This window comes from Scyliorhinus canicula, chromosome 23, assembly GCF_902713615.1.
Source record: "Scyliorhinus canicula chromosome 23, sScyCan1.1, whole genome shotgun sequence".
In the NCBI taxonomy this organism is placed as follows: domain Eukaryota; kingdom Metazoa; phylum Chordata; class Chondrichthyes; order Carcharhiniformes; family Scyliorhinidae; genus Scyliorhinus; species Scyliorhinus canicula.
Genome location: NC_052168.1, coordinates 23,176,042 through 23,247,101, shown reverse-complemented (window position 1 = coordinate 23,247,101; position 71,060 = coordinate 23,176,042). Strand labels below are relative to the sequence as shown.

The 71,060-nt window shown below is 52.0% G+C and overlaps 2 protein-coding genes across 3 annotated transcripts in view; both read right to left on the bottom strand.

The window, feature by feature from the left end:
• Positions 1-656, bottom strand: part of LOC119956502 (lethal(3)malignant brain tumor-like protein 2) — a 234,424-nt gene extending 233,768 nt beyond the window's left edge. The window contains exon 1 of one of the 2 annotated variants that reach the window (XM_038783779.1): positions 503-656. The gene's annotated coding sequence lies outside the window, so the exon portion shown is untranslated. The remainder of the gene's footprint in view (positions 1-502) is intronic. The other variant, XM_038783780.1, reaches the window with a different exon arrangement.
• A 25,561-nt stretch (positions 657-26,217) lies between these two features.
• LOC119956556 (chondroadherin-like protein) lies at positions 26,218-64,710 on the bottom strand. Its single transcript, XM_038783855.1, has 5 exons — positions 64,578-64,710; positions 49,962-50,123; positions 45,244-46,923; positions 41,947-42,113; positions 26,218-26,689 (listed from the first exon to the last, which is right to left on the bottom strand). Exons 2-5 carry the CDS (start codon positions 50,121-50,123, stop codon positions 26,464-26,466), a joined length of 2,235 nt encoding a protein of 744 aa, XP_038639783.1. The 5' UTR covers positions 64,578-64,710; the 3' UTR covers positions 26,218-26,463.
• Between the last annotated feature and the right edge of the window lie 6,350 nt (positions 64,711-71,060).

Below are 71,060 nucleotides of genomic sequence, written 5' to 3'. Positions count from 1 at the left end.
GGAGGAAACCGGGGCACCCGGAGGAAACCCACGCAGACACGGGGAAGACGTGCAGACTCCGCACAGACAGTGACCCAGCCGGGAATCGAACCTGGGACCCTGGACCATGTTTCACAATTCTACACAAAACATCACAGAGGCACAGCAAATTATCCAGGGGGGGGTTTGAAGTAAATAAGACATGTTTTACAGCAGTTATTGACCAGACCTGTGTTAATGATTGAACTAAGGAGATAGATTAAACAGCAGCTGATAACATTGTTACAAAGGGAGACTGCCTTGTGCTGAACATGACAATGTAGCCCCCCCCCCCCCAGAACCATCATCCCTCTGCAACCAAACAATGTCTTAGCAACAATGTAGCCGTAGCTGGAAACAAACTAGCCACAAAAACAAGCATTCACCAACATAACCTGTGCAAACAGCAGTTTTAAATCATCTGTGAGCATTCAGCTCAGAAGTTAGACAACACCTTTTGGGGGAAAAAACACACAATACTCACAACCCACTTTATTCCCCTCCCTTTATCTTTGTGCAACTTGCAGCCCCGGATTCAAGAACACATTGCAAACTGTTCTGCCATCTTAGGGAAGGCCTTTGTGAGTGGAGGAGGCCTCACACACACACTCCTCTTTGGCCAATGCAGAGAGGGAGTACAGGATGGGGAAGGTGCTGCTGGGGCTGTGATGTACTCTGGGAGATGTAGTCCCTGCAGGTGAATGGAGAACTGCCAATTGCAGCTTCTCCTTCCAATTGGATCATTCAGCCAGGCTGGGAATGTGATTCACAAACAGATTTAAGCATCCAGAATGTTTGCATATCATGCCCCACATTATAGGAAGGATGTGATCGCACTGGAGGGGGTGCAGAGGAGATTCACCAGGATGTTGCCTGGGATGGAACATTGAAGTTACGGAGAGAGGTTGGATAGACTTGGGTTGTTTTCTCTGGAGCGGAGAAGACTGAGGGGTGACCTGATTGAGGTGCACAAGATGATCATGGACAGGGTGGATGGGGAGTAGCTGTTCCCCTCAGTTGAAGGGTCAGTTACGAGGGGACACAAGTTCAAAGCGAGGGGTGGCGGATTTAGGGGGGGGATTTCATAGAATTTACAGTGCCATTCGGCCCATCGAGTCTGCACCGGCTCTTGGAAAGAGCACCCTACCCAAGGTACACACCTCCACCCTATCCCCATAGCCTAGTAACCCCACCCAACACTAAGGGCAACTTTGGACACTAAGGGCAATTTATCACGGCCAATCCACCTAACCCGCACATCTTTGGACTGTGGGAGGAAACCGGAGCACCCGGAGGAAACCCACGCACACACGGGGAGGATGTGCAGACTCCGCACAGACAGTGACCCAGCCGGGAATCGAACCTGGGACCCTGGAGCTGTGAAGCGATTGTGCTATCCACAATGCTACCGTGCTGCCCAATTCAGCAACATTTTGACAGGTTTGATTTTCTAATAATTAACAAAGCTTAGATCAACCTCAGCACCGAGCACACTCAGCATTTTTAAGTATCTTTGCAGAACCCCAGGCTGTGTTTGCTTTTTGCTGTCATTAATAACTCATGTGTTTTTCCTTTGTACAAAATGAAGATTTAGTCCATAACTACAACATGGGACGAGGCCGAGGGGAGGGGGAGCGGTGGAAGAGAGATGGTGGTCTAGTGATAATAATTTTTTTTAAAAATAAATTTAGAGTACCCAATTCATTTTTTCCAATTAAGGTGCAATTTAGCGTGGCCAATCCACCTACCCTGCACATCTTTGGGTTGTGGGGGCGAAACCCACGCAGACACGGGGAGAATGTGCAAACTCCACACGGACAGTGACCCAGAGCCGGGATCGAACCTGGGACCTCGGCGCCGTGAGGCTACAGGGCTAACCCACTGAGCCACCGTGCTGCCGTCTAGTGATAATAATAATAATCTTTATTGTCACAAGTATTGACTCACATTAATGAAGTTACTGTGAAAAGCCCCTAGTCGCCACATTCCGGCGCCTGTTCGGGTACACTGAGGGAGAACTCAGAATGTCCGATTCACCTAACAGCACGTCTTTCGGGACTTGTGGGAGGAAACCGGAGCACCCGGAGGAAACCCACGCAGACACGGGGAGGACGTGCAGACTCCGCACAGACAGTGACCCAAGCCGGGAATCAAACCCGGGTCCCTGGAGCTGTGAAGCAACAGTGCTAACCACTGTGCTACCGTTCCACCCTGGTCATGTTCTTTAGAGAAGGAAATCTGCTGTCCTTACTCAGTCTGGCCTACATGTGACTCCAGACCCACGGCCCTGTGGTTGGCGCTTAACTGCCCCTCTCGAATGGCTGAGCAAACCGCTCCGTTCAAGGGGCAATTAGGGATGGGCAACAAATGCCAGGCCCTGCCCAGCAATTTCCACTTTACGTGACAGAATACATTTTTAAAACATGCACAGCTGGTCGGTAGTTTGACATCCCAAGATTGCTGTTGTCCTTATTGCTGTTCTATCTATAATTCATTAATTGGACTAATTCACGGCCACTTGTGAGAGGGGGTGGAGTTAGAGAGGAGGCAGTAGTGTCGTGGTATTGTTGCTGTGCTAATAATCAAGAGCATCGCCATGCTTTAAGGACCTAGGTTCGAACCCTGCCAGGGTTGATGGTGAAATTTTAATTTAATAAAAATCTGGAATTATAATGAACCCATTGACAATTGCCTTAAAAACCCACCTAGTTCACTAATCCCCCCTTAGGGAAGGAAATCCCCCGTCCTTACCCGGTCTGGCCCACATGTGACTCCAGACCCACACCAATGTGATCGTCTCTTAAAAGCTCAACGAGCCCCCCGATGCCCTATCCCGAGGTACATGTGCCAGCGCACAAGTGGACCAACTCCGGACCCTGCACGACAATCTCTGTCACCCGGGGTCACCCGTTTTTACCATTTCATCAAGGCCTGCAACCTGCCCTGCTCCATCGAGGAAGTCAGGGCTATCACCAGAGACTGCCAGGTCTGTGCCGAGTGTAAACCGCACTTCTACCAGCCCGACCGTGCGTGCCTGGTGAAGGCCTCCCGCCCCTTTGAACGCCTCAGCGTGGGTTTCAAAGGGCCCCTCCCTTCCACCGACCGAAACACGTACTTTCTGAGTGTGGTGGATGAATATTCACGATTCCCCTTTGCCGTCCCATGCCCGACATGACGTCTGCCACCGTCATCAAAGCCCTCAACACCACCTTTGCTCTGTTCAGCTTCCCCGCCTACATCCACAGCGACCGGGGATCCTCATTCATGAGCGAGGAGCTGCGTCAGTTCCTGCTCAGCAGAGGCATCACCTCGAGCAGGACGTCCAGCTACAACCCCCGGGGAAACGGGCAGGTGGAGCGGGAGAATGGGACGGTCTGGAGGGCTGTCCAGCTGGCTCTAGGGTCCAGAAATCTCCCAGCCTCCCGCTGGCAGCAGGCCCTCCCCGACATCCTCCACTCCATTCGGCCGCTCCTTTGCACGGCGACTAACGATACTCCCCTTGAACGTCTCTTTGCCTTTCCCAGGAAGTCCACCTCCGGGGTTTCGCTCCCAACGTGGCTGGCAGCTCCAGGACCCGTTCTCCTCCGTAGACACGTTCGGCTCCACAAGGCGGACCCGTTGATTGAGAGGGTACAGCTACTCCACGCCAACCCGCAGTGCGCCTACATAGCGTACCCCGACGGCCACCAAGACACAGTCTGCCTCAAGGACCTGGCACCAGCTGGTTTCCCCCCCCACCCCCGACCCGGCGCCACCCTCCCTTCCCCCGGCACACCCCACCCCAGCCCCCGCTCCAGGACAATCCATCCTCTCCCCTTGCTCCCACCCGGGGATGAAGAGGATGTCGACACTCTCCCTGAGTCACCGAAGACTAAGCCGACACCGGAGTCGCCACCAGCACTGCGGCGATCTCAACGGCAGATCAACCGGACACCCTGAATTTGTAATATTATCTGTGATTTTAAACACAATTTGCTGTGCATAGATCTCCACCACCCCCGCTGGACTCATTTTGTAACAGGGGGTGAATGTGATAGTCAGCACTGATGTATATATTGTATTTAGAGGATGTTGATATAGGTGCTTTAAGGTAAGGCCCCTATACTACAGGTATGGGGGTAGATCCCTGCCTGCTGGCTCCGCCCAGTACTCTCCACCTATAATTCCGATATAGTGTATCGTCCTGGGAAGCTCAACGAGCCCCCAGATGCCCTGTCCCGCGGCACGTGCGCCAGCGCGCAGGATAACCGACTCCGGGCCATCCACAATGACCTCTGCCACCCGGGGGTCACCCGGCTTCTCCACTTCATCAAGGCCCGCAACCTGCCCTACTCCACCGAGGAGGTCAGAGCCATGACCATGGACTGCCCGATCTGCACGGAGCGTAAGACGCACTTCTATCGATCCACCTGGGTCCACCTAAGGCCCACCTGGTGAAGGCATCCCGGCCCTTTGTGCGCCTCAGTATCGACTTCAAAGGGCCCCTCCCCTCTTCCAACCGCAACACGTACTTCCTCAATGTCGTTGACGAGTTCTCCCGCTTCCCCTTTGCAGTCCCCTGCCCCGACATGATCATAGCCACCATCGTTAAGGCCCTAGATAGTATCTTCACCTTGTTCAGTTTCCCCAGCTACGTACACAGCGACCGGGGCTCCTCATTTATGAGCGACGAACTGCGTCAGTACCTGCTCGACAAGGGCATCGCCTCGAGCAGGACTACCAGCTACAACCCCAGGGGGAACGGGCAGGTGGAGAGGGAGAACGCGACGGTCTGGAAGACCATCCTACTGACCCTCCGGTCCAGGAATCTCCCAGTCTCCCACTGGCAGGAGGTCCTCCCGACGCGCTCCACTTCATTAGGTCCCTCTTTCCACAGCCACGAACGAGACCCCTCATGACCACCTGTTTGTTTTCCCCAGGAAATCCACCTCCGGGGTCTCGCTTCTGTCCTGGCTGAAGACACCGGGACCCATCCTACTCCGCAAACACGTCAGGAGCCGTACGTCCGACCCCCTGGTTGAGAGGGTCCAGCTCCTTCACACCAACCCCCAGTACGCATACGTAGAACACCCCGATGGCCGACAGGATACGGTCTCCCTCCGGGACCTGGCACCCGCAGGATCCTCTACCATCACCCCAACCTATCCCCCCCCCCAACCTACACCGAACAGCGCCCCCGCCCCTGCATGGCATCTACACCCCCTCCTATATTCCCTCCCCCCTTCACCGACCTACAGGAACGAAGATCCGGAAGACACGCTCCCGGAGTCCACGCCTGTGCCCGCTTCGACGAGTTTACCGCCCATGCCCGCACCGACGAGCTCGACACCTGTGCCCGCTGTGAAACCAGAGCTCTGGCGATCGCAGCCCACGATCCGGGCGCCGGACAGACTGAACCTGTGAGCCCTTCACCCCCACCAGACTTCATTTTTTTAACAGGGGGTGAATGTGGTGAACGTATTATTGTAACCATTCACCACTGTGCTACATTGTACCACGCTGTTGCCCATGTGGGCTCCACCTATGGGCCATTGTACTGTACTACACCGATTGTATCATGTTGGTGCCCTTGTGGGCTCCGCCCCTGGCTCCGTCCCCTTGAGGGGAGGTATAAAGAGCAGCTGCCCTGTAGGCGGCTCTCATTGCGGAACAGTCGCAGGCAGGCACTGTTCTAGTTGATTAAAGCCCCTGTTCACTTCTATTCTCTATCTTGAGTAAATTGATGGTCGCATCACCGACAAAGCCTTTTGAAAAAAGTTTGATAGGACTTGTTCATAAGAACATAAGAACTAGGAGCAGGAGTAGGCCATCTGGCCCCTCGAGCCTGCTCCGCCATTCAATGAGATCATGGCTGATCTTTTGTGGACTCAGCTCCACTTTCCGGCCCGAACACCATAACCCTTAATCCCTTTATTCTTCAAAAAACTATCTATCTTTACCTTAAAAACATGTAATGAAGGAGCCTCAACTGCTTCACTGGGCAAGGAATTCCATAGATTCACAACCCTTTGGTGAAGAAGTTCCTCCTAAACTCAGTCCTAAATCTACTTCCCCTTATTTTGAGGCTATGTCCCCTAGTTCTGCTGTCACCCGCCAGTGGAAACAACCTGCCCGCATCTATCCTATCTATTCCCTTCATAATTTTAAATGTTTTTGTAAGATCCCCCCTCATCCTTCTAAATTCCAACGAGTACAGTCCCAGTCTACTCAACCTCTCCTCGTAATCCAACCCCTTCAGCTCTGGGATTAACCTTGTGAATCTCCTCTGCACACCCTCCAGCGCCAGTACGTCCTTTCTCAAGTAAGGAGAACAAAACTGAACACAATACTCCAAGTGTGGCCGCATGTCAGGTTGCTTTAAAACCATCATCTTTCCAAACACGGCAACAGCAGGGCGGGGGGGGGGGGGGTTCAGAGTGGGAGAGATTCCCAGTTGGCCATGGGATGGGAAGAATATTGGAGCCTCTGCCGTCGCTCTCCGTAGTCCCAGCATGCAACGTGCCCGTTAAGGTGGAGGTTACCATAGATACCCGGGGCCTACCTGAATGGTAACACCTACTCCCGCCCCCTGACCCTGCCCGGTCAATAGGCATCAGGCGCAATGGCAACGAAACGTGACCTCATGTCATGTTCAGTGTGTGGCGGTGAATCCTCCCCCCCCCCCCCCCCCCCCCCCCCCTCACCCCGGGCGCCACAGGCTTCCGATATTCCTGCGAGGGTCCGGGGGACGTTTCCTCGATGCTCGCAATTCAGGCAGGAAATTCAAGCCCGGGTTTCGGACAGACCGGAATGTTCTTCATGAAGCTAAAAGAAAAACCTTTCGCCAATCGTGGGCAATGAGCGTTGGGTGACACTGGCCCCCTGTGAACGCCGCTGCCCACGGGAGGCCGTGTTCAGCAATCAGGCCAAGTTTTATTGCTGTGGCCGATAAAATTGGCGCCTTTACGAGGACTGTGCCTTATTGGCTGTTCCTTTGTTTTTTTGAGGGGGACGGTGCTCTGAACGCCATTGGCTTCAGGGGAGGGTCTGTGTTGTGTGCGTGTTTGTGCCTGTGTGTGTTGTAGTTGTGTGTCTGTGTCTATGTGTGTGTTTTGTCTGTGTGTATTGCGTGTGTTGTCTGTGTGTGTTTGTGTCTGTGTGTGTGTATGTGTCTGTATGTTGTGTGTGTGTGTCAGTGTGTGTGTGTCTGCCTGTCTGTGTGTGTGTCTGTGTGTGTTGTGTGTGTGTCTTTGTGTGTATGTTTGTGTCTCTGTGTTGTAGTTGTGTGTGTGTATGTGTCTGTGTGTTGTCTGTGTCTGTGTGTGTTTGTGTCTGTGTGTATTGTGTCTGTGTGTGTATGTGTGTCTGTGTGTTTGTGTGTGTATTGTGCGTGTGTCTGTGTTTGTGTTGTGTCTGAGTCTATGTGTATGTGTTGTGTGCGTGTCTGTGTGTGTGTTTGTGTCTCTGTGTGTTGTAGTTGTATGTTGTGTCTGAGTGTGTGTTTGTGTCTCTGTGTGTTGTAGTTTTATGTTGTGTCTGAGTGTGTGTGTCTATGTGTGTGTTTTGTCTGTTTGTTTTGTCTGTGTGTATTGCGTGTGTGTGTCTGTGTGTGTTGTTTGTGTCTGTGTATGTGTGTATGTGTCTGTGTGTGTGTATGTGTCTGTATGTTGTGTGTTTGTGTCTGTGTTGTGTGTGTCAGTGTCTGTGTGTATTGTGTCTGTATGTATTGTGTCTGTGTGTTTGTGTCTGTGTGTGTGTTGTGCGTGTGTCTGTGTGTGTGTTGTGTCTGAGTCTATGTGTGTGTTGCAGTTGTGTGTTGTGTCTGAGTGTGTGTGTCTGAGTGTGTGTGTCTGTCTATGTGTGTGTTTTGTCTGTGTGTGTATTGCGTGTGTGTGTGTGTTGTTTGTGTTTGTGTCTGTGTGTGTGTATGTGTCTGTATGTTCTGTGTTGTGTGTGTCTGTGTGTGTGTGTGTGTGTGTGTTTGTGTGTGTGTCTTTGTGTGTGTGTGTTTGTGTCTGTGTGTATTGTAGTTGTGTGTGTTGTGTATGTGTGTTGTGTCTGAGTGTGTGTGTCTGTGTCTGTGTGTGTTTGTGTGTGTGTTTGTGTCTGTGTGTATTATGTCTGTGTGTATTGTGTCTGTGTGTGTCTGTGTTTGTGTCTGTGTGTTATGTGTGTGTGTGTGTTATGTGTGTGTGTCTGTGTGTGTTGTGTGTGTGTTGTGTCTGAGTGTGTGTGTCTGTGTCTATGTGTGTGTGTTTTGTCTGTGTGTACTGCATGTGTGTGTCTGTGGGTGTTGTATGTGTGTCTGAGTGTGTGTGTCTGTGTGTGTGTCTGTGTGTGTGTCAGTGTATGTATGTGTGCCTGTCTGTGTGTGTGTCCGTGTGTGTGTCTGTCTGTGTGTGTGTCCGTGTCTGTCTGTGTGTGTGTGTGTGTGTGTCACTGTGTGTCTGTGTGTGTGTGTGTGTGTGTATTTATGTGTGCCTGTGTGTGTGTGTGTTTCTGTGTGTGTTTGTGTGTGTATGTGTGTCTGTGTGTTTCTGTGTCTGTGTGTTTGTGTCTGTGTGTGTATCTGTGTGTGTGTCTGTGTGTCTATGTGTGTGCGTGTGTCTGTGTCTGTGTTGTCTGTGTGTGTGTGTCTGTGTGTATGTGTGTCTGTGTGTTTGTGTGTGTATTGTGCGTATGTCTGTGTTTGTGTTGTGTCTGAGTCTATGTGTATGTGTTGTGTGCGTGTCTGTGTGTGTGTTTGTGTGTATTGTAGTTGTGTGTTGTGTCTTGAGTGTGTGTGTCTATGTGTGTGTTTTGTCTGTGTGTTTTGTCTGTGTGTATTGCGTGTGTGTGTCTGTGTGTTGTTTGTGTCTGTGTGTGTGTGTATGTGTCTGTGTGTGTGTATGTGTCTGTATGTTGTGTGTTTGTGGCTGTGTTGTGTGTGTCAGTGTCTGTGTGTATTGTGTCTGTATGTATTGTGTCTGTGTGTTTGTGTCTGTGTGTGTGTATCTGTCTGTGTGTGTGTGTCTGTGTGTGTGTTGTGCGTGTGTCTGTGTGTGTGTTGTGTCTGAGTCTATGTGTGTGTTGCAGTTGTGTGTTGTGTCTGAGTGTGTGTGTCTGAGTGTGTGTGTCTGTCTATGTGTGTGTTTTGTCTGTGTGTGTATTGCGTGTGTGTGTGTGTGTTGTGTGTTTTTGTGTCTGTGTGTCTGTCTGTGTCTGTGTGTGTGTGTATGTGTCTGTATGTTGTGTGTGTGTGTCTGTGTTGTGTGTCTGTGTGTGTGTCAGTGAATGTATGTGTGCCTGTCTGTGTGTGTGTCCCTGTGTGTGTCTGTCTGTGTGTGTGTCCGTGTCTGTCTGTGTGTGTGTGTGTGTGTGTCACTGTGTGTCTGTGTGTGTGTGTGTGTGTGTATTTATGTGTGCCTGTGTGTGTGTGTGTTTCTGTGTGTGTTTGTGTGTGTATGTGTGTCTGTGTGTTTCTGTGTCTGTGTCTGTGTGTTTGTGTCTGTGTGTGTATCTGTGTGTGTGTCTGTGTGTCTATGTGTGTGTGTGTGTCTGTGTCTGTGTGTTGTCTGTGTGTGTATGTCTGTGTGTATGTGTGTCTGTGTGTTTGTGTGTGTATTGTGCGTGTGTCTGTGTTTGTGTTGTGTCTGAGTCTATGTGTATGTGTTGTGTGCGTGTCTGTGTGTGTGTTTGTGTGTATTGTAGTTGTGTGTTGTGTCTTGAGTGTGTGTGTCTATGTGTGTGTTTTGTCTGTGTGTTTTGTCTGTGTGTATTGCGTGTGTGTGTCTGTGTGTTGTTTGTGTCTGTGTGTGTGTGTATGTGTCTGTGTGTGTGTATGTGTCTGTATGTTGTGTGTTTGTGGCTGTGTTGTGTGTGTCAGTGTCTGTGTGTATTGTGTCTGTATGTATTGTGTCTGTGTGTTTGTGTCTGTGTGTGTGTATCTGTCTGTGTGTGTGTGTCTGTGTGTGTGTTGTGCGTGTGTCTGTGTGTGTGTTGTGTCTGAGTCTATGTGTGTGTTGCAGTTGTGTGTTGTGTCTGAGTGTGTGTGTCTGAGTGTGTGTGTCTGTCTATGTGTGTGTTTTGTCTGTGTGTGTATTGCGTGTGTGTGTGTGTGTTGTGTGTTTTTGTGTCTGTGTGTCTGTCTGTGTCTGTGTGTGTGTGTATGTGTCTGTATGTTGTGTGTGTGTGTCTGTGTTGTGTGTGTCTGTGTCTGTGTGTCTGTCTGTGTCTGTGTGTGTGTGTTTGTTTGTGTGTCTTTGTGTGTGTGTGTCTGTGTCTATGTGTGTGTGTTTTGTGTGTGTTTGTGTCTGTGTGTATTGTGTCTGTGTGTTTGTGTCTGTGTGTATGTGTGTGTTTGTGTCTGTGTGTATTGTGTCTGTGTGTGTCTGTGTTTGTGTCTGTGTGTATTGTGTCTGTGTGTGTCTGTGTGTGTGTCTGTGTGTGTGTCTGTGTGTGTTGTGTGTGTGTTGTGTCTGAGTGTGTGTGTCTGTCTATGTGTGTATGTTTTGTCTGTGTGTACTGCATGTGTGTGTCTGTGGGTGTTGTGTGTGTGTCTGAGTGTGTGTGTCTGTGTGTGTGTCTGTGTGTGTGTCAGTGTATGTATGTGTGTCTGTCTGTATGTGTGTCCGTGTGTGTCTGTGTCCGTGTCTGTCTGTGTGTCTATGTGTGTGTGTCTGTGTGTGTGTGTGTGTGTGTCTGTCTGTGTGTGTCCGTGTGTGTGTGTTTATGTGTGTCTGTGTGTGTGTATGTTTCTGTATGTGTATGTGTGTCTGTGTGTCTGTGTCTGTGTGTTTGTGTCTGTGTGTGTATCTGTGTGTGTGTGTCTGTGTCTGTCTGTGTTACTGTGTGTGTGTCTGTGTGTCTATGTCTGTGTGTGTGTGTCTGTGTGTGTGTGTCAGTGTCTGTTTGTGTGTGTGTGTGTCTGGCTGTGTGTGTGTGTGTCTGTCTGTGTGTGTGTGTCTGTGTGTGTATCTGTCTGTGTGTGTGTGTCCGTGTGTGTCTGTCTGTCTGTGTTACTGTGTGTGTGTCTGTGTGTCCATGTGTGTGTGTGTGTGTCTGTCTGTGTGTGTGTCTATGTTTGTGTGTCTGTCTGTGTGTGTGTGTGCGTGTCTGTCTGTGTCTGTGTCTATGTGTGTGTGTTTTGTGTGTGAGTGTGTATGTGTATCTATGTTTGTGTGTGTGTCTGTGTGTGTCTGTGTGTGTGTCTGTGTGTGTCTGTGTGTGTGTCTGTATGTGTGTTGTGTCTGAGTGTGTGTGTCTGTGTCTATGTGTGTGTGTTTTGTCTGTGTGTACTGTGTGTGTGTGTCTGTGGGTGTTGTGTGTGTGTCTGTGTCTATGTGTGTGTGTCTGTGTGTGTGTCAGTGTATGTATGTGTGTCTGTCTGTGTGTGTGTGTCTGTGTGTGTGTGTGTCACTGTGTGTCTATGTGTGTGTGTCAGTGTCTGTGTGTGTCTGTCTGTGTGTGTGTCCGTGTGTGTGTGTTTATGTGTGTTTGTGTGTGTGTGTATGTTTCTGAGTGTGTTTGTGTGTGTATGTGTGTTTGTGTGTGTTTGTGTGTGTGTGTGTATGTTTCTGAGTGTGTTTGTGTGTCTGTGTCTGTGTGTTTGTGTCTGTGTCTGTCTGTGTTACTGTGTGTGTGTCTGTGTGTCTGTTTGTGTGTCTCTGTGTGTGTGTGTGTGTGTCTGTGTGTGTGTCTGTGTGTGTGTATGTCTGTGTCTGTTTGTGTGTGTGTGTGTCTGTGTGTGTGTGTGTCTGTGTGTGTATCTGTCTGTGTGTGTGTGTCTGTCTGTCTGTCTGTGTTACTGTGTGTGTGTCTGTGTGTCCATGTGTGTGTGTGTCTGTGTGTGTGTGTCAGTGTCTGTTTGTGTGTGTGTGTATCCGTGTGTGTGTGTCTGTGTGTGTGTGTCTGTCTGTGTGTGTGTGTGTGTCTGTGTTACTGTGTGTGTGTCTGTGTGTCCATGTGTGTGTGTCTGTGTGTGTGTGTGTGTGTCTGTCTGTGTGTGTGTCAGTGTCTGTTTGTGTGTGTGTGTGTCTGTGTGTGTATCTGTCTGTGTGTGTGTGTCCGTGTGTGTGTGCCTGTCTGTCTGTGTTACTGTGTGTGTGTCTGTGTGTCCATGTGTGTGTGTGTCTGTGTGTGTGTGTGTCTGTCTGTGTGTGTCTGTCTGTGTCTGTGTGTGTGTGTGTCTATGTTTGTGTGTCTGTCTGTGTGTGTGTGCGTGTCTGTCTGTATCTGTGTCTATGTGTGTGTGTTTTGTGTGTGAGTGTGTATGTGTGTCTATGTTTGTGTGTCTGTCTGTGTGTGTGTGTGTGCGTGTCTGTCTGTGTGCGTGTCTGTCTGTGTGTGTGTCTGTGTGTGTGTGTGTCTGTGTGTCTGTGTGTGTGTCTATGTGTGTGTATGTGTCTGTGTGTGTGTCTGTATGTCTGTGTGTGTGTGTGTCTGTGTGTGTGTGTCTCTGTGTGTGTGTGTGTGTGTCTGCGTGTGTGTCTGTGTGTGTGTGTGTGTGTCTCTGTCTGTGTGTGTCTGTGTGTGTGTGTGTGTCTCTGTCTGTGTGTGTCTGTGTGTGTGTGTCTGTGTGTGTGTGTCTGTGTGTGTGTGTCTGTGTGTGTGTGTGTGTCTCTGTCTGTGTGTGTCTGTGTGTGTGTGTCTGTGTGTGTGTGTCTGTCAGTGTGTGTCTGTCAGTGTGTGTCTGTCTGTGTGTGTCTGTCTGTGTCTGTCTGTGTCTGTGTGTGTCTGTCTGTGTATGTCTGTGTGTGTCTGTGTAGACAGATTCTCACAGTTTGTCAGTAATTTAGATTCGGAAGTTTGTCTGAATCTTGTCCCATTGGCGGCTCTTTCCCACCATCTGCTGGCCAAGAAGGAGTAGGACAAGTGAACAGGGACTGAGCAGCCGCGTCACACAGTCCGAACAAACTCGATGCTGCAATTCTGGGGCTCTGTTTACAACGGGATTGGGAGGGCGGCCATTTTAAGGCTGCACAAAACCACAAAAACTCATTTTTGTTTTCTCCTTAATGTCTCAATGCTCCACCCGCAGGAAACACAAATCAACAAACTGTCATGAGATGCAACCAATGAACACTCAGAATAGGACACAACCAGTGGGCAGTCAGGAGACTCAGAGGTGGCATCACCACAAGGGGGCGCGACATAAACACTATAAAAGGGATGAGGCACTCACACCCAGCCTCTCTCCACAGACAGACAGACATCGAGAGAGTTAGACAGGGTTGATCAGCAGCATCACACCCCAGCACGCGGCTTCGAGCAGGCTGCTACAGTTAGACTGAGTTACTGCAGTTAGATTAACAGAGGGTCCAACTCATTTGAGAACTGTGTAAATAGTTCAATAAACACGTTAAACTCATTTCAGAGTCTGGAGCATCCTTTAGTTAAGGCTGCATCAAGTAGCAGCCAGTGTTAGCCGAAGCAGCAGAACACAACGCAAACAACGCCAACGCGGTCCCAAACACCTCATCTCTATTGACACTTTGTTTTGCCACCCCTGGTTTTGTTTCCCCCCCCCCCGCCCTGTTGACGCCAGAGGGCGTGATCCTGGAGCTGGGGATTTGAGGAGGAATATTTCCACGCAGTGCGGTGCCGATCTGCAGCTCACCCTGACTGAAAGGGTGAGCGAGGCAGACAACGTTGGCGCATTCAAAAAAACACTTGGATAGACGCTGGAGTTACGGTGGTCGACAGGGCTAAGCACCGACTCGAAGGTGGATAACGGACAGCACAGACAGGATGGGCTGAATGGCCTCTCTGTGCTGTAAACCGCTGTGTCTGTTCCCCCCCCCCCCCCCCACCCCACTCACCCCCATCCCGCAGGCAAGCCTAATTTCATTTCTCAGGTACTAGACCCTCCCCAACCCCCCCCCCCCCAGGGTATTCCTGGACCTTCCTGCTCTCCGTGAGGCAGCAGTGCTAACCACTGAGCCGTCCTTGCTGCCCTCTGCTGGTGGCTAATCTTATCGTCCAATTTGTCCCTAGCCCCAGTGGACTCTGCCAGTCCCCCCCCATGCTGACCGTGTGGACTATGCAGTCCCCCCCCCATGCTGACCATGTGGACTATGCCAGACCCCCCCCCATGCTGACCGTGTGGACTATGCCAGTCCCCCCCCCCATGCTGACCATGTGGACTATGCCAGACCCCCCCCCATGCTGACCGTGTGGACTATGCCAGTCCCCCCCCCCATGCTGACCGTGTGGACTCTGCCAGTGGACCAGCTCTCACTGCCCTTTGATAAATGCTTAATTGTGGACAAGAATATTTGAAATGAAATGAAAATCGCTTATTGTCACAAGTAGGCTTCAAATGAAGTTACTGTGAAAAGCCCCTAGTCGCCACATCCCGGCGCCTGTTCGGGGAGGCTGGTACGGGAATTGAACCGTGCGGCCGGCCTGCCTTGGTCTGCTTTCAAAGCCAGCGATTTAGCCCTGTGTGCTAAACCAGCCCCCTCCTCTCCATGAGCTCCGGCTTCTCTGAAACCCAAAATATCGCCGCCGAAGCGTCCGTGTCCACTCCCTCCTCCACTATCCTGGCTAAGGCCGCCCAACACCTCTTCCCAATTTTTCACAATCCCCAAAACCTGTGCGTGTGATTCGCTGCCCCCCCCCCCCCCGCCCATACCTCTCACACTCACCTGCCTCATGTCAGTGCTGCACTTACCATCAAATCACATCATAGTCGGAGCCCCCATTTGTCGGACACTTTGTCCTCCTTTGAGTATCTCGCTCACTAAGCCCCCCCCACCCCCCCCACCCAACCAACCCCCAACCCCCTCCCCCCCACCCCCTCCCTCCCCCTCACCCCCCGCACCCCTCCCCCCCACCCCCCACCCACCCCACCCCCCACCCCCCCACCCCACCCCCCCCACCCCACCCACCCCCCACCCCACCCCACGTTCTCCCCGTGTGTGCGTGGGTTTCCTCCGGGTGCTCCGGTTTCCTCCCACAGTCCAAAGATGTTTGTTGGGGTTTACGGGGATCGGCCGGGGCAGTGGGCCTTGGTAGGGAACTCTTTCGGAGGGTCGGTGCAGACTCGATGGGCCGAATGGCCTCCTCCTGCACTGGAGGGATTGTATGGTTCTTTTCTATCGCTCAAAAGACAACATACCCCGAGCTACTACAGGAGCTGGGAAACTCGCTGTTTGCCAATTGCCAATTAAGGGGCAATTTAGCCTGGCCAACCCACACACACAACCTTTGGGTTGTGGGGGTGAAACCCACGCAGACACGGGGAGAATGTGCAAACTCCACACGGACAGTGACCCGGGGCCGGGATCGAACCTGGGACCTCAGCGCCGTGAGGCAGCCGTGCTAACCACTATGCCACCGTGCTGGCCATTCTCTGCTTTCTTTTCATGGGATGTGGCCACCATTAGCATCACAGGCAAGGCCACCAGTTGTTGCCCATCCCTAAATGCCCCTGTTAGACCTTTCCAGAGGGCATTTAAGGGTCAACCACATCGCCATGGGTCTGGAGTCAGCTGTAGGCCAGACCAGGGAAAGACTGTAACAATCACAGAATCATAGAATTTATGATGCAGAAGGTGGCCATTCGGCCCATCGAGTCTGCACTGGCCCTTGCAAAGAGCATCCTGCCACCCTATCCCCGTAACCCAGTAACCCCCACCTAACCTTTTTTGGACACTACGGGCAATTTAGCACGGACAACCCACCTAACCTGCACATCTTTGGACTGTGGGAGGAAACCGGAGCACCCGGAGGAAACCCACGCACACACGGGGAGGACGTGCAGACTCCGCACAGACAGTGACCCAAGCCGGGAATCGAACCCGGGACCCTGGAGCTGTGAAGCCCTAGTGCTAACCACTGTACTGCTCCCTAATCCTCTACCCCAAAGGCTTTAGTGAGCCAGATAGATTTTCACAGCAATCGCAGTTGGTTGCCATGGTCACCATTACTAGGGCAGCACGGTGGCCTAGTGGTTAGCACAACCGCCTCACGGCGCTGAGGTCCCGGGTTCGATCCCGGCCCTGGGTCACTGTCCGTGTGGAGTTTGCACGTTCTCCCCGTGTCTGCGTGGGTTTCACCCCCACAACCCAAAAATGTGCAGAGTAGGTGGATTGGCCATGCTAAATTGCCCCTTAATTGGAAAAATAATTGGGTACTCTAAATTTATTTTAAAAAAAGAAAACAAAATGGTCACCATGACTGAGATTATCTTTACATTGCAGGTTTATTCATTGATGTTAAATTCCACCATCCGTAATGACGGGGATGGGGTTTGAACCCATGTTCCCAGGATTACTGGTGCCTCCGCAGTAAACATTCAGTGACGTGAACCTTTACGTCATCGTCTCCTTCTGTGCCCCCCCCCCCCCCCCCCCCCCCGCCGTTCACGTACAACACGGCGCTTTCAAAAGCGTACGGGCGGAATTCAGCGAGACCCTTTGCCGCGGCTGCAAATCCCGTCATGGCCCCTGAATCCCGCGAGAGGGCCGGAACGGGATTGGCACTACCCAGATCTCGGTTCCCCGTGCCCTCCCCGCCAGCTGTGTGACCAGGTTCGTACCCAGAAAGGCACAGCCAGCGGCACCCACGTGCCACAGAAAAGAGGGTTGAACACGCACCACCAGGGAGAAGCTGACAGAAATCTCAACCCGATGTGACTGTATCATGATGGTGGTTAGCATAAATGCTTCACAGCTCCAGGGTCCCAGGTTCGATTCCCGGCTGGGTCACTGTCTGTGTGGAGTCTGCACGTCCTCCCCCTGTGTGCGTGGGTTTCCTCCGGGTGCTCCGGTTTCCTCCCACAGTCCAAAGATGTGCGGGTTAGGTGGATTGGCCATGATAAATTGCCCGTAGTGTCCTAATAAAAGTAAGGTTAGGGGGGGGGGGGGGGGGGGGGGGGGTTGTTGGGTTACGGGTATAGGGTGGATACGTGGGTTTAAGTAGGGTGATCATGGCTCGGCACAACATCGAGGGCCGAAGGGCCTGTTCTGTGCTGTACTGTTCTATATTCTATGTATCGGCAGACGGATTCTTGCCTGACCCAACTCGGCCGCAATCTCAGGCAAAACCCACCCGACCCAACCCAACCTCAGCCAGACCCACCCTGGAGGAGCTTCACCTCATCCCTACGTAATCCAAGACATAGACGTAGCAGTAATCCTGAGGCTAGGCTAATGCTCTGGGTACATGGTCCCAGGTTCGATTCCCCACTGGGTCACTGTCTGTGCGGAGTCTGCACGTCCTCCCCGTGTGTGCGTGGGTTTCCTCCGGGTGCTCCGGTTTCCTCCCACAGTCCAAAGACGTGCAGGTTGAGTGCATTGGCCATGATAAATTGCCCTTAGTGACCATAAAGGTTAGGAGGGGTTATCGGGCAACAGGGTGGAAGTGAGGGCTTAAGTGGGTCAGTGCAGTCTCGATGGCCAAATGGCCTTCTTCTCCTTCAATGACTTCAGATTTTGAACTCTGCCCTCCAATTCTTTATTTTTGTCAAGTGCCTGTTCCCATGCCTTTGGTTCGTTCCGACAGAGTTGTCCTTCATTCTGCCGTCCTCCACCTACTCTGGACCAATGATTGTATCTGTGATTGTTGACAGTCGTGCCAAGTCTCTTCCTGTTCCATGACACCTTTGTCATTTCGTTCTTCCCGACCTTCTAACCTGTCGCTGACCCTCTCTGTCGTTCCCCCTGATCCTCCCCTTTCACAACAGCGTAACCACCCCCCCCCCCCCCCCACCCCCTCCATCCCATTTTTACCTTGCTTCCCGTTCCAAAGGATGTCGGGCTTGAAACGTTGGCCGCGATTCCCCGTCCGTTCCCGCCGGTGGGATTCTCCATCCCGGATGGAGCGCCAAATTCTCCGCTGTCGCTGGCAGCCGTGGGACGAACCCGGGTCGGAAAATCCGATGGGACATCCGTTTGTCCCTTTCATCCCGTTCACCTTCATTTTGGGAGCATTTCGGGAACAGTGACCACAATTCAGTAAGTTGTAAAGTGCTGGTGGACAAGGGTAAGAGTGGTCCTAGGGTGAATGTGCTAAATTGGGGGAAAGCTAATTATAGCAATATTAGGCCGGAACTGAAGAGCCTAGATTGGGGGCGGATGTTTGAGGCTAAATCAACATCTGACATGTGGGAGGCTTTCACACACACACAACACACAATTTACAGTGCAGAAGGAGGCCATTCGGCCCATCGAGTCTGCACCGGCTCTTGGAAAGAACACCCTACCAAAGATCAACACCTCCACCCTATCCCCGTAACCCAGTAACCCCACCCAACACTAAGGGAAATTTGGACACTAAGGGCAATTTATCATGGCCAATCCACCTAACCCGCACATCTTTGGACTTGTCAGTTGAAAGGAATTCAGGACCGGCAAGTTCCTGTGCGGAAGAAGGATAAATACGGCAAATTTTGCGATCCTTCGATAACGAGGGATACTGTAGGCCGTGTCAAAATGAAAAAGGAGGCATTTGTCAGGGCTAGAAGGCTGGGAACAGACGAAGCCTGTGTGGAATATAAGGAAAGTAGGAAGGAACTTAAGCAAGGAGTCAGGAGGGTTAGAAGAGGTCACGAAAAGTCATTGGCAAATAGGGTTAAGGAAAATCCCAAGGCTTTTTACACATACATAAAAAGCAAGAGGGTAGCCAGGGAAAGGGTTGGCCCACTGAAGGGCAGGGGAGGGAGCTATGTGTGGAGCCAGAGGAAATGGGCGAGGTACTAAATGAATACTTTGCATCAGTATTCACCAAAGAGAAGGAATTGGTGGATGTTGAGTCTGGAGAAGGTGTGTAGATAGCCTGGGTCACATTGAGATCCAAAAAGACGAGGTGTTGGGCATCTTGAAAAATATTAAGGTGGATAAGTTCCCAGGGCCGGATAGGATCTACCCCAGAATACTGAAGGAGGCGAGAGAGGAAATTGCTGAGGCCTTGACAGAAATCTTTGAATCCTCACTGTCTTCAGGTGATGTCCTGGAGGACTGGAGAATAGCCAATGTTGTTCCTTTGTTTAAGAAGGATAGCAAGGATAATCCAGGGAACTACAGGCCGGTGAGCCTTACATCAGTGGTAAGGAAATTGCTGGAGAGAATTCTTCGAGACAGGATCTACTTCCATTTTGAAGCAAGGGGCCGTATTAACGAGAGGCAGCACGGTTTTGTGAAGGGGAGATCGTGTCTCACTAACTTGATAGAGTTTTTCGAAGAGGTCACAAAGATGATTGATGCAGGTCGGGCAGTGGATGTTGTCTATATGGACTTCAGTAAGGCCTTTGACAAGGTTCCTCATGGCAGACTGGCACAAAGGGTGAAGTCACACGGGATCAGGGGTGAGCTGGCAAGGTGGATACAGAACTGGCTAGGTCATAGAAGGTAGAGAGTAACAATGGAAGGGTGCTTGTCTAATTGGAGGGTTGTGACTAGTGGTGTTCCGCTGGGATCAGTGCTGGGACCTTAGCTGTTCGTAGTATATATAAATGATTTGGAGGAAAATGTAACTGGTCTGATAATTAAGTTTGCAGACGACACAAAGGTTGGTGGAATTGCGGATAGCGATGAGGGCTGTCAGAGGATACAGCAGGATTTAGATCATTTGGAGACTTGGGCGGAGAGATGGCAGATGGAGTTTAATCCGGACAAATGTGAGGTGATGCATTTTGGAAGGTCTAATGCAGGTAGGGAATATACAGTGAATGGTAGAACCCTCAAGAGTATTGACAGGCAGAGAGATCTAGGTGTACAGGTCCACAGGTCACTGAAAGGGGCAACACAGGTGGAGAAGGTAGTCAAGAAGGCATACGGCATGCTTGCCTTCATTGGCCGGGGCATTGAGTATAAGAATTGGTAACTCATGTTGAAGCTGTATAGAACCTTAGTTAGGCTACACTTGGAGTATAGTGTTCAATTCTGGTCGCCACACTACCAGAAGGATGTGGAGGCTTTAGAGAGGGTGCAGAAGAGATTCACCAGGATGATGCCTGCTTTGGAGGGCATTAGCTATGAGAAGAGGTTGAATAAACTCGGTTTGTTCTCACTGGAACGAAGAAGGTTGAGGGGCGACCTGATAGAGGTCTACAAAATTATGAGGGGCATAGACAGAGTGGATAGTCAGAGGCTTTTTCCCAGGGTAGAGGGATCAATTACTAAGGGGCATAGGTTTAAGGTGCGAGGGGCAAGGTTTTAGAGGAGATGTACGAGGCAAGTTTTTTTACACAGAGGGTAGTGGGTGCCTGGAACTCGCTGCCGGAGGAGGTGGTGGAAGCAGGGACGATAGTGACATTTAAGGGGCATCTTGACAAATACATGAATAGGATGGGAATAGAGGGATACGGACCCCGGAAGTATCGAAGATTTTAGGTTAGACGGGCAGCATGGTCGGCACAGGCTTGGAGGGCCGAAGGGCCTGTTTCTGCGCTGTACTTTTCTTTGTTCTTTGTTCATTGCTTCCCATTTTCCTCCTGCTTCTAATGAGGTGTTTAACTAAAACACGCTCGTACATCACATCTCCTTCCTCAAGGGCACTTCTGCCCATTTTGTGGGGGGTGGGAGACTCCCTGTGGGGTGGGTTTCGCTGATGTCCTGTCAGATATGTGTCCTCCAACACGGCCAACGTCTGTGAGGAAAAGAACCTACTGCTTGGAAAGTAGATCTAGCTTGTGACTAAGGGTGGCAATGTCACTGGACTCGTTATCCAGAGGCACATGCTAATATACATAGAAACATAGAAAATAGAAGCAGGAGGAGGCCATTCGGCCCTTCGAGCCTGCTCCGCTATTCATTATGACCATGGCTGATCATCAAGTTAAATACCCTGATCCTGCCTTCCCCCCATATCCCCCCGATCCCTTTAGCCCCAAGAGCTGTATCTAATTCCTTCTTGAAATTACACAACGTTTTGGCCTCAACTACTTTCTGTGGTAGCGAATTCCACAGATTCCCCGCTCTCTGGGTGAAGAAAATTCTCCTCACCTCAGTCCTAAAAGGCCCTTATCCTCAAACTATGGCCCCTGGTTCTGGACCCCCCCACCATCGGGAACATTCTTTCTGAATCTACCCTGTCTAATCCTGTTAGAATTTTGTTTCTGTGAGATCCCCTCTCACTCTCTAAACTCCAATGAATATAATCCTAACCGACTCAGTCCCCCCTCATGTGACAGTCCCGCCATCCCAGGAATCAGCCGGGTAAACCTTCGCTGCCCTCCCTCCGTAGCAAGAACATCCTTCCTCAGATAAGGACACCAAAACTGCCCACAGCACTCCAGGTGTAACCTCATCAATGCCCTTTTTAATTGCAGTAAAACATCCCTATTCCTGTACTCAAATCCTCTCGCAATGAAGATCATGACAGGACACGGTAGCACAGTGGTTAGCACTGTGGCATCACAGCGCCAGGGTCCCAGGTTCGATCACCGGCTTGCGTCACTGTCTGTGCGGAGTCTGCACGTTCTCCCCGTGTCTGCGTGGGTTTCCTCCGGGCGCTCCGGTTTCCTCCCACAAGTCCCGAAAGACGTGCTTGTTAGGTGAATTGGACATTCTGAATTCTCGCTCGGTGTACCCGAACAGACGCCGGAATGTGGCGACTAGGGGCTTTTCACAGTAACTTCATTGCAGTGTTAATTGATGTAAGCCTACTTGTGACAGTAAAGATTACTATTACTAATACTGATTGATTGGGCCATGTGACTGAGGTGGGCCTATTGGGAGCAGGGTTTCCTCATCGCCATCAGGCTGATTGTTGGCTCCCTCGGTCCCTCCATCATGTGAAAGCGAAGTGATTGCGCTCAATAAGGAATGAACCATTCAGCCCTTTGAAGACCACCCTCCTGCTGCCCTTAACTCTGCCAATGCACCATCAAACATTCCAAATACAATTTTCTTTCTTTCCTCCAGACAATAATAGTCCTGCACGATTTAACATGCATGTCCTCTGCCCCATGTACAAACACTCAGAGATGCTGAAACATATAATTTGCAAAGGATTTGCTTTAGAATATCAAATGCCGAACACTCCCTGCTGTGATAAAGTGGCTGAATGTTCCCTGTTTTCCCTTAATAGCTTCAGCCAGAGGTGTGAGCTCATTCTGTGCACAGTCGGGAGTCCGAGGACATTTATCAAAGTTTGAGACATAACTGAGACTTCAACTCCTTTGAAGATTCCAGACTTGCGAAGAAAAAGCAGGTCTATTTTTCAATGTCTCATGTCACACAGGGTGATAGAGGCTTCGTACCTGCCATTCTTGGCATGGTGAATTCCTGACCCCAGTTGAGCCATGAGAGGAGGGAAAAGGCCACTGAGCAGAGGTCAAGGGTCAATGAGCAGAGAGGTCAGAGGGTAAAATACACTACTCAAATGAAATGAAAATGAAAATCGCTTATTGTCACGAGTAGGCTTCAATGAAGTTACTGTGAAAAGCCCCTAGTCGCCACATTCCGGCGCCTGTCCGGGGAGGCTGGTACGGGAATCGAACCGTGCTGCTAGCCTGCTTTAAAAGCCAGCGATTTAGCTGAGTGAGCTAAATGGCAAAGAACCAAGGACAAAGCATGATGAGGAGAAGACAAGAGATAGCTCGTCGTGTGCGTGACTGAGCCTCATCTGGTTTAGAGAGATACATAGGGTGCATATGACACAGGCAAGGATGAGTAGGTTCTTTGCGAGGGTAGAGGATAGGTGCGGGCGGTGTGCTGGGAAGCCCGTGAATGACGTCCACATGTTCTAGGCGTGTCCAAGATGGAGGAGATGCTGGTAGCGCTTTGCGGACGTGATGTTCCGAGGTGCTGGGGGTGGAGGTGGCCGTATTTGGGGTGTCGGAAGACCCGGGAGTCCAGGAAATGGGAGAGGACGATGTTTTGACCTTTGCCTCCCTGATAGCCCGGAGACGGATCTTGCTCGCAGGGGGGGGGGGGGGGGGGGGGGGGGGAGATACGGGGTTTAAAATGGGGAAGACGGGTTATATGAAAATTCCTTAAATAAAAAAAGAAGACAAGTGAAAGATTAAGAAAAGATTTAACAGTTTAAAGGTCAAATTTGCTCTATATTGGCACAGTGGTTAGCATTGCAGCCTCACGGTGCCGAGGACCCGGGTTCGATCCCGGCTCTGGGTCACTGTCCGTGTGGAGTTTGCACATTCCCCCCATGTTTGCGTGGGTTTCACCCCCACAACCCAAAGATATGCAGGATAGGTGGATTGGCCACGCTAACATAGAACATAGAACAGTACAGCACAGAACAGGCCCTTCGGCCCTCGATGTTGTGCCGAGCCATGATCACCCTACTCAAACCCACGTATCCACCCTATACCCGTAACCCAACAACCCCCCCCCCCCTTTTTTTTATTGTTTTTTTTTATATAAAATTTAGATTAGCCAATTATTTTTTCCAATTAAGGGGCAATTTAGCGTGGCCAATCCACCTACTCTGCACATTTTTTTTTTTGGGTTGTGGGGGCGAAACCCACGCAGACACGGGGAGAATGTGCAAACTCCACACGGACAGTGACCCAGAGCCGGGATCGAACCTGGGACCTCAGCGCCGTGAGGCGGTTGTGCTAACCACTAGGCCACCGTGCTGCCCACCTTAACCTTACTTTTTTTAGGACACTACGGGCAATTTAGCATGGCCAATCCACCTAACCCGCACATCCCGAATTGCCCCTTAATTGGAAAAAAAGAATGGGTTTCCTCCGGGGGCTCCGGTTTCCTCCCACAGTCCAAAGATGCGCGGGTTAGGTGGATTGGCCATGCTAAATTGCCCCTTAGTGTCCAAAGATATGGGGCGCAATTCTCCGCACTCCCGACGGTGCGGAGAATAGCGTGGCTCGTAAAATTTTACGGCCACGCTGGCCCGACGCCCTCCCGCTAGTCTCCCCCCCCCCCACGCCCGACTCCCGATACGAATCGCTGCCGCCGTTTTTTTACAGCCGGCAGCGATTCTCAGCTGATGGATGGGCCGAGTTCCCAGCCCTTTACGGCTGTTTTTACGAACGGCAAGCACACCTGGTCTGGCCGTTCGTAAAAACGGCCGTAAAGTGCCGATTTTTAAAACCATGGCACCGATTGGCACGGCAGTACCACGGCCGTGCCAAGGGTGCCATGGGCCAGCGATCGGTGCCCACCGATCGCGGGCAGCGGGTCCGATTCCCGCGCACTATTTGTCCTTCCGCCGTCCCGCTGTATCCATTCGCGGGGCGGCTGAGGGGCATCCCGGCCCGTGCATGCGCGGGTTTCGCGCAAATGCGCGATGACGTCATCCGCGCAGCGCGGGTTGGAGTCTTCCAATCCGCGCATGCGCGGCTGACGTCATGTGACGCGTCAGCCGGCGCAAACTCTGGCAAGCGGGCTTAACGAAATTCGTTAAGCCCGCGATGCCGGAGTTCATGGCCGCGGCATACTAGCCCCGACCGGGGACCAGAATCGGTTCCCGGTCGGGGAGAGGGAGGCTGGCGTCAAACCCACCCGGATTTGACGCCAGCCTTACGATTTCTCCCCATATGGGAGAATCGCGCCCATGCAGTTTGAGAGGGGTTACGGGGATAGGATGGGGGAGTGGGTCGAGGTAGGACACTCGAGGGGTGGGTGGAGACCCGATGTGCAGAATGGTCTCCTTCTGCACTGCAGGGGTTCTATGACTGGATGTCTCACCTCGTGGGGGATTCTGGATGAAGGGGGATACGGATTGAAAATCAGTGGTCTCCCACTGAAGACAGTGACGAGGAATAATTTGTTCTCTGTGAGGGATGTTGTTCTTTGGATTTATTCCCTACCCCAGTGAGCGATGGAGACGGAGCTAATAGCAAAATACATGCTGGAAATCTGAAATCTAAATAGAAAATGCTGGAAAATCTCAGCAGGTCTGGCAGTGTCTGTGGAGAGAGTGATGCGCGATCAATAGCCACAGAAACGAAAGAGTAGTCCGAATTGAAGGCTTTAGACTAAAGTTTTTAACTAATGTGGCAGGGGGATGGGAACCAGATTAGGAAGTTAGAGGTCAGTAAAGAAGCAGCAACTAAAGCCGGTAAGGTCTGAGACAATAAACTCCATGTGACTAAGGGGAAGAGTCGACAGGGAAGAGATGATGAACGCAAAGGGACAGGTGGCCTGAGGTGCATTTGTTTTAATGCGAGAAGTGTAGCAGGTAAGGCAGATGAATTTAGGGCTTCGATTAGTACCTGGGAATATGATGCTATTGGTATTACTGAGACTTGGTTGAGGGAAGGGCAGGACTGGCAACTGAATATTCCAGGGTATAGATGCTTCAGGAGGGATAGAGAGGGAGGTAGAAGGAGGGGAGGAGTTGCATTACTCGTTAGAGATGATGTCACAAGGAGGGTACGATAGAGGATTCGAGCACTGAGGCAATATGGGTGGAGCTGAGAAATAGGAAGGGTGCAGTAACATTGTTGGAACTTTACTATAGGCCTCCCAAAAGTGAGCGTGAAGTAGAGGGTCAAATGGAAGTAGACCTTGGAAAATAGGAGACAGGTTTAGATAAAGGATCTGGATCTGGATCGGCACAGGCTGGGAGGGCCGAAGGGCCTGTTCCTGTGCTGTAATTCTCTTTGTTCTTTAATCTACAATATGTTTCCCCAGCAGCTTGAGTACAGAAAGAACGATGGCTGCTGGGAAACACAGGTTCTTATACCCCGCCTCCTTGGGCGGAGCTACCTTCGTCTTGACCAATGAGAACGCAACGCTTGGGCCAATGAGCAGCGAGCTTTCTCCACCAATAGCAGCTCACACTCCCAGGTACCGTAGTACCTCTAGTCATACTACCACAGAGAGAAACAGAGTTAGTGTTCCGAGTCTGATTGTACTTTGAAATGTTAATCCTGTTTCTCTCTCCATAGATGCTGCCAGACCTGCCGATTGTTTCCAACATTTTCAGCTCTTTTGAAAGTGGAGCGTGGAGTCCGAGCGGGTCGTTGAATATATTCGAGGTCGAAGTAGGCAGAATTTTCACCTATCAGGGACGAGTAAAGGATTATGGAGGCAGGCAGGAAAATGGAGGAAAGGATCGACTTTGATCTCATTGAATGGTGGAACAGGTTTTTAAACAAATTGATAGTATTGCCCGGTTAAAGGGCAACCCGACTTACATTGTTGGAAGAAATCGGTGGGGGGCACTGGTTGTCTTTGAGCGCACATAAATAGGGGACGGCCAGGATTGAGTCGGAGGAGAGCTGGGAGACTGGAAACGTCAACAAACTGTCTGAACAAAGTAGGTCTCGGCCTGCTGATTTCAGCTTCACCAATCTGCTTGGTCCTATTAATATTCGAGGAATGTTTATTCATTGCATGGTAATGACATATCCCACGTTGATTAACAGCCATTAAATATTAGTTTCTATTTATTACATAGCCGCCGCAGTTTCTAAACTCTAAAGGGGGTGAACACAGCCAATAAAACATCTTTGAAAGCCCAACTAGCTCCTCCCCCCCAACCTTCTACACCTCCCACCGCTCTGTGCAGCGCAGCCTGCCGCTCCGAACATTGTCAGCTCCGCCAGATCGTCTACTGCACTTTATTCCTTGTCTTCTTCCTCCCTTGTTTCTTCTTCTTTTTGGGTCTCCGTTGGCTCCGATCGCTTTCCGGGCCCGCTTTAGCCACCGCACGTCCTGCCTCCTCGGGAAGGCTACCTTTGCAGTTCTTGAAGGGGGCATCTTCCACGCTCAGCCCCGTGACGTTTCCCGGGAGGTCGCACACAGCCGTGACCTTTAGATTGGTGTTTTCAATCCACCTTTCAAAGATAAAGCTTGTCAATGAAAGAAAATCACCACTTCACGTAACGGTACACCCCTCCCGCACGCAACGGGGGGACTAGAAAATAATGACTTTTGTCACGTGAGAGTACCTTTAAGAAATGGGTCTTTTTCAGTGATGTCAGAGAGTGGGTGGAGCTGGGCTGTCAGCCAGCTTTTTACTTTCGTTTTAGGCTGTTTGCTGCAGGGGTGGGTTTTAGTTTCGTTTTCAGTGTTGGAGCTGAAGCCAGACCGAGCGGGTGTACTGCTGATCTCTCTGCCATGAAAAGACTATCTCTTGATCATTTGGTGAATTCAGAATTATAAATGTTTTCAGTAAGTGACTCTAACCTGATGTGCTTCTGATAAAGGTTTTGTTTTTAAATCGGATGGATGTTAAAAAGGAAAGCTTAAAGGTTTACTTAGTGTTGTATTCTTTGGGGGGTGCATTTGAATTGATGGTTGCTAAGATGTTCATTGTATGTTTTAAAAAGGTTAACTTGAGTTCATATAGATATCATAGAATGTACAGTGCAGAAGGAGGCCATTCGGCCCATCGAGTCTGCACCGGCTCTTGGAAAGAGCACCCTACCCAAGGTCAACACCTCCACCCTATCCCCATAACCCAGTAACCCCACCCAACACTAAGGGCAATTTTGGACACTAAGGGCAATTTATCACGGCCAATCCACCTAACCTGCACATCTTTGGACTGTGGGAGGAAACCGGAGCACCTGGAGGAAACCCACGCAGACACGGGGAGGACGTGCAGACTCCGCACAGACAGCGACCCAGCCGGGAATCGAACCTGGGACCCTGGAGCTGTGAAGCAATTGTGCTGTCCACAAAGCTACCATGCTGCCCTTAGAATAGAATATTCATAGAATAAACATTGTTTTGCTTTAAAAAGTACTTTTAGATTTCTGCTGTACCACACCTGTAGAGTGGGCCGTGTGCTCCCCATCCCACAATCTAGTAAAAGTTATGGGTCAGGTGAACTCCATGATACACTTTGGGATTCTCTAAACCCTGGCCCATAACACTTTAAAAAACAAATCACGGGCGGCATGGTGGTACAGTGGTCAGCATTGCTGCCTACGGCGCTGAGGACCCGGGTTTGAATCCCGGCCCTGGGTCACTGTCCGTGTGGAGTTTGCACATTCTCCCTGTGTCTGTGTGGGTTTCACCCCCACAACCCAAAGATGTGCAGGATAGGTGGATTGGCTACGCTAAATTGCCCCTTAATTGGAAAAAATAATTGGGTATTCTAAATTTATAAAAAACAAAAAAAACAAATCACTGATGGGGTGTGAGCATTGCTGGTAAGGCCAGTATTTTTTGTCCATCCCTAATTATCTTTGTACTGAGTGGCTTGCATGCCCTTGTCAGAGGACCATAAAGAGTCAGTCACAAGGGCAGCATGGTGGCATAGTGGTTAGCCCTGCTGCCTCACGGCGCTGAGGTCCCAGGTTCAATCCCGGCTCTGGGTCACTGTCCGTGTGGAGTTTGCACATTCACCCCGTGTCTGCGTGGGTTTCGCCCCCACAACCCAAAGATGTGCAGAGTAGGTGGATTGGTCACGCTAAACTGCCCCTTTTTAAAAAAAATTTAGAGCAGCCAATTCTTTTTCACGATTTCTTTTTTTTAAAATTTAGAGTACCCAATTATTTTTTCCAATTAAGGGGCAATTTAGCATGGCCAATCCACCTAGCCTGCACATCTTTGGGTTGTGGGGGTGAAACCCACGCAGACACGGGGAGAATGTGCAAACTCCACACGGACAGTGACCCAGAGCCGGGATCGAACCTGGGACCTCAGCGCCGTGAGGCGGTTGTGCTAACCACTAGGCCACCGTGCTGCCCTTCTTTTTCACAATTAAGGTGCAATTTAACGTGGCCAATTTACCTAACCTGCACAAATGTTTCTGCTGGGTGAGACCCACACAGACACGGGGAGAATGTGTCAACTCCACACGGACAGTGACCCAGAGCCAGGATCGAACCGGGTCGGTAAATTGGCCCCTTAAGTGGAAACAAATGAATTGGGTACTCTAAATTTAATTTTAAAAAGAAAGAGGTGCCTGTAAAGTGGTGACTCACTGGGAAAGAGAGTTTAGGGCCTGTAATGAGTTCTCACAATCAGTAATGTGACACTGCCTCAGTATCAGGGAGATCTTCTCCCTGCTGATCTGTGAATAATGCCAGGGAACGTTTATAACCCATGAAGAGGGCAAACCAGACCCTCTCCTCCAAAAAGACGGCACCTGGAACCATGCCATGGGGCTGGATCCAAACCCACAACCATCTGAGCCACAGGGAGTGCGGTGAGTTACACCACTCACTCAGTGAGTTAGCTCACTCAGCTAAATCGCTGGCTTTTAAAGCAGACCAAGCAGGCCAGCAGCACGGTTCGATTCCCGTACCAGCCTCCCCGGACAGGGGAATGTGGCGACTAGGGGCTTTTCACAGTAACTTCATTGAAGCCTACTCGTGACAATAAGCGATTTTCATTTTTTTTCTTTTTTTCATTCATGTTTGATATAACAAACTACCCAAAATACTTCTCACGAAGAAAGGAATGAAGAACTCAAAAGAACAGTACAGCACAGGAACAGGCCCTTCGGCCCTCCAAGCCTGTGCCGACCATGCTGCCCGCCTAACTTAAAACCTTCTACACTTAAAACCTTCTATTCCCATCCTATTCATAGAATTTACAATACAGAAGGAAGCCACTCGGCCCATCGAGTCTGCACCTGCCCTTGGAAAAAGCACCCTACCTAAGCCCACACCTCCACCCTCTCCCCGTAACCCAAAAACCCCACCTAATTTTTTTGGACACTAAACGCAATTTATCATGGCTAATCCACCTAACCCGCACATCTTTGGACTGTGGGAGGAAACCGGAGCACCCGGAGGAAACCCACGCACACACGGGGAGGACGTGCAGACTCCGCACAAACAGTGACCCGAGCTAAGAATTAAACCTGGGACACTGGAGCTGTGAAGCAATAGTGCTAACCACTATGCTGCCGTGCCCCCCCCCCCCCAACTCATGTATGTGTCAAGATGCCCCTTAAATGTCACTATCGTCCCTGCTTCCACCACCTCCTCCGGCAGCGAGTTCCAGGCACCCACTACCCTCTGTGTAAAAAAACTTGCCTCGTACATCTCCTCTAAACGAGAACTGGGAGGAACTGGACGGTTAATCAGGGGCTGGGTTAAAGAAATGGGTTTTGAGGCTGTTGAGGGAGATGTTGGCAGGCAGCATCTATCCTGATTGTCAGAGGGGTGTTGGGAAATCTCCAAAAGGAATGGGTATTAACTAAACAGCAGACTAAGGAGAGGAGATTGGAATGCAAGAGTTACGGAGAAGTTCCAGGAACAGAACGGGAGCACAAAAGATCCCATAAAATAAATGAAATTGTACAAAGGCACGGAGACTACGTGAAACTTGTATAAAGTACTGATTCAGTCTCGACTGCAGTATTGTGTCCAGTTCTGGGCTCCACACTTTAGGAAAGATGTTGAGATGAATTTAAGAAATGCAATTTCATTGCAGTGTTAATGTAAGCCTACTTGTGACAATAAAGGTTAGTATTATTATATATATTGTTTTATATATCTGCTGCAGGGATACATTTTTAAACTCCTGGCTTAAAGAACAGACAAACTTGGCGGCAGCAAAAAGGTGCAATTAAGATGTTGTAAAAGGTGAGATCATCATTTGTTTGCCAAGCGATGTTTCTGTTTACAAGGAGAGGCCTAATAGGATTTTGTCATGATTTAGAACATAGAACAGTACAGCACAGAACAGGCCCTTCGGCCCTCGATGTTGTGCCGAGCCATGATCACCCTACTCAAACCCACGTATCCACCCTATACCCGTAACCCAACAACCCCCCCCCCCCCCAACCCCAACCTTACTTTTTAGGACACTACGGGCAATTTAACATGGCCAATCCACCTAACCCGCACATCTTTGGACTGTGGGAGGAAACCGGAGGAAACCCACGCACACACGGGGAGGACGTGCAGACTCCGCACAGACAGTGACCCAGCCGGGAATCGAACCTGGGACCCTGGAGCTGTGAAGCATTTGTGCTAACCACCATGCTACTGTGCTGGCTCTTCTGGGGATTCCCTGGGGAGTAGATAATTCAAGACATTGTGCTGAGGCTTAAGTAAGTAAGTAAGTCTTGGAATTTGAGTGGAATCAAGATGAAGTCATTAATGGGAGCAGCCAGGTTTGTAGCAAGCTATATTAGTTTAGTTTAGTTTTCTGGAACTTGTGAGCTGAACAACAGCTTTTGTGAAAGGCTGTTAGATTCAGCACAAATCTGACAGTCAGTGATCTGCAGACTTCCTTGTGTCTCATGAGTCTCACCACGACAATCCAAAAGGATCTGCCGGGTGGGTGAATTGGCCACACTAAATTGCCCCTTAATTGGAAAAAAATAGAATGGTTACTCTAAATTTTAAAAAAGGGATCTGCAGGTGATTACTGAAATGATCCCTCTCTCTCTTCAAGCAGCCTTTCAAAGATGGGGCTGGTTTAGCACACTGGGCTAAATCGCTGGCTTTTACAGCAGACTAAGGCAGGCCAGCAGCACGGTTCAATTCCCGTACCAGCCTCCCCGGACAGGCGCCGGAATGTGGCGACTAGGGGCTTTTCACAGTAACTTAATTGAAGCTATCCTGTGTTTGCTAACTTTATTTCAAAGTGGATTTTGACCTGTGCTGGGTTTTGCTTGATTGGAGATACAGAAGCAGTTAGGAGTTAAAGTGTTTCATTTTATTGTTAAGCATTGTTCAACTGGTAATTCTAAGCTTTGTTTTATGATGTTAAAGTTAGTTCAATACTGTGTTAATAACATTTATTTAATACACCTGGGGCGGGATTCTCTCATCCCGCGGCAGAACGTTGATGCCGTCATAAACGCCGTCGCGATTTCTGACGGCGTGAACGGGCCGCTCTGAGGAGCGATTCAGGCCCGCACATGGGGCCAGCACGGGCGAGGCGAGTAGCGCAGGGTGCATGGCGCCAGACCGTCGTCGGATACATGGGAGGCGTCAATGACGGGGCGCTACGGCGCCTAAAGGTGCGCGCACAGTCCCGGCACCCGCAAGATGGACACCGCCCACCGTACCACCCCGAGGTTCAGGGACCACGACCGCGACACGCTGCTGGACGAGGTCGAGGAGGGGAGGGCGCTCCTGTGCCCCAGACGGGGACACCGCCACCCGAGCAGCACTGGAGGGAGGTGGGCATCGCCGTCAGCGCAGTGGGGCACACCCCACGGACCGGCCAACAATGCCGCAAGAAGATGTACGGCCTAACCAGGGCAGCCAGGGTGATTACACTGAGACGTGCCCCTGGCACGACCCCCAACCCCTACCACCCACACATCTGAGAGTGGCTCCCATTCCCCCCATGCAGGCACCCAGGTGAGCTGCCTTAGCCGGGTGCCCCGTGTTCCCATGCCATCATCTAGCCAACAGCTGCCCAGCATGCGGCGGACCGTCTAACTCTGATGCATTCGCCCCCCCCCCCCCCCCCCCCAGGATAAGATCGCCCACAACCACAAGGAGCAGGAGAGAAGGGGAGGGAGTCCCTCCGTACTGCACCCCCTCACGGTCCACGAGCGGAGGGCACTGGACCGCATTGGCACAGCAAAGGGCCGGGAGGTTGCACCTGGCCAGATCAGAGGAGGACCAGCAAGTGAGACACCCCTGCCTGGCTCCACCCCCTCACCCCATCCCCCCCCACTCCACCCCCTCACCCCATCCCCCCCACTCCACCCCCTCACCCCATTCCCCCCACTCCACCCCTCACCCCATTCCCCCCTCCACCCCCTCACCCCACCCCCCCACTCCAACCCCCCACCCCATCCCCCCACTCCACCCCGTCACCCCATTCCCCCCACTCCACCCCCTCACCCCATCCCCCCATTCCTCCCCCTCACCCCATCCCCCCACTCCACCCCCTCACCCCATTCCCCCCCCACTCCACCCCCTCACCCCATCCCCCCACTCCACCCCATTCCCCCATCCCCCCCACTCCACCCCCTCACCCCATCCCCCCCCACTCCACCCCCTCACCCCATCCCCCCACTCCACCCCCTCACCACATTCCCCCCCACTCCACCCCCTCACCCCATCCCCCCACTCCACCCCGTCACCCCATTCCCCCCATCCCCCCCACTCCACCCCATTCCCCCCATCCCCCCCACTCCACCCCCTCACCCCATCCCCCCCACTCCACCCCCTCACCCCATCCCCCCACTCCACCCCGTCACCCCATTCCCCCCACTCCACCCCCTCACCCCATCCCCCCCATTCCTCCCCCTCACCCCATCCCCCCACTCCTCCCCATTCCCCCCATCCCCCCCACTCCACCCCCTCACCCCATCCCCCCACTCCACCCCCTCACCACATTCCCCCCACTCCACCCCCTCACCCCATCCCCCCACTCCACCCCCTCACCCCATTCCCCCCATCCCCCCACTCCACCTCCTCACCGCATCCCCCCACTCCACCCCCTCACCCCATTCCCCCCCACTCCTCCCCCTCACCCCATTCCCCCCCACTCCTCCCCCTCACCCCATTCCCCCCATCCCCCCCAATCCACCTCCTCACCCCATCCCCCCACTCCTCCCCCTCACCCAATTCCCCCCCACTCCACCCCCTCACCCCATTTCACACAATCCACCCCCTGGTGCAGCGCATCTTGTAGACGGTACACATGGCTGCCACTGTTCGTCAGTGGGGGGGGGGTTTGAATGTTTGTGGAAGGGGGAGCAATCAAGCGGGGCTGCTTTGTCCTGGATGGTGCTGAGCTTCTTGAGTGTTGTTGGAGCTGCGCTCATCCAGGCAAGTGGAGAGTATTCCATCACACTCCTGACCTGTGCCTTGTAGATGGTGGACAGGCTTTGGGGGGGTCAGGAGACGAGTTACTCAGCATGGGATTTGTAGCCTTTGAACTGCTCTGGTAGCCACAGTATTAATGTGGCTGGGTCCAGTTCAGTTTCTGATCAATGGTGAACCCCCAGGATGTTGATAGTGGGGGATTCAGAGATGGTAATGCCATTGAATGTCAAGGGGCGGTGGTTAGATCCTCTCTTGTGGGAGATGGTCATTGCCTCACACTCGTGTGGCGCGAATGTATGAAATCCATGCTTTCCTTCTGGAGAAATCGTCTGGCTGGTTTGATGATGATGAAACCTGGATGCTAACTATGGCTTACCTTGCAGACATGCGGAGCTAAGCCGCACGTTCGGCAGCTCCCGCCAGGAACGGACTTTTGGGCTCTTTTAAGGGCCCCCAGCGGTACTTGCTCGACGGTTCCCGACGTGGGAAGGTGTCTGCAGCGGATCCCCAGTGTTCTATGGTCTGGACCAGGAGTGGGGCCAGCAAAATAGCGGTGGAAGAGAATCAAGATGGCGGCTGGCGGAGGCCTCGAGGAATGGAGGCAGTGGGCGCAGGAGCAGCAGGAGACTCTCCAGCGATGTTTTCAGGAGCTAAAAGTGGAGCTGCTAGACTCGCTGAAGGCTAATACGGACAAGCTGCTGGCGACGCAGGCAGCCCAGGGGCTGGAGATCCGGGAGCTCCCACAACAAGCCTCCGAAAGAGAGGATGAGGCCGCGGCCCTCGCGGTAAAGGTGGAGATGCACGAGGCGCTCCATAAGAAGTGGCAGGAGCGGTTCGAGGAGATGGAGAACCGGTCGAGGTGGAAAGATTTGCGGATCCTGGGCCTCACGGAGGGGCTGGAGGGGTCAGACCCGGGGGCCTATGTGGTCGTTTTGCTGAACTCGCTGATGGGAGCTGGGTCCTTCCAGGGGCCCCTGGAGCTGGAGGGGGCCCACAGAATACTGGCCAGGAGGCCCAAGCCGAATGAGCCGCCACGGGCGGTGCTGGTGCAGTTCTACCAGTTCGCTGACCGAGAGTGTGTGCTTAGGTGGGCCAAGAAGGAGAACACGGTAGTGCGGATCTACCAGGACTGGAGTGCGGAGGTGGCTAAGCGGAGGGTTGGGTACAACCGGACGAAGGCGGTGCTCCACAGAAAGAGTGTGAAGTTTGGCATGTTACAGCCGGCGCGTCTGTGGGTCACCTACAAGGACCGGCACTTTTATTTTGAGTCCCCGGAGGAGGCGTGGGCCTTTGTGCAGGCCGAGAAATTGGACTCTGACTGAGGGTCGGGGGTTTGTAAATAACTATGTTAACTTTTGGTGGGAAGGGTCTCTGTTTTACGCTGTTTTATGCTGTTTTAAGCTGGTTGTGTGTTGTTTCTAGGGTGGGTGGGGTGCTGTCTTGTTTGCGTGGGCAGGGTCGGGCAGTGGGAAAGCGCGGGCTTTTCTTCTGTTTCCTGTGCTGAGGGTGGATGGGGTCGGAGCTGAGAAGCGCGGGCTTTTTTCCCCGCGCGGGAGGGGGAGGAGGAGGGTCTGCTGATGGGTCTGGGGAGGAGGAGTAGCCCCACGTTTGGGGGGGGGCGTCGGAGATGTGGCGGGAGTCGCCGGGGTCAGCAGAAGTTAGCTGGCTCACGGGAGTGCTACGGAGGGAGTAACGCGGCTGGGAGGGGTCCTAGCCTGGGGGGGATGGGGGGTACCAGGTTGCTGCTGAAATAGCCAGGAAGGAGCTGGAGTATGCAGGGGGGGCTGGGGTGGGGGTTTGCATGGGGGCCGAGCGGGGGGCGCTGGCCTGGGGCGGGCAGGGGACGGGTTATGGCTAGTCGGCAGGGGAGGGGGGCCAGGGAGCCCTCTGATCCGGCTGATAACTTGGAATGTGAGGGGGCTGAATGTGCCGGTCAAACGGGCCCGGGTGTTTACGCACCTGAAGGGGCTGAAGACGGATGTGGCCATGCTCCAGGAGACGCACCTGAAGGTGGCGGACCAGGTTAGACTGAGGAAGGGATGGGTGGGCCAGGTGTTTCATTCGGGGCTGAATGCAAAGAAAATTACAGCACAGGAACAGGCCCTTCGGCCCTCCCAGCCTGCGCCGATCCAGATCCTTTATCTAAACCTGTCCCCTATTTTCCAAGGTCTACTTCCCTCTGTTCCCCACCCGTTCATATATCTGTCCAGATGCTTCTTAAATGATGCTATCGTGCCCGCCTCTACCACCTCCGCTGGCAAAGCGTTCCAGGCACCCACCACCCTCTGCGTAAAAAACTTTCCACGCATATCTCCCTTAAACTTTCCCCCTCTCACCTTGAAATCGTGACCCCTTGTAACTGACACCCCCACTCTTGGGAAAGGGAGAGGTTGGTGGGGGAGATGGTGAGGGTGGACAGGAGATACGCGGAGGCTCTGGAGGAGGGACTGTTGGGGGAGCGACGTAACCTTCAGGCCAAGTTCGACTTGCTGACCACCAGAAAGGTGGAAGCTCAGTGGAGGAAGGCACAGGGAGCGGTGTACGAATATGGGGAGAAGGCGAGTAGGATGCTGGCACATCAGCTCCGTAAGCGAGACGCGGCCAGGGAGATTGGTGGAGTGTCGGATAGGGGAGGCAATGTGGTGCAAAGGGGGGTGGAAATCAGCGCCCGTGACATAGTCGGGGGCAAAGCCCCCCCTCCCTTGCCTCGTTAAAGGTCTTAACCAACAGGGGGCCCAGCAGGTCCGCATACATTTTGTAAAATTCCACCGGGAACCCATCCGGCCCTGGCGCCTTCCCCGACTGCATGCTGCCTATCCCTTTGACCAGCTCCTCCAGCTCAATCGGCACCCCCACCTGCCCCTCCTCCACCTTCGGAAATCTCAGCCTGTCCAAAAAGCGCCCCATTCCCCCCCTCCACTGGGGGCTCCAACCGGTACAATTCTGCATAAAAGTCCCTGAAGACCCCATTAATGTCCACATGACTGGGACGAGGATGAGTAGGTTTTTCGGGGGCGAAGACAGGTGTGCTAGGTGCTCGGGGAGCCCAGCGAACCACGCCCATATGTTCTGGGCATGCCCAGCGTTGGGGGAGTTTTGGAAGGGGGTAGCAAGGACGGTGTCGAGGGTGGTGGGATCCAGGGTCAAGCCAGGCTGGGGACTCGCAATTTTTGGGGTTGCAGTGGAGCCGGGAGTGCAGGAGGCGAAAGAGGCCGGTGTTCTGGCCTTTGCGTCCCTAGTAGCCCACCGGAGGATCTTGCTTCAATGGAAGGATGCGAGGCCCCCAAGCGTGGAGGCCTGGGTCAATGATATGGCGGGGTTCATAAAATTGGAGAGGGTGAAATTTGCCCTGAGGGGATCAGTACAGGGGTTCTTTAGGCGGTGGCAGCCTTTCCTGGACTTCCTGGCGGAACGGTAGGGAAACAGGCCGGCAGCAGCAGCAACAACCTGGGGGGGGGGGGGTTTGTTCCGGGGGAAGGGAGAAATGTGTATATGTGTTTATTGAATATGCCGGGTGTTTATCTATTTCTTTTTGTAGTTACTGGGGGGGTGGGGGGGGGGAGGTTTGGTTTTGGGGGTTATTGTGTTTTTCTTTTTGTTGTTGTTAATAGTGTTTTCTTGTTGTTATTTTCTGTTTTTGATATTTTTTGAAAATCTCAATAAAAATTATTTTTTAAAAAAATCTTTTCAATTCTAAAGGAACTGAAGCTGAAATTACAAGAGAAGGAGGAGGGTGATTGCTTTCGGCACGGTGAAGAAATAGATGCTTTCCAAAAGTCATTGAAAGTTTGGCAAGTGCGACTACAAAGCCAAAACTACTACATGTTCCCCACACTGCTGCAACACATTAAAGAAAACAGCCGGGGCAGCACAGTGACGCAGTGGGTTAGCCCTGCTGCCTCTGATCGCCGAGGTCCCAGGTTCGTTCCCAGCCCTGGGTCACTGTCCGTGAGGAGTTTGCACATTCTCCCCGTGTCTGCGTGTCAACCCAAAGATGTGCCGTGTGGGTGGATTGGCTACGCTAAATTGCCCCTTGATTGGAAAAATTAATTGGGTACTCTAAATTTATTTTTTAAAAACTTACAGCTGACTCCAAATGAAGAGGTTGAACTTCTGCGCCTCAGCTGTGACAGCATATTAAAAACACGGCACAAGTCCATGAGGTGGTCCGCATTCTGGAGTAGAGGCTCCAAGGAGTATCCAGTGCTGAGTAAAACAAGCATTTTGTTGCGCTTGCCCTTCACAACGACCCGCATGGGCGAGGTTGGAATTTCACAAAGGTGAAGACCGCACAAAGGGGCCTCACGGTAGCATGGTGGTTAGCATCAATGCTTCACAGCTCCAGGGTCCCAGGTTCGATTCCCGGCTGGGTCACTGTCTGTGTGGAGTCTGCACGTCCTCCCTGTGTGTGCGTGGGTTTCCTCCGGGTGCTCCGGTTTCCTCCCACAGTCCAAAGATGTGCGGGTTAGGTGGATTGGCCATGCTAAATTGCCCGTAGTGTAAGGTTAATGGGGGGATCGTTGGATTACGGGTATACGGGTTACGTGGGTTTAAGTAGGGTGATCATTGCTCGGCACAACATCGAGGGCCGAAGGGCCTGTTCTGTGCTGTACTGTTCTATGTTCTATGTTCTAAAGGAACCGGCTGAACTCTGCACCTGACATGCACATAGCCCTCTCCTCCAGCGAACCTGATTGGAGTGAGATCGTGAGGACTAAGCAGGTTCACCCTCACATTAAAGGTAAGAGAAAATGGTGAATTGTGGAGGTCGGCCGGCAAGGGCCCCAATAGTCGGCCGGTTGGTAAAAGTCAGCCGGGAAAATAAGTTTGAAAAACACTGGTTTAGTGAGATGGAGGAACTGAAAGAAATCAGTATTAATAGGGAAATGGTTCTTTTTTTCTTTATTCATTCATGTGGTGTGGGGGTCACTGGCTGCACCCAGCATTTATTGCATTTAAGAATAAACCACATCGCTGTGGGGTCTGGAGACACATGTCGGTCAGACCGGGTACATAGAACACAGAACAGGCCCTTCGGCCCTCAATGTTGTGCCGAGCAATGATGACCCTACTCAAACCCACGTATCCACCCTATACCCGTAACCCAACAACCCCCCCCCCCCTTAACCTTACTTTTATTAGGACACTACGGGCAATTTAGCATGGCCAATCCACCTAACCCGCACATCTTTGGGCTGTGGGAGGAAACCGGAGCACCCGGAGGAAACCCACGCACACACGGGGAGAACGTGCAGATTCCGCACACATTCTAGAATCCACTATCAAGGATTTTGTAAGAAGTCTTACAACACCAGGTTAATGTCCAACAGGTGTGTTTCAAACACGAGCTTTCGGAGCGCAGCTCCTTCCTCAGGTGAATGGCCTCGCCATTCACCTGAGGAAGGAGCAGCGCTCCGAAAGCTCGTGTTTGAATCAAACCTGTTGGACTTTAACCTGGTGTTGTCAGACTTCTTACTGTGCTCACCCCAGTCCAACGCCGGCATCTCCACATCAAGGATTTTGTAGCATCCCACTTGGAAAAAGGTGACAGGACCAGACAGAGTCGGCACGGATTTATAAAGGGGAAAGCAGACTTGACAAATCCACTGGAATTCTTTGAGGATGTAACTCGTGGAGTTTTTTTTTTTAGATTAGCCAATTATTTTTTCCAATTAAGGGGCAATTTAGCGTGGCCAATCCACCTACTCTGCACATTTTTGGGTTGTGGGGGTGAAACCCACGCAGACACGGGGAGAATGTGCAAACTCCACACGGACAGTGACCCAGAGCCGGGGATCGAACCTGGGACCTCAGCGCCGTGAGGCGGTTGTGCTAACCACTAGGCCACCGTGCTGCCCTCCTCATGGAGTTGAGGAGGGGGAGACAGTGGATGTGATTCATTTGGCTTTTGACAAGGTGCGCATAAGAAATTATCGTGTAAAATGGGATTGAGGGTAATGTATTGTAGGTGGATAGAAAACTGGTTGGCAGAGAGGAAACAAAGAGTAATAATTAATGGGTTGTTTTCCAAGGGACAGACGGTGACTGGTGGGGTATCACAGGGATTAATGCTGGGACCCCAGCTATCCACAATGTATATTAATAATTTAGACGACGGAACTTAATATAATATATGGGGAGGATGCAGAGATGCTTCAGTGTGAATTGGACAAGTTGAGAGAAATGTATGACAGATGCAGTACAATTTGAATGAGTGCGAGGTTATCCACTTTGGTAGCAAACACATGAAGGCAGATTGTTATCTGAATGGCTATAAATTGAGAGAGAGAAATGTGCAGCGAGACTTGGGTGTCCTCCTAAACCAGTCACTGAAGGTAAACATGCAGGTGCAGCAGGCGGTAAAGAAGGCAAATAGTATGTTGGCCTTCACAGCGAGTGGTCTCAAGTAGAGGAGCAGGGATGTGTTGCTGCAATTATACGGGGCCTTGGTGAGGCCACACCTGGAATGTTGTACGCAGTTTTAGTCTCCTTCTCTGAGGAAGGATGTTGTTGCTATGTGATGGAACCATCAATTCACCAGACACGTGTTTCCGATATGAATCTAGGCTTTAATCGACTTACTTCAGAGCCAGCCTGTTACCCGTTGATGAACTCTTAGTGAACTCAAGGCTGACTCTGGACAAGGGTATTTAATTTATACAGCTGCACTAGGGGGAGGCGTCGTGGGCAGAGCCAAGGGTGGAGCCCAGTACACGTTCCTGCGTACTCCCAGCGTTACTCCCCCTAGTGGTAGGATAGCGCTACTGCGCTTCCAAAGATAGTGAGAATTATCATATATGCATCTATATATTACATTCACCACACTATGGAGCCATTCAGCCCCTCTAGCCTGCTCCGCCATTCAATCAGGTCATGGCAGATCTGGTTGTGGCCTTAACTCCACTTTCCTGTAACCCTTGACAATCAAAAATCTGTTTAACTCGGCCTTGAATAAATTCAGTGACCCACATCCCCACTGCTCTCTGGGAATGAGAATTCCACAGACTTAACAACAATCTGAGAGAAAATAATTCTCCTCATCCTCACCTTAAACAATAGAGTGGGCTTTTTATTCTTAAACTGTGTCTCCTAGTCAGGCTCCTTCCCACTGGGGGAAACATCCCCCCTGGTATTTGGTTTGTCAAAATCCCTCAGGATCCTATATCTCAATTTAGAATCTCTTCAGTGGAGAAGGAGGCCATTCGGCCCATCGAGTCTGCACTGGCTCTTTGAAAGAGCAGCCTACCTAGGCCCAAACCCCACACTATCCCCATGACCACACCTAGGGGCAATTTATCACGGCCAATGCACCCAACCTTCCCATCTTTGGACTGTGGGAGGAAACCGGAGCACCCGGAGGAAACCCACGCACACACGGGGAGAACGTGCAGGCTCCACACAGACATTCACCCGAGGTCAGAATTGAACCGGGGATCCCTGACGCTGTGAGGCAGCAGTGCTAACCACCGTGCCACCCCGCTGCTCACGGTTGCTTCTAAACTCCAAAGGGTACTGGCCCAAACCTTCTTCTTCAGATAAGCCCCCACCTCCCAGGAGTGAGTCGAGTGAAGCATCTCTGGACAAATGCAAGAACACCAAATTTCAAAATATCACAACAATTTACACTGCAGGAGAGAAGGACAGGTGTGCAAGTCAGCTCTGATTGGCCGAGGTGTTGCCATGGAGAAAGCAACATGGAACTTTCGGCTCGACTAGCTCAGGATTTATCTCAGAACGCACCTGAGAAGAGGGCCTAATTGCGCAGTCCGTTAAACCTTAGTTCGTAATTGAGTGTGGGGTTTGGTAACTTTCTAAGATGCAAACCACAATCATAGAACATAGAACATATAACAGTACAGCACAGAACAGGCCCTTCGGCCCTCGATGTTGTGCCGAGCCATGATCACCCTACTCAAACCCACGTATCCACCCTATACCCGTAACCCAACAACACCCCCCTTAACCTTACTTTTTAGTACACTACGGGCAATTTAGCATGGCCAATTCACCTAACCCGCGCATCTTTGGACTGTGGGAGGAAACCGGAGCACCCGGAGGAAACCCACGCAGACACGGGGAGGACGTGCAGACTCCACACAGACAGTGACCCAGCCGGGAATCGAACCTGGGACCCTGGAGCTGTGAAGCATTTATGCTAACCACCATGCTACCGTGCTGTTCCTTATTACTAGTAATAAGGTTAACAAGATCTAACTACAGTGACTAAACATAACTCCACTAACCATTTGAACTAATCTGATGCTCCTGATCTGATCACAGTACACCCAAAAGAGAGAGAGAGACCCAATGTGGTTGCCTTTATACCCCTGTTGGTCTGGCCCAATCAGTAATCACAAAGCAGTTCCGGACACTGGTTAAGAGGTACCTACCTGCGGAGGTGAAGGAGTGGGCAGTCACAGTTCCAGGGATTGTTGGATAGATCGATGATGTGAAGGTTTGTGAACTTTTTCAGTTTGGGAACGTAGCTCAACTTGTTATTCTCCAAGTAGAGGCTCTCTAACCTTGCACCCAGTCCATCAAAGGCCCCTTCAAAGATCTGCAGTGAGAAATCGCAACCCAATATTACAACAGCAGGCAACTTTTGTTCTTTCTTGGGATTGGGAGGGGGGGGGGGGGGGGGGGGTTTACCATTGACCAGAAGCTGAACTGGTCAAATAAACATTGTGGCTACCAGGCCAGAGAGATGATAATGGCAAATGGAATGGGAAAATGGAAAGACTTTCTGTGAATGTGCAAGTGAGACAGTTCACATCATCTTAGGGAAGTGTATAAGACTATCATGATTCTAAAACTTGGGGGAGGAGGGGTGAGGGGGGGGGGGGGGGGGGGGGGGGAGCATAGTCTGAAAATTAAGGCCAGACCTTTCAGGAGAGATGTCAGGAAGAATTCCTGGACTCAAAGGGCGGGAGCGGTTTAGAACTCTCTCCCACACATAGCAGTCGGAGCTGGAACAGTTGTTAATTATAAATCTGAGATCGATATAAGAACTAGGAGCAGGAGTAGGCCATCTGGCCCCTCGAGCCTGCTCCGCCATTCAATTAGATCATGGCTGATCTTTTGTGGACTCAGCTCCACTTTCCGGCCCGAACACCATAACTCTTAATCCCTTTATTCTTCAAAAAACTATCTATCTCTACCTTAAAAACATGTAATGAAGGAGCCTCAACTGCTTCACTGGGCAAGGAATTCCATAGATTCACAACCCTTTGGGTGAAGAAGTTCCTCCTAAACTCAGTCCTAAATCTACTTCCCCTTATTTTGAGGCCATGCCCCCTAGTTCTGCTGTCACCTGCCAGTGGAAACAACCTGCCCGCATCTATCCTATCTATTCCCTTCATAATTTTATATGTTTCTGTAAGATCCCCCCTCATCCTTCTAAATTCCAACGAGTACAGTCCCAGTCTACTCAACCTCTCCTCGTAATCCAACCCCTTCAGCTCTGGGATTAACCTAGTGAATCTCCTCTGCACACCCTCCAGCGCCAGTACGTCCTTTCTCAAGTAAGGAGACCAAAACTGAACACAATACTCCAGGTGTGGCCTCACTAACACCGTATACAATTGCAGCATAACCTCCCTAGTCTTAAACTCCATCCCTCTAGCAATGAAGGACAAAATTCCATTTGCCTTCTTAATCACCTGTTGCACCTGTAAACCAACTTTTTGCGACTCATGCACTAGCACACCCAGGTCTCTCTGCACAGCAGCAGGTTTTACAGATTATTGTTGAGCAAAGATATTAAGGGATATGGGCCAAAAGGAGGGAGATGTAGTTCGTCAACGATCGGCCATGATCTCACTAAATGGCGGGACAGGCTCAAGGAGCTTACTGGCCTACTCCTGTTCCTATGATGGAGCTCTCTCTTGCGGCCTAGTTGAAAGGATGAAGGCTTGCTCTCGGTGTAATTATTTGTTATCTTTTGAATAAAGTTGATGTTATGCCATACCTCGGAACACCAAAAACCGTCATTAACAACACGTTAAGGGCAGCACGGTGGCCTAGTGGTTAGCACAGCTGCCTCACGGCGCCGAGGTCCCAGGTTCGAATCCCGGCTCTGGGTCACTGTCCGTGTGGAGTTTGCACATTCTCCCCGTGTCTGCGTGGGTTTCACCCCCACAACCCAAAAAAATGTGCAGGGTAGGTGGATTGGCCATGCTAAATTGCCCCTTAATTGGAAAAATTATTGGGTACTCTAAATTTAAAAAAAATAAATAAACAAATAAAAATTAACAACACGTTGGACACAAGAATGTTACAGGAAAAGGGCAGCACGTTGGCGCAGTGGTTAGCACTGCAGCCTCACGGCGCTGAGGTCCCAGGTTCGATCCCGGCTCTGGGTCACTGTCCGTGTGGAGTTTGCACGTTCTCCCCGTGTCTGTGTGGGTTTCGCCCCCACAACCCAAAGATGTGCAGGCTGGGTGGATTGGCCATGCTAAATTGCCCCTTAATTGGAAAAATGAATTGGGTACTCTAAATTTATAAAAAGAAAAAAAAAGAATATTACAGGAAATAACAACGATATTGAATATTTGCTGCAGGATTCTCTGTTGGGATCCTCGGATATCCCATTGGTTAGCTGCCAGAATGGAGGATCTCGCTGCCGACCAGGGTGCTCCGTGCAGGAAATCCCGGCTGGCAGAACAGGGTGCTCCGTGCAGGAAAACCCGGCTGGCAGAACAGGGTGCTCCGTGCAGGAAATCCCGGCTGGCAGAACAGGGTGCTCCGTGCAGGAAATCCCGGCTGGCAGAACAGGGTGCTCCGTGCAGGAAAACCCGGCTGGCAGAACAGGGTGCTCCGTGCAGGAAAACCCGGCTGGCAGAACAGGGTATCCTGCCCTTTGGTTTAATCTTTCCTAAGGAAGACGCAAGGAACGTTGGTGAAAATTGAGGTGAAGCAAGAGTCAAATGCGAGGCTCCACGTAACTAATGTCAGTGAAGAAGGAAGGAGAAAATAATGGGACTGAAATTCAGCAAAACCCCTAGACCCGATGTCCTACATCCGAGGGGTAAGATTGACCCCTACCCAACCCCCCCCCCCCCCACACCCCCACCCTTCACCCCCACCCCAGCGGCGTGTTTGTGGCCAGTGGTGGTAGCCGATGGCGGGACCTTCCTGTCCCGCCGACATCCAGGGCATTTTGTGTGGCCTGGGAATCCGCCGTGGGGCACGGTGAGGGGGGGGGTCACCTTCAGTGGGACCGGAAGATCCCACTCGCGGGACGGGCGAGACAATCCAGCCCTTGGGCCTTCAACCAGATCATTGCCAAGATACTGGATGGATTGGTTTTGATCAACCAAAATTCTCCCGATTCCGGAATGCTCCCTGTGGATTAGAAGGCAGCTAATGCAATACTATTGCTCAGGAGAGGAGAGCGAGGGGAAAACAGGGAGCAGTAGGCCAGTTAGCCTGACATAGGTGTGGAAAATGCCAGAATTTTATGACTACAGAGCATTTCGGGAATCAGAATAAGACGAGGCAGATTCAACATGGCCTTTTGAAAAGGGAAATCACGTTTGACAAATCTATTTAGAGATTTCTGATGGTGCAGCTGGGAAGGTAGATGAGGGGGAGCCAGTGGATGTACTATATTTGGATTTTCAGGTGTTGAAGACGATGGCACATGAGAAGTTGTCACTGAAGGTTCGGGCTTCGAAACGACATCTTACCTTCTCCAGACCCATGTGACCCAACCACAGGTGTTGGAGAGACCCCGCCACTGGGAGGAAGGCCCCGTCGCCGATCTGTTTGATGGGATTGTTGGACAGTCTCAACTCATCCAAAGCAGGCATTCCCGTCAGGGCAATGGTGGGGACAGCCGTCAGCTTGTTCTCATCCAAGAACAGCTTCTGAAGTTCCCCGACGGACTGCAGGGCCGTCGGGGAAATGTAGGTGATATTGTTGCCCGTCAGGTAGAGCCAGCGTATCTGCCCCGCCCCTTCCATATTGTCGTCGATCAGGCGGGGGATGGGGTTGTATTCTAAGTGAAGGGCAAAGAGATTGGGCAGCAGCTTGAAGGCTCCCTTGGGTATGAGTGACAACCTGTTGTAGTCCAAGTAGAGATACGTCAGGTCAGGCAAACCGTCAAAGATCTCTGGCTCGAGGCGCGATATCTCGTTCCCGGAGAGGTAAAGGTAAATTAACTTCTTTAGTCCCCGGAAGGCACCAGCGTGAATGTCATGAATTCTGCACTTCTGCATGTGAAGTGAAACAAGTTTTTTCAAATCTGGGAAGGCGCCTTTAGGCACTAAATAGAAGTCATTATAACGCAAGTCAAGCAGTTGAGCATCGATGGGGAAACCCTTTGGGACCTTGCGTAGACCTTTTCCTTCGCAGCTGGAGTGCTGCAAATCATGTTTGCAATCGCAGTGCTCTGGGCATGGAAGGTTTTCTTCATTATTTGTGTCTGGCTTGTTCTCCAACTTGAGCTCCTCCTCGTCTTCATAGTCTGAAGGGTGGCTTATGCACTTCAGATCAACTAGTCGCAGCGAATCCAACCGCTCGCCTCGGAACGCAGCTGGGCCGCCGCAGAACACCTCTGCCTTAGGCTTGGCCTGGCCGGCTATCCATTCCCGGAATGGCCTCATCAGGCAGTTACACTGGATTGGGTTCCCTGTCAGGTTGATCATCCTCAAGGACTCAACCCCCTCTGGGGGCTGCATGGCCTGCAGCTGGTTGTAACGCAGGTCGATAACCGTTAGCTGAGGGCTGTGGACGAAGGCGGAATGAGACACTTCCTGGAGGGCCATGTTGTCCAAAGCCAGATGCTTCAGGGAATGCACCCGGATGGACTCTTCCCCAAGGTAGGTCATAGGATTCCGGCCGAGGTCCAGTCTGGCCACTTTTTTCAACCTGGACAAGGCCTCCGTTGGCAGATATTGGAGCTCATTGTCATCCAAACTCAGTCTCTTTAGCGTCCAGAGTCCAGCCAAGGCCTCATCTGCAATATTGTTGAGCAGGTTCTTGGACAAGCGGAGGTGTTTGATTTGCTGGAGACCCTGGAAGACTAAGGGGGGCAAATAGACCAGGAGATTGCTTTCCAGATTTAAGAAGTTTAGGAACCCCAGCTGGCTGAAAGCTCCCGGTTTGATCTCCTCAATCCTGTTGTTGTCAATGATGAGTTGTTGAAGGGACATGAGGCCATCAAAGGTCTCCTGGTAGATGAATTCAATGTTATTGAAGCCGAGGTTCAGGTAGGTCAGTTGACCAAGACCACGAAAGGCACCTTCTGCAAGATGGTGAATCTTACATTTCTGTAAGTTTAAGTGAGTAAGATAGGAAATAGGCAGGAAGGCTCCATTTGGAATCATGTTGATATTGTTCCCCTTAATGTCCAGCTTCTTAGTCTCCTGCAATAGAGAAAATGCATTAATGCATAATGTTAATGCATTGTTAATATATTTTTAGTGTCAAGCATGCTTAATTTTTGCCTGGAATTGGCTTATATAATGTCATAAAACATAACATTAAAAAATAGGAGTAGCCCATTCGACCCATCGAGCCTGCTCCACCATTCAATACTATCACGGCTGATTTGGGCTTTGACTCCATTTTCACGCCCCCCGCCTCCCCCATACCCCTGAGAGACCAAAGATCTGCCCATCCCGGCCTTAAATATATTCAACAACGGAGCATCCACAATCCTCTGGGGCCGAGAGTTCCATAGATTCACAACCCTTTGGCTGAAGATATTTCACCTCATCCGGAATGAGCGACCCCGTATCCTGAGACTGCACCCCCCCCCCACCCCCCCATCCCCCCCAACCACCCCCCACCCCCCCACCCCCCCCGCACCCCCCCACCCCCCCACCCCCCCAACCACCCCCCCCACACCCCCCCCACCACCCCCCCCACCCCCCCCCCACCCCCCCCCGCACCCCCACCACCCCCCCCACCCCCCACCCACCCCCCACCCCCCCACCCCGCACCCACCCTACCCCCCCACACCCCCCCCCACCACCCCACCCCCCAACCACCCCCCCCCGCACCCCCCCACCACCCCCTGCACCCCCCCCACCACCCCCCCACCACCCTCCCCCCCCACCCCCGCACCCCCCCACCCCCGCACCCCCCCCGCACCCCCCCCGTATCTTCACGCCAGGGACCCGGGTTCGATTCTGACCTCGGGCGGAGTCTGCACATCCTCCCCGTGTCTGCGTGGGTTTCCTCCGGGTGCTCCGGTTTCCTCCCACAGTCCAAAGATGTGCGGGTTAGGTGGATTGGCCATGCTAAAATGCCCCTTAGTGTCCAAAAAGCGGTAAGTGGGGGTTACAGGGATAGGGTGGATACGTGGACTTCAGTAGGGTTCCCTTTGTAAGGGCCGGTGCAGATTTGATGGGCCAAATGGCCTCCTTCTGCACTGTAAATTCTACAATTCTATGTGCTATTAAAAAAAACTCAGAAAAGGTGTTGGAAAACACAAGAGAATTTCACAGAATTTACAGTGCAGAAGGAGGCTATTCGGCCCATCGAGTCTGCACCGGCCCTTGGAAAGAGCATCCGACTTAAACCCCACACCTCCACCCCATCCTCGTAACCCAGCAACCCCACCTAACCTTTTTGGCCACTCAGGGCCATTTATCATGGCCAATCCACCTCACCTGCACGTCTTTGGACAGACTGAATCATTCAAACAAGTCAGACAAGACTTTCAATCAACATGTTTACTAATCTGTAATGAACTCCAATTGGCTTTATTGGTTGGCCAATTGGAGTATGAGCTCCCTCAATGATAGCTCATTGAGGGGGCCCATATAATCACCTGTGTAGGCTTTGTGAGCCAGTCTTAAGTTGACTGGACTGCTAGCAGCGCTGTTTGTAGCTGCTCCTGTAATATCGTTATTGTAAATAAATATTGGTGTGGTGACGGAGCTCCTGCCTCCCGTGGATTACTACCTAATCCAATTTGATCCTTCTAAAGAAATAATACTCACTTATGATGAGTCTCCATATGGGGTTTGCGCTGTTTTGTCACCTGCAATGAATTATGGGATAGGAAGGCCCACTGACAATGTTTCACGGACCCGGATTGATGCAGATAGGGGATATTCACACATCGAGAGGGAGGGCCTAGGCGTCATCTTTGATGTCGGAAATTTTCACTCATGTGTTCATGCGAGTCACTTCACAGTCTTCACCGCAGCACGGTAGCATTGTGGATAGCACAATCGCTTCACAGCTCCAGGGTCCCAGGTTCGATTCCCGGCTGGGTCACTGTCTGTGCGGAGTCTGCACATCCTCCCCGTGTGTGCGTGGGTTTCCTCCGGGTGCTCCGGTTTCCTCCCACAGTCCAAAGATGTGCAGGTTAGGTGGATTGGCCATGATAAATTACCCTTAGTGTCCAAAATTGCCCTTAGTGTTGGGTGGGGTTACTGGGTTATGGGGATAGGGTGGAGGTGTTGACCTTGGGTAGGGTGCTCTTTCCAGGAGCCGGTGCAGACTCGATGGGCCGAATGGCCTCCTTCTGCACTGTAAATTCTATAAATTCTATAAACCTTTACTTGGGCTTTTCAAGAAAGATAAAGCAATCCACCCCAATTGTGTCTATTTGGCTTTATTATTGCCGCTTTCTAACACCAACCAGAGGCATCGCCAACGCAGGCCCAACCAGAAAATACGCCATCTCCATCAGTGCCTCAGGAAACCGTATGAAGATGTTGAGGCATCAAATCGGACACACATGTACCAGCAGAGGGAGCACTCTACTTAGGCCCACTCCCCCACCCTATCCCCCGCACATTGATCATGACCAATCTACCTAACCCGCGCATCTTTGGACTGTGGGAGGGAACCGGAGCACCCGGAGGAAACCCACGCAGACACGGGGAGAACGTGCAGACTCCACACAGACGGTCACCCAGGGTCGGAATCGAACCGGGACCCTGCCGTGGTGAGGCAGCAGTGCTAACCACCGTGCCGTGTCCTACATTCCCCCCACAAAAGAACAGGCATTACTAGGGACATGTGATTATCCTTTGATTAGGAGGAAGGGAGACAAGTTAAAGGAGAAATTATTCAACGAGGGAACAAGGCGGAGGAGTGTGGTGGTTGGGCTCGAAGAAGAGGTAGAGAGCCCTTTGTCTCTCCTGGTGACTGGATGGAGGTCCAAGGTGAAGAGGGGGCGGGAGAACGCTATGAAGATTGGTGACTTATCAAGTTGGATCCCAAACCCAAACCTTTTTTGTTTTATAAATTTAGAGTACCCAATTCATTTTTTCTAATTAAGGGTTAATTTAGCGTGGCCAATCCACCTACCCTGGGTTGTAGGGGCGAGACCCACGCAGACACGGGGGGGAATGTGCGAACCCAAACCCAATCCTGGCAGCCGGAACATCGCGCGGAGTTGGAAACCTCGATATGCGCCTTTTACCGTTCAGCCAACACAAACCTCTGGTATGGTGATGGGGACCTCTGTGAGCTCTTTCTTGATACAGGTCACCACTCGCTGAATGTTGTCGCAGATGCAGTAAAGCGGACAGGCCAGAGAACCCGCCATAAGGGTGGTAAACACAGCTCCCAGGAGCCAGTGACTGGAACGCGGTGAGAGCATCTAAAAAAAAGAGAAGCACTCCAGTTAGCTCCGGGCGTCCCAAACCTTTTCCCAGTCTGAGCCCCATTTTACTGCCTCTGAATTGGTATGACCCCCCTCCCCCCACCACCCCACACATTTAGGGGGCGTGAGAGGTGTTGAGCGGGGGTTGGTGAGATGGGGTGGTCCTCAGCAGTGGCTGGGGTTGGCAGCATCAGTATTGAATTGGGGGAAATGGTGGTGAAGTGGCTGTGTCACTGACCTCCCCTCTATCATCAGGTCAGAAGTGGGGATGTTTGGGGATGACGGCACAATGTTCAGCATCATTCGTGACTCCTCAGATACTGAGCAGTCCATGGCCAAATGTAGCAAGACCTGGACAATACCCAGGCTTGGGGCTGACAAGGGACAAGTTACATTCAGACCACACAAGCTGGCATTACCTTGGTGAATCCTGCACAATAGAATCATAGAACCGTGGGCAGCACGGTAGCATAGTGGTTAGCATCAATGCTTCACAGCTCCAGGGTCCCAGGTTCGGTTCCCGGCTGGGTCACTGTCTGTGCGGAGTCTGCACGTCCTCCCCGTGTGTGCGTGGGTTTCCTCCGGGTGCTCCGGTTTCCTCCCACAGTCCAAAGATGTGCGGGTTAGGTGGATTGGCCATGCTAAATTGCCCGTAGTGTCCTAAAAAGTAAGGTTAAGGGGGAGTTGTTGGGTTACGGGTATAGGGTGGATACGTGAGTTTGAGTAGGGTGATCATTGCTCGGCACAACATCGAGGGCCGAAGGGCCTGTTCTGTGCTGTACTGTTCTAAATTCTAAATCCCATCAGTGCAAAAGGAGGCCATTCGGTCCATCAAGTCTGCACCGACCCTTGGAAAGATAACCCGACTTAAGCCCACACCTTCAGGCAAATCCCTTAACCCAGTAACCCCACCTCACCTTTTGGACACTAAGGGCGATTTATCACGGCCAATCCACCTAACCTGCACGTCTTTGGACTGTGGGAGGAAACCGGAGCACCCGGAGGAAACCCACGCACACACGGGGAGAACGTGCAGACTCCGCACAGACAGTGACCCAGCCGGGAATCGAACCTGGGACCCGGGAGCTGTGAACGTTACTGCGGACGCTGGAATCTGAAACAAAAACAGAAAATGCTGGACAATCTCAGCAGGTCTGACAGCGCCTGTGGAGAGAGAGAGAAGGGAGCTAACGTTTCGAGTCTGGACAACTTTGACAAAGAGTCATCCTAAACTGGCAACGTGAGCTCCCTTTTATCTCCACAGATGATGTCAGGCCTGCTGAGGTTGTCCAGTATTTTCTGTTTTTGTCCCTGGAGCTGTGATCATTGATCAGAAATTGAACTGGACGAGCCATGTTAATACTGTGGCTACCAGAGCAGGTCAAAGACTAGGAATCCTACGGCGAGCAATAAGGCACAAGTTAGGAGTGTGATGGACTCTCCACTTGCCTGGATGAGCGCAGCTCCCAACAACACTCAAGAAGCTCAACACCATCCAGGACAAAGCAGCCCCGCTTGATTGGCACCCCTTCCATAAACATTCACTCCCTCCACCACCGACGTAGCAGCCGTGTGTACCATCTACAAGATGCACGGCTGGAACTCACCAAGGCTCCTTAGGCTCCCACAGACCAAAGATGTGCGGGTTAGGTGGATTGGCCATGCTAAATTGCCCGTAGTGTCCTAATAAAAGTAAGGTTTGGGGGGGGGTTGTTGGGTTACTGGTATAGGGTGGATACGTGGGTTTGAGTAGGGTGATCATGGCTCAGCACAACATTGAGGGCCGAAGGGCCTGTTCTGTGCTGTACTGTTCTATGTTCTATGTTCTAGGCAGCACCTTCCAAACCCACGACCTCTACCATCTAGAAGGACAAGGGCAGCAGATACCTGGGAACCCCACCACCTGGAGGTTCCCCTCCAAGTCACTCACCACCCCGACTGGGAAATATATCGGCCGTTCCTTCACTGTCGCCGGGGCAAAACCCTGGAACTCCCTCCCTAACAGCACAGTGGGTGTACCTACACCTCAGGGACAGCAGCGGGTTCGAGAAGGCAGCTCACCCACCACCGTCTGAAGGGCGACTAGGGATGGGCAATAAATGCTGGGCCCAGCCAGTGACTCCCACATCCTCCCCGTGTGTGCGTGGGTTTCCTCCGGGTGCTCCGGTTTCCTCCCACAGTCCAAAGATGTGCGGGTTAGGTGGATTGGCCATGCTAAATTGCCCGTAGTGTCCTACAAAAATAAGGTTAATGGGGGGGTTGTTGGGTTACGGGTATAGGGTGGATACGTGGGTCTGAGTAGGGTGATCATGGCTCGGCACAACATCGAGGGCCGAAGGGCCTGTTCTGTGCTGTACTGTTCTATGTTCTATGTTCTATCCCGTAAAGTCCCCTGGGATTGTCCAGACGAAGGTCACAGGAAACAGATGCACTTGAAAACGTTCACAAAGCTCTCAGCCGGAGTGCAGTGGGTAACTCTTCCCTTTGAAGGAGAAGCTTTATAGCCTCAAGCTCCGAAGTCAGGGACCTGGGTAACTAACTGAGATTGACACATCAGCGCAGTAGTCAGGGCTTGTCGTAGTCTGCTACTTCCCAGTAAAACAATTAAACAACATCCAAACTGGAAGTAAAAGATTCCCTGCGGACATTTCTCTGTTTTTTTTTAAAAATAATTTTTATTGAAATTTTAACAAAATATAAACATCTTGACTCTATTAACAAAACAACCGCGGTAACGCCCCAAGAACAATACCCCCCCAACTTCAAAAGCAACTACAAACAAAAGGGAAAAAAAACAAAAGAGCACCCAAACACCAAAAGGAAAGAGATAACACCCGCCACATCCCACAGACCCATGTGCACAGTTCTCCCTCCCCCCAATCCTCCCCCCCCCCCCCCCCCCCCCCCCGGGTTGCTGCTGCTGTCGGCCTATTTCCCTACCGTTCTGCCAGGAAGTCCAGGAAAGGCTGCCACCGCCTAAAGAACCCTTGTACTGATCCCCTCAGGGCAAATTTCACCTTCTCCAATTTTATGAACCCCGCCATATCATTGACCCAGGCCTCCACGCTTGGAGGCCTCGCATCCTTCCACTGAAGCAAGATCCTCCGCCGGGCTACTAGGGACGCAGAGGCCAGAATGCCGGCCTCTTTCGCCTCCTGCACTCCCGGCTCCACTGCAACCCCACACATTGCGAGCCCCCAGCCTGGCTTGACCCTGGATCCTACCACCCTCGACACCGTCCTTGCTACCCCCTTCCAAAACTCCCCCAGCGCTGGGCACGCCCAAAACATATGGGCGTGGTTCGCTGGGCTCCCCGAGCACCTAGCACACCTGTCTTCGCCCCCAAACTCATCCTCGTCCCAGTCATGTGGGCCCTGTGCAGCACCTTGAACTGTATGAGGCTAAGCCTCGCACAGGAAGAGGAGGAATTCACTCTCTCCAGGGCATCCGCCCACGCCCCCTCCTCAATCTCCTCACCCAGCTCCTCTTCCCCTTTACCCTTCAGCTCCTCCACCGAGGCCTCGTCTACCTCCTGCATTACGCAGTATACGTCCGAAATCCTCCCTCCTCCAACCCACACCCCCGAGAGCAACCAATCCCGCACCCCTCGTGGGGGCAGCAAGGGGAACCCCTCCACCTGCCGCCTGGCAAACGCCCTAACCTGGATGTACCTAAACATGTTCCCCGGGGGGAGCCCAAACTTCCCCTCTAACTCCCCCAAGCTCGCGAACCTCCCCTCCACAAACAGGTCCCTCAACCTCCTAACCCCTGCCCTGTGCCAGCCCAGAAATCCGCCATCAATGCGCCCTGGGACAAACCGATGGTTCCCCCGTATCGGGGCCTCCATCGAGACCCCCACTTCTCCCCTATGGCGTCTCCATTGCCCCCAAATTTTGAGGGTAGCCGCCACCACCGGGCTCGTGGTATACCTCGTTGGAGGGAGCGGCAACGGCGCCGTTACCAGCGCCTCCGGGCTCGTGTCCACTTAACTTTAATAACATTCAGAAAAATGAATTAACATTTAACTTTAACATAGTTTGAATTGAGCCATTGTCACCCTGGGATCCAGTCCGATTGTTTGGGATCGAGTGTACGGCAGCCAGATTTGCTGACTATACAAAGATAGGAAGGAAAACAAGCCTAAGGCGAATACAAAGGCCTAGATTTTCCAGTCCTGCCCACTGTGGGTGTAATTGCGGACGGCACGGGTACCGTGAGGGGGCAGCAAAAGAGTCTGTTCACATCCGGGGGGGGGGCCTTTTGCCGCAGGACCGGCAAATGACACGGAGAGTGGCTGAAAGGGAAGTTAAGTTTGGCTGGGAGAGTAGAAAGACAGAGGGCGTGATGGAACTAAATGGGAAGAAAGTCCCATAGCGAGCGGGTTTAGCCGCGTGTTTCCCGGGGCTCACAGCACCGAGAAACACAACGCTGTAAAACGCGGCTCTGGTTAGCCCGGGGGCTTCAGCGGGGCCCGCACTCGGCCCCGTTCTCTGTACTGAGGGGGTCCTCTCGCTGGGACCCCCTCAGTGTAGCGAGAGATTGGGACGCCGTTTCAAAATGGCGTCTGATCTCTAGAACCCCGACATGTCCCCCAAACCCCCCCCACTTCCCAAGCCCCAAGTGGGGCCTCCCCGCACCCGCCCCACGGCGCGAAAGATGCCAACCTGGTACCCTGGCAGTGTCCCTGTCAGCACCACCTGGGCAGTGCCAGGGTGCCAAGGTGGCATCGAGTACCACCCTTCCCAAACGGCATGTACCTGGGGGCTTCCGATCTCCTTGGCGACCCCCACAAGCCCCCCACAAGGGGCTGGTTTAGCTCACTGGGCTAAATCGCTGGCTTTTAAAGCAGGCCAGCAGCACGGTTCGATTCCCGTACCAGCCTCCCCGAACAGGCGCCGGAATGTGGCGACTAGGGGCTTTTCACAGTAACTTCATTTGAAGCCTACTCGTGACAATAAGCGATTTTCATTTCATTTCAAGTGCCATTCTGTATGATCCTTATTTGTGGAGATGAGTTTTTAAAAAATATATACTTTATTCATAAAATCTCTAATAGACATTACAGAACATTATGAATTGTTGTGGCTGTACATTTCCATCAAAGTTACATATTCACTTGACTTTCTTGCATTCAACTGGGATGACATTCCACACATTTCCCTGTTTACTTTACAATTCTATCGTAAATATTTACATTGCCATGTTTCTTTTATACATTGGGGTGTTAATGACCCGGACCGAGGGGCTTTACACTGTTACCCACCCCTCGGTGTACATTTGCTGGTCAGACCTTACACTGTGGTCTTTCCCCATTGCGCCTTGGCGGCAGCTGCCCCAAGCTTGAGTGGGTCCCTCAGCACGTAGTCCTGGTCCTTGGAATGTGCCAGTCTGCAACACTCGGTCGAGGACAGTTCTTTGCACTGGAAGATCAGCAAGTTTCGGGCAGGCCAAAGAGCGAGTTGATGACCTTCCAGCAGCAGTTGATATCTGTCTCAGTGTGTGTCCCTGGAAACAGTCCGTAGAGCACAGAGTCCTGTGTCACAGAGCTGCTCGGGATGAACCTGGACAAATCCCACGGCATCTCTCTCCAGACCTGCTTTGCAAAGGCACATTCCGCAAGGAGGTGTGTGACTGTCTCATTTCCCCCACAGCCACTCCGAGGGCAGCAACGGGGCTGAGCCTTCGGGTGTACATGAAGAATCTGACGGGGAGGGCCCTTCTCACCACCAGCCAAGCTCGGTCTTGGTGCTTGTTTGAAAGTTCTGGTGATGAGGCGTTCTGCCAGATGACTCAGGCAACCATCCAACGCCCTCCAGTCTCCTTTTCTCTGAGGGTCTCGAGGACATTACGTGCTGGCCACTGCTTCATTGCCTTGTGGTCAAAGGTGTTTTCCTTCAAAAATTTTTCCACGAGGGACAGGTGGTACAGCTCGGTCCAACTACTTGGAGCGTTCCGCGGCAATGAGGCCAGGCCCATCCTTCGTAACACCGGGGACAGGTAGAACCTCAGTATGTAGTGACACTTGGTGTTTGCCTACCCGGGGTCTATGCACAGCTTGATGCAGCTGCACACAAAGGTGGCCATCAGGATGAGGGAGACGTTGGGTACGTTCCTCCCTCCTTTGTCCAGAGATTTGTACATGGTGTCCCTTCGGACACGGTCTATCTTGGATCTCCAGATGAATGTGAAGATGGCCCGGGTGACTGCTGCGGCGTAGGGTTGGGTAATGGGCCAGACCTGCGCCACGTACAGTAACACCGAGAGTACCTCACACCTGATAACCAGGGTTTTGCCCGCAATGGAGAGGGAGCCATTCCAATCCAATCCAATCCATTGCTCCCACCAGCCCAGTTTCTGTTTTACTTTGGCAATGCACTCCTCCTAGTTTTTGGTGCACGCCCCAGCCGTTCCGAACCATATCCCCAGCATCTTCAGGTAATCTGACCTGACCGTGAAGGGGACAAAGGACCGGTCGGCCCAGTTCCCAAAGAACATGGCCTCACTCTTGCCGCGGTTTCCCTTGGCTCCTGACGCCAGTTCAAAACGGCCACAGGTGTCCAAGAGCCTGCGTACAGACGCGGGATCCGAGCAGAAAATGGCGACGTCGTCCAGGTACAGGGAAGCCTTGACTTGCACACCTCCGCTGCCTGGGACCGTCACTCCTCTCATACCCGGATCCTTCCTGATGGACCCGGCTAAGGGTTCTATGCAGGAACAGGAGAGAGGGCAGCCCTTGTAGAGATGAGGACTGAATGAGTACAGAGCTTGCCCAATGTTTCCGAGGTGAAGAGGGGAAGATCCCAATGCTTTGGGTGCCTTGGGAAACTGCATATTACAGTGAGACTAGCTGTCTCACTCTAATATGCAGATTTGTCAAAATGTGATCCTGCCCACAATGGGCGGGAGTCACATTGCGACGTCTCGTGAGATCTAACGCATTGCAAGCCGGTTAGATCCCAAGAGCGGGTTCTCCTGGCTTCTATCGACCACGTTCTGCGCCGCGGCGCACTGATCTTCGGGCGTAGCGTGGCTGGTCAATCGCCCCATGAATATTACTTAAATGGGGAGAGAGATTGCAGAATTCTGCATTCCAGAGGGATCTGGGTGTCCTGGTGCATGAAAGATAAGGGATTGAGATGGAGATGATGAGGAATTTCTCCTCTGAAAGGGCCTTTAATGTTTGGAATTCACTTCCCCAAAGAGACTGGGTCATTGAATACATTCAAGGCCGAGTTAGATTTTTGATCGACAAGGGGGGGGGGGGTCAAGGGTTATGAGAAGCAGACAGGAAAGTGGGGTTAAGGCCTCGATTAGATAGATTCAGCCATTATCGAGCTGAACAGATGGGCCAAATGGCCTAACCCTCCTCCTATTTCTTATGACCATATTAGCAATGACCCTTCTGTGGTGATATGATTTACATAGCTGTCTGTCATTGGTGCCGAACACCGGCTTACCATTGGCCCTGGTCGGTCATGTGCCTCTCGACCGATTGGTTGAGACCAGTTATGTGACAGCTCTCCAATTGGTCGAGAGGCTGAGTTAACCATGCCTCCTTACCGAGGTATAAATAGTCGAAGCGCCCGGCGGTCGTCCATTTTATTGTAGACAACCGCAGGGCTAAGTTCTAGCTTATTAAAGCCTAACTTTTGTAAAGCAACTCGTCTCTCGTGCTCATCACCTTCAAATGTTCTCAATCCATAAAATTCTAATATGAACGCGGGGCCCGGTTTTGATCCCTCCCCTTCGACACGACTTGCAAATAAAACATGGCTTTATCCTCAAATAGTTTAGGTCCCGACCCAGGACCTGATGGCCAAGGAAGATGGGTTCTTAACGCGGAGAAGCAATTTGACCATCAACCCGCAAATCCTTCCAAACTCTCCAAGGACTGGTGGTAAGAGGGGGAGACGCTCCAGGCCAGCCGTGCTTGATGTGCCGTGGCGTCCTCAAACCATAGGGCCCTGGCGATTTACCCGGGAATTACCCGCTACCGAAACAGACAAAGTTGCCTCATTGCATCGCAAAGTGTGGGAAGAGAATTGGGAACTATCCCTGAATAACACGGCAGCACGGTAGCATTGTGGATACCACAATCGCTTCACAGCTCCAGGGTCCCAGGTTCGATTCCCGGCTTGGGTCACTGTCTGTGCAGAGTCTGCACATCCTCCTCGTGTGTGTGTGGGTTTCCTCCGGGTGCTCCGGATGTGCAAAGATGTGCGGGTTAGGTGGATTGGCCGTGATAAATTGCCCTTACTGTTCAAAATTGCCCTTAGTGTTGGGTGGGGTTACTGGGTTATGGGGATAGGGTGGAGGTATGGGCTTGGATAGGGTGCTCTTTCCAAGAGCCGGTGCAGACTCGATGGGCCGAATGGCCTCCTTCTGCACTGTAAATTCTATATAGTTCTATAACATGACTGACAAATGCAATGTTGTGCCGAGCAATGATCACCCCACTCAAACCCACGTATCCACCCAACAACTCCCCCCCCCCCCCCCCCAACCTTACTTTTTAGGACACTACGGGCAATTTAGCATGGCCAATCCACCTAACCCGCACATCTTTGGACTGTGGGAGGAAACCGGAGCACCCGGAGGAAACCCACGCACACACGGGGAGGACGTGCAGACTCCACACAGACAGTGACCCAGCCGGGAATCGAACCTGGGACCCTGGAGCTGTGAAGCATTTATGCTAACCACCATGCTACCGTGCTGCCAAGGTAAGGACGGAAGGCATCCTTCCCCATTTGTGACATTAGTGAACCAAATGGTTTTTTTTCAACAATGCCAATAGCTCCTGATCATTATTAATGAGACTCACATTTTAATTCCAGGGTCGTTAATTAATTGTAAGAAGTCTTACAACACCAGGTTAAAGTCCAACAGGTTTGTTTCAAACACGAGCTTTCGGAGCGCAGCTCCTCCCTCAGGTGAATGGAGAGGTATGTTCCAGAAACATTTATATAGACAAAGTCAGAGAGGGATAATTCCAGGTTAAAGAGGTGTGAATTGTCTCAAACCAGGACAGTTGTGCAAGTCCAGGCTAGATGGTGGGGGATGAATGTAATGCGACATGAATCCCAGGTCCCGGTTGAGGCCGCACTCATGCGTGCGGAACTTGGCTACAAGTTTCTGCGGCGATTCTGCGTTGTCGCGTGTCCTGAAGGCCGCCTTGTAGAACGCTTACCCGGAGATCAGAGGCTGAATGCCCTTGACTGCTGAAGTGTTGCCCGACTGGAAGGGAACATTCCTGCCTGGTGATTGTCGCACGATGCCCGTTCATTCGTTGTCGCAGCGTCTTAACTGAATTAATTAATTGAATTTAAATTCCCCGAGCTACTGTGGTAAGATTTTAATTCGTGCTTTCAGAGATTTAGTCCAATAACATTACCACAACTCAGAGAATAGAAATGTTTACAGATAGGATGGGAGCAAAAGGAGTGGGAAAAGCTGGTGTATGACATAAATACTGGCACAGACCAGATGGGCTGAATGGCCTGTTGTAACGCTGTAAAATTCTATGCCACCTGTTTCCATTCTTGTCCATCTAACATAGTCAGAGAATCTGCTCCTAACCCATTACCTTTGGTGTCCCGCAAGGATCTATCCTTGTTCCCCCCCCCCTCCCTATTTCTCATCCACACGATGCCCCCTCGGCGACATTTACATTTTAATTTACAATACCCAATAAACTTTAGCCAATTAAGGGACAATTTAGCGTGGCCAATCCACCTACCCTGCACATCTTTGGGTTGTGGGGGCGAAACCCACGCAGACATGGGAAGAATGTGCAAAGTCCACACGGACAGTGACCCAGAGCCGGGATCGAACCTGGGACCTCGGCACCGTGAGGCAGCAGTGCTAACCCACTGCGCCACCCTGCTGCCCGCCATTCACCTTTTATCGTCCAGCATCCAATGGGCCAGGACGGCCCCGATCCTGTATGGCAATGCATCGCACGTGACTATCGGGGGTTTACCCGGGTCACAGTGGGTCAAGGCTCCAGACGAGGAGAGTCGCCGTTTGACACGACGAATAGTCGCCTCCAGAGTCAGTCCGAGTGTTTCTTCAAAAGGAGGTGGCGAGGGGCCAGGACCGCCGGCAGGTCCGGAAAGAACCTGCCGTAGTGATTCACCAAACACAGGAACGAACGGAGTTAGAACATAGAACATAGAACAGTACAGCACAGAACAGGCCCTTCAGCCCTCGACGTTGTGCCGAGCAATGATCACCCTACTCAAACCCACATACCCGTAACCCAACAGCCCCCACCCCTTAACCTTACTTTTTAGGACACTACGGGCAATTTAGCACGGCCAATCCACCTAACCCGCACATCTTTGGACTGTGGGAGGAAACCGGAGCACCCGGAGGGAACCCACGCACACACAGGGAGGACGTGCAGACTCCACACAGACAGTGCCCCAGCCGGGAATCGAACCTGGGACCCTGGAGCTGTGAAGCATTTATGCTAACCACTGTGCTACCCTGCTGCCCCCGTCGGAGTGGGGCCGACGGTATGGCGCTTTGTCTTCCATCGGGCGTAACGCGGCCTGTCCACACGGTAGCCGAAGTAGGCAACATCCTTGGCGTGAAATACACATTTCGCCTGCCGCAGGCAGATACCAAACTCCAAAAACCCGTTGGAGCTCCACCTCTAGATTCCGCAAATGTTCCTGTTCTGCCGGGCCCGTGACCCGGGACGTCCCATCGATTTTGACAACGGCGCCTTGGATGGACCCAGGAACCGGCTGGAAAACTTTGGGGCACTTCCCCAGCGCCTCGCCCAGTCCGCCAGACCCTACCTGTAGGGTGCGGCGCCAGTCCGAGCGGAGGCGGGGTAGCCAATCGTTCCCCAGGAGGGTGGGACCATCGTCTCCAACTACAATAAGGGGAGTTGGAACGATTGATGGCCATAAAGGACAGGGTCCACACCGTCCTCATGATCTACAATTGCTCCCCTGTATATGTAGCCAGAGGAGCCAATGTCCGAACACCCCGTCGAATACAGGCGAACATGCTCTGGCCCAGTGCCGACACTGCCGTGCCAGTGTCCAGAAAAAGGTTCTGGTTGTGGAGGGCGGTGCGGTGACCACTGATCAGGGCCTGTCAGCTGCAAAGATCCCAGGGCGTTGACCCTCATTCCCTGGATTTCCTGAACGCCGCGCTCTCCCGGGACATGGCAATCTGGAGCGCCTGCTGGAGTGTCAAAGCGGGCTCACCCAGAGCTTTCGCTGGATCTCGGCGTCACCGATGCCACAGACAAGGCGATTCCGTAACGTGTCTGAGAGCAAGGTCCCGTATTGGCAAACCTCAGTCAGCTGGTACAGTCTGGTCATGAAATCAGTCACAGACTCACCCGGGGCACGTTAGTCATATTAAAACAGGATTGCTGGACGATCACAGAGGGAGGTGCGCTAACATTTTTTTTTACATTTAGAGTACCCAATTCATTTTTTCCAAATAATGGGCAATTTAGCGTGGCCAATCCACCTACCCTGCACATCTTTGGGTTGTGGGGGCGAAACCCACGCAGACACGGTAGCACAGTGGTTAGCACTGTGGCTTCACAGCTCCAGGGTCCCAGGTTCGATTCCCCGCTGGGTCACTGTCTGTGCGGAGTCTGCACGTCCTCCCTGTGTCTGCGTGGGTTTCCTCCGGGTGCTCCGGTTTCCTCCCACAGTCCAAAGACGTGCAGGTTAGGTGGATTGGCCATCATAAATTGCCCTTAGTGTCCAAAAAGGTTTGGATGGGTTATTGGGTTACGGGGATAGAGTGGAAGTGAGGGCTTAAGTGGGTTGGTGCAGACCCGATGGGCTGAATGGCCTCTTTCTGCACTGAATGTTCTATGTTCTATTAAAAAAATGTGCAAACTCCACACGGACAGTGACCCAGAGCTGGGATCAAACCTGGGACCTCGGTGCTGTGAGGCAGCAGGGCTAACCCACGAGGTGCGCTAAAATGCCGGCCAACAAGTTCCACAAGCTGGGCTAAGGTATGGATGTCCGGCGCATCCGGATGTGGGAGGTCTCAGATAGCCCCATATGTCAGAGCCCCTCACGTCGTCAACAAGATCAACGTTTGCCTTTCGGCTTCCGTGATATTATTGGCGTAAAAGTAGAAGTGCACGTGCTCTGCACATCGTGCCTAGTCTTCGACCCTGGCATCGAACGCACAGCAGAGTCCAAGCAAGTGCTACCCAACCAAGTGAGTCTGGAGGGTTCTATGTCGGTCGGTTTACTACCGAAAGCCCCATGCTGCTCCTTGGAGCAGCGAGCAATAGGGGGAGATTGGACAGAGGATTTCAAAGTCATGAGCGTCTTTGATAGACTAAATAATGAGCGGGGTTGCCAACCAGGGGACACAATTTTGAGACAATCAGCAAAAGAACCAAAAAGGGGAGGAAAAGAGAATCTTTAGATTGACCAATAAACTGGAAGAGGGATTTGGAGAAGAATTTGAAATGGAAACATTGGCGGGTTTGAGTGGCCGCTCGTTTTCGGCCAGTCCTGCTATATTACACCAGGTATTTGCCGGCGGATCCTGGCTGCACGGGCAGACTCCGGGGTCCCCGGGGGGAGATCTGGCCCCGGGAGGTGCCCCCACGGTGGCCTGGCCCGCAATCGGGGCCCACTAATCCGCGGACGGGCCTGTGCCGTAGGGGCACTCTATTCTTCCGCATCGGCCGCTGTGGTGCTCTGCGATGGCCAACACGGAGATGAACCCCCCCCCCTGCGCATGCGCTGGGATGACGCCAGCACACGCTGGCACTCCCGCGCATGCGCCAACTCGCACTGGCCGGCGGAGGCCCTTCGGCGCCTGGTTGGCGTGGCACCAAGCCCCTTCCCCGCCAGCCAACGCGGCGCAAACCACTCTGCCTAGCCCCTGAAGGTGCGGAGGATTTCCCACCTTTGGGGCGGCCCGACGCCGAAGTGGTTCACGCCACTCCTTCTCGCCGGAGTTTCCCGCCCCGCCAATTCCCGCAGAATCCCGTCCACTGTCTTTCAGAGAGTCAATACGGGCTCGATGGGCTGAATGGCCCCCTTTGTGCATTGTAAAATTCATTCTCAGGATGTGGGCGTTGATGGCGAGGCCCAGAATTTACTGCCCGGCCCTCGAGAAGGTGGTGGTGAGCCGCATTCTTGAACCTGCTGCAGTCCATGTGGTGTACGTACTCCCACTGTGCTGTTGGGGAGTTCCAGGATTTTCATAGAATCATTAGTGCAGAAGGAGGCCATTCGCCCATTTGCACTGACCCTCCCAAAGAGCACTCCACCCAAGTCCACAGCCCCAACACACTCTATCCCCGTAGCCCTGTGACCCAACCTGCACATCCCTGGACACTAAGGGGCAATTTAGCACGGCCAATCCACCTAACCTGCACGTCTTTGCGACTGTGGGAGGAAACCGGAGCACCCGGAGGAAACCCACGCACACACGGGGCGGACGTGCAGACTCCACACAGACAGGCACCAGATTTTGACCCAGCAACAGTGAAGCAAAGGTGTTATTCTAAATTATGAATGCGCTGCGTTATCCTCTGACTCGTGGGGTCGGTTTAGCTCAGTTGGCTGGGCGGCCGGCTGGGGTCATCCATGGGCCTTCTTAACCTGGCCCCTCACCTGAGGCGAGGTGACCCTCAGGTTAAACCACCACCTGTCAGCTCCCCCCCCCCCCCCCTCAAAGGGGGAGAACCGACTACGGTCCTTGGGAACTAGGGAGACTTTCAATTCCAACGATTGTGAATCTCACGCTCCGTCAGACTGACTGGGCAATTCCGGGATGGAGGGGGAGAAAATAGCGGAGAATTGGAGAAAAATACAACTTCCCTAAAACTCAGTATCGTGTCTCTTTCAGCAATTTGATCCTCGCTGTCAGTTTGTGACCGACCTTCAGCAGACATTGGCCAGCAGGGGGAGGGCAAAACGGACGCCAGCCCACCCCAGCTACAAAGGGTTAATATCAGTCCCAGCTTCCAGCGTCTGATTGCAAAGTGTACCCGCTTGCTATGGCCATGCCCGGCAACGTGCCAACCTTCACCACCAGAGACACCGAAAGCCTGTGGAACTGGGCCCGACGCCCGGAGAGAGGAGAAAAAGGGATTCGAGGAAAATAACAATAAAGTCACTGGGGCGGCAGGGTAGCAATGCTGCCTCACAGCTCCAGGGTCCCCGGTTCGATTCCCGGCTTGGGTCACTGTCTGTGCGGAGTCTGCACCTTCTCCCCGTGTCTGCGTGGGTTTCCTCCGGGTGCTCCGGTTTCCTCCCACAAGTCCCGAAAGACGTGCTTGTTGTGTGAATTGGACATTCTGAATTCTCCCTCGGTGTACCCGAACAGGCGCCGGAATGTGGCGACTAGGGGCTTTTCACGGCAACTTCATTGCAGCGTTAATGTCAGCCTACTCGTGACACCAATAAAGATTATTTTACTTATGCACAAATCACTTACCTTTCCTTAAGGTGGAGTCTGTCTGGGAACTTGACTTGTCTTTGTAACCTCCTCAAACTTGAACTTGAATGGGAAGGGTAGAGGGATAAAGGGGGGGCTTTCCTGTGTACTGAGAGTTTCAGATGTGCAGACCTGCCCCCCCCACCCGCCCCCACCCCCCCGCCGCCCGTACCCCACCACCCCGCTAACTGTTTTGCCCACGCTATGGATTCAGGACTGAAACTGGAAGCTGTTTGAGGAATCTCCGGCAGACGAGCAGCCTGTGGCAGTGCTGTGAAACTTTGAAGGTGGCAGTGAGGGGAGGGAGGGGGCAGGTTCGGTGCCTTTACATCCTTCCAGTGAGAGGCCCCCAGTCCCACCGGCGCTGCGAGAGCTCGTGTCGGAGAGAGAAGGGGAGGGAGGTGGGAGTGTGATGTGTGTGTGTGTGTGTGGAGGGGGGGAGAGGCACGGTGTCTGAGAGAGAGGGGGGGAGGAGGTGGGAGTGTGATGTGTGTGTGTGTGGAGGGGGGGACTGAGAGAGAGGACCTGGAATTTTCCACTGCCTGCAGAAGCATCCAGGGATTTCTATTTCCAGAAGGAGCTGTTACTGAACCTGGAAACGAGGGAACAAAGAGATCTTTCTCCTGGGCTGTTGGTCCGCTCTGTTTACTGAGTCCCAGAGCTGACGGGGCTCAATCCAAACACTAATGTTTTCTTTTGGAGCTGGTTCCTGCAGGGACGGAGTGACAAGTCAACAGTCGTCGACAGGCCACCCCAGTTTATGGTCTTATTAAGGGGATCAGGGGTTATGGGGAGAAGGCAGGAGAATGGGGATGTGAAAATATCAGCCATGATTGAATGGCGGAGCAGACTCGATGGGCCGAGTGGCCTAATTCTGCTCCTATGTCTCATGGTCTCATGGTCTTTAGGCAGGCCGTTCCGCTCGGAGTTCATCACTGGCAGGATCAACACAGCTCTCTCCTCATTACCCCACGCGCTCTTTGTGGCAAGGTCATCACAGGTTAGCGATTCGATTAGGCCCCTGGCTGATTCTTTTTTGTCCTCCCTCTTTGATGCCAGAGGTACGGGGGACAATTAATAGTTTCATTATTTCAACGAAGCTCAAGCTCGGACGACCGCCATTCCCTGGTTCAGTCCCCGTGACAATGCCTCGGCCAATCAGAATCCACTTGCCTGGTTTGAATTTAAACCGCGGCTTGGCAGTTAACTGTCCCCTGGTGCATTCCCCACGGCAACAGCTCTATCAATCAGAGTCGACTTGCCGACCAATCAACACCCTCTTCTCATGCAGTGTAAATTGTTGTTCTCTTTGAGATTTGGCATTCTTGCGAACCTGTCCTGGTGCGTTCAAGAACAAAAACTTTGACAGCTTGCCTCTTTTTTAAGCGGTGCTCAATTAATATTCAAGGCTTGGCCGGGAAACTGGGGAGGGAGGGGGACTTCTTAGGAGAAAGCAGGCGGAATTAGATCCATCCAATCTCAATAGATCAGGGTCCTGGGCCAAACTATGCGACCGTGTGTGGCTACACAAAACTGGAATGGAGAAAACAATGGCGCCTTGCATTTACATAGTGTCTTCAACATTGTAAATCACTCCAAGGTTCGCCGCAGGAGTGTAATCAAACGAGGGGTATCAGAGACACGAGAGATTTGGACAGATGGTGAAGAGGAGAGGTTATTAAGAGGAGAAAGTGGGTCACTGTCCGTGTGGAGTTTGCACATTCTCCTCGTCTTTGCGTGGGTCTCACCCCCACAACCCAAAAGATGAGCAGGGTAGGTGGAATTGGCCACGCTAAATTGCCCCTTCATTGGAAAAAATAATTGGGTATTCTAAATTTATTTTTTTTTAAATCCTAGAACTCCCTCCCTAACAGCACAGTGGGTGTACCTACACCTCAGGGACTACAGCGGTTCGAGAAGGCAGCTCACCCACCACCTTCTGAAGGGCAATTAGGGATGGGCAACAATTACGGATCTAGCCAGCGACGCCCATGTTCCGTGAATGAATAACAAAAATCCACAGATATGTAACATCAAGTTCCTATAAGACCACAAGAAATAGGAGCAGAATTAGGCCACTCGGCCCATCGAGTCTGCTCCGCCATTCAATCATGGCTGATATGTTTCTCATCCCCATTCTCCTGCCTTCTCCCCATAACCCCTGATTCCCTCATTAATCAAGAACCTATCTATCCCTGTCTTAAAGACACTCAGTGATTTGACCTCCACGGCCTTCTGCGGCAAAGAGTTCCACAGATTCACCACCCCCTCTGGCTGAAGAAATTCCTCCTCTTCTCTGTTTTAAAGGATCGTCCCTTCAGTCTGAGGCTGTGGTCTCGGGTTCTCGTGTTTCCTACTAGTGGAAACGTCCTCTCCACGCCCACTCTATCCAGGCCTCGCAGTATCCTGTAAGTTTCAATAAGATCCCCCTGTCATGATATGCAGATACACACATAATGATATCCAACAAGCAGCTAATGGACACAGAGAACAGGGCATGACCAATAAGCAGGCAGAACACTCAGGGGTGGGATCTGACTATAAAAGACACGAGGCACTCACAGTCCGCCTCTTTTCGCTGATGAACATGTCGAGAGTCAGTCAAGGGTGTTGTTCCAATCTCACACCCCCACCACATGGCTAAGAGCTAGACTGGTTCAGTCAGACAGACAGAGTAACCACACTTAAGTTAGCAGAGAGTCGAACTCACAGAGAACTGTGCTAACTGTGCTATTAGTTCAATAAACCTGATTGAACTAACTTCAAGCTCTAGAGTATCTTTCTGATCTGAGCTGCTTCCAGTTGCAGCCAGTGTTAGACCGGTGTACCTAACACGACAACCCCTCATCCTTCTAAACTCCATCGAGTACAGACCCAGAATCCTGAACCGCTCTTCATGCCAGGGATCATTCTTGTGAACCTCCTCTAGACCCTTTCCAAGGCCCAGCACATCCTTCCTTAGATACGGGGCCCAAAACTGCTCACAATCCTCCAAATGGGGTCTGAGCAGAGCCTGATACAGCCTCAGAAGTACATCCCTGGTCTTGTATTCTAGCCCTCTGGACATGAATGCTAACATTGCATTTGCCTTTCTAACTGCTGACTGAACCTGCACATTAACCTTCAGAGAATTTTGAACTAGGACTCCTAAGTCCCTTTGTGCTTTTGCTCCTGACGGGTCTGATGGGTGATATTTGAACACTGCAGCATCTCCACTCAAATGGCCTTAAATACAGAGTTCCGAAATCCTTGTAAACTAACATTTTAAGGTGAGTCTGAGTGGACTGCTTCTGTGAGTGCAGAACTCCAGTACATAGAACATAGAACACTACAGCGCAGTACGGGCCCTTCGGCCCTCGATGTTGCGCCGACCCGTGAAACCATCTGAAGCCTATCTGACCTACACTATTCCATTTTCATCCATATGTCTATCCAGCGACCACTTAAATGCCCTTAAAGTTGGCGAGTCTATTACTGTTGCAGGCAGGGCGTTCCACACCCCTACTACTCTCTGAGTAAAGAAACTGCCTCTGACATCTGTCCGTGGGCAGCACGGTAGCATGGTGGTTAGCATAAATGCTTCACAGCTCCAGGGTCCCAGGTTCGATTCCCGGCTGGGTCACTGTCTGTGCGGAGTCTGCACGTCCTCCCCGTGTGTGCGTGGGTTTCCTCCGGGTCCTCCGGTTTCCTCCCACAGTCCAAAGATGTGCGGGTTAGGTGGATTGGCCATGCTAAATTGCCCGTAGTGTCCTAAAAAGTAAGGTTAAGGGGGGGGGAGGGGGGGGGTATAGGGTGGATACGTGGGTTTGAGTAGGGTGATCATGGCTCGGCACAACATCGAGGGCCGAAGGGCCTGTTCTGTGCTGTACTGTTCTATGTTCTATATCTACCACCCCTCAATTTAAAGCTATGTCCCCTCGTGTTGGTCATCACCATCCGAGGAAAGAGACTCTCACTGTCCACCCTATCTAACCCTCTGACTATCTTATGTGTCTCTATTAAGTCACCTCTCAGCCTTCTCCTCTCTAACGAAAACAACCTCAATTCCCTGAGCCTTTCCTCGTAAGACCTTCCCTCCATACCAGGCAACATCCTAGTAAATCTCCTCTGAACCCTTTCCAAAGCTCCCACATCCTTCCTATAATGTGGTGACCAGAACTGCACGCAGTACTCCAGGAGCGGCCGCACCAGAGTTATGTACAGCTGCAGCATGACCTTGTGGCTCCGAAACTCAATCCCCCTACTTATAAAGGCTAGCACACCATATGCCTCCTTAACAGCCCTATTAACCTGGGTGGCAACTTTCAGGGATTTATGTACCTGGATGCCGAGATCTTTCTGTTCATCTACACTACCAAGAATCTTACCATTAGCCCAGTACTCTGCATTCCTGTTACTCCTTCCAAAGTGAACCACCTCACACTTTTCCGCATTAAACTCCACCTGCCAAGTCCCCTTACAGTACCGCAGCCTGCGGTCCTCAGGGTCTATGGTGAGTTTCATTTCATTTTCTACCAAGTTACATATTGGGCAAACGTCAAAGAGCAGAGCTCAGGCTGGTTAGCGCATAAAGTAGAAAGGATTTGAGGGCAATGCGGACAGGGTGAGATAAGGGAGGGAGGGTGGAAGGATGTTTGTGTGGAGCATGGTCACAAGCCTGGACGAGTGGGCCCGAATGGCCTGTTCCCCCGCAGTACAAACTATTTAATTACCCAGAGTGCCGCATTGGAGAGGCTCGGGCCTTGTCCAGGCTGCTCGCTTTTCTCAACGAGGCAATGAGCTCCAGTTTGATATCGATGTGGAAGCTCCCAGGGGCGATCGCCCTGGCGTCCTGGCGTCCTGGGTCGATATTTCTCCCTCACGCAACGCCACAGATCACCTGGTCAGTCCCACATCACCGTTGGTGGGATCTTCCTGTGCTCCTACATTGCAGCGCTCCAAAAGAAAAAGGCATTTGATTCACCGTGAGTACTTTGAGATGTCCCGTGGACCTCAAAGGCGGTATTGAAAGGCAAGCTGTACTGGTAAGCAGTGAGACGTGGGGGGGGGGGATGTGGGAGAATATACGGACAGAGCCCGGACTCCACTGGACAAGACCAGACGGGAATGGGAGGACAAACTGGGGACAGAGGTGGGATGGGTACCCTGGAGCGAAGCACTGAGCAGGGCTAACTCCACATCCTCCTGCTCCAGGCCCAGCCTAATGCAGCTCAAAGTGATGCACACGGCGCACCCGACCAGAACCCGAATCAGCAGCTTCTTCCCGGAGGGGGGAGGATAAATGTGGGCCTGGTTTAGCTCACTGGGCTAAATCGCTGGCTTTTAAAGCAGACCAAGGCAGGCCAGCAGCACGGTTCGATTCCCGTACCAGCCTCCCCGGACAGGCGCCGGAATGTGGCGACTAGGGGCTTTTCACAGTAACTTCATTGAAGCCGACTCGTGACAATAAGCCATTTTCATTTTTCAAATGTGAGCGGTGCCAGAGGGGGGCCCGGCCAACCACACCCACAACCCTGGGCATGTCCCAAACGTGCTGGGTTCTGGACAGCCTTCTCCGAGGTTGTGGGGGTGAGGGTGAAGCCAAGCCCAATATGGGGAAGGGGGCCAACGTCCTTGCTTTCGCTTCCCTAATCGCACGCCGGAGAATCCTGCTCGTTGGGAGGGGAGGGGGGGGAGGGGGGGGGGGGCACAAGAGAAGAGGAAGAAGGATGCTGAAACCAATAGGGGGGGAGGAGGAGGAAGGGGGGATATCACATAGACCGATCCAGGGGGCAGCAAAATGTACGGACAGTTAGTCAACCTCTCTGTAAAATAAAGCAAATTAGCGTGGGCAAGAAAAATGTAATTTATATCAGTAATAACTGTCTATAAATATGAGAAAAGCCAATAAAAAGATTTTCAAAAAGACAATGCAAGCTGCAGAGTCACTTAAGGCACAGAGTAGGCCACTTGGCCCTTTTTTTTTAGAACAGTACAGCACAGAACAGGCCCTTCGGCCCTCAATGTTGTGCCGAGCAATGATCACCCTACTCAAGCCGATACCACTCAACATTTCGAGGGGAATAAACCAGGAAGCAAGAGGGCCGAACCTATCATCGAACCCCCCCCCCCCCCCTCCCCTTCCCAAGAATGATTGGACACAATCTTCCTGTGCCTGATTAATAGATTAAGCAGTTGGAATAAAACCATTAGACTACATCTCCCCCCCTCCTCCGCAATCTCTTTTTTTGGAAAATGTTTTATGAAGGCATTTAGAATTTTAACAATTTTAACCATCAAGTATCAACAGGAACAAAACAAGATCGCCTTGCAGTCTCTGATTGCCACAAGACCACAAGGCATAGGAGCAGAAGTAGCCATTCGGCCCATCGAGTCTGCTACGCCATTCAGTGAGATCGTGACTGATCTGATATACTCCTCAACCCCACATTCCCGCCTTATCCCCATAACCCTCGGTCCCCTGACTGATTGAAAACCTGTCTA

Coding starts and splice junctions, on each gene's coding strand:
- LOC119956556 (XM_038783855.1), bottom strand. CDS start 50,123: ATGCTCTCACCGCGTTCCAGTCACTGGCTCCTGGGAGCTGTGTTTACC. Junction 46,924..49,961: donor TCCCCATCACCATACCAGAG/GTTTGTGTTGGC, acceptor TCTCTATTGCAG/GAGACTAAGAAGCTGGACAT. Junction 42,114..45,243: donor GTCACATGGGTCTGGAGAAG/GTAAGATGTCGT, acceptor TTCTCACTGCAG/ATCTTTGAAGGGGCCTTTGA.